This window comes from Pithys albifrons, chromosome 6 (genome assembly GCF_047495875.1).
Source record: "Pithys albifrons albifrons isolate INPA30051 chromosome 6, PitAlb_v1, whole genome shotgun sequence".
NCBI classification, from domain to species: Eukaryota; Metazoa; Chordata; class Aves; order Passeriformes; family Thamnophilidae; genus Pithys; species Pithys albifrons.
Genome location: NC_092463.1, coordinates 52450815 through 52522903, shown reverse-complemented (window position 1 = coordinate 52522903; position 72089 = coordinate 52450815).

Below are 72089 nucleotides of genomic sequence, written 5' to 3'. Positions count from 1 at the left end.
CCAGAACCAGGGGCAGGTTTAAGCAGAGCTCCTTTCCTCCATAACTCTCAGACCTCACTGGGGAGAAAGCTTCTGTCTCAGGAACTGATCTAGTAGCCCTTACCTTCCCCTTGATTTGACAGATCTGTGTATTCAAACAGACCAAAGAAGAAGGCTTTTATTTTCCCCTCAGGCAAAAATCTCATTTGTATTTTCATTTTTTAATAAACAGAAGTCAGAAGACTGATTAACACCACTGTCTGGTGACACCTGCCCAGCACTCATGTGGTGTGATGGTCCACCATAGCCAAAAAACACTTGCTATAATTCGTTTTCACATACAACTGTACTCCAGCACTGTGAGACTCAGGAAAGAGGATTAATCTGTAGTCTGAATCTACAACAAGTTTTTGACTAAAGATGAAGTTAACTGGAATTTTAGTCCTGCCTAATTAACAATATGAGGGGGAAAAGCATTTTTAAAAAATCACTCTAATTTGGTCTTTTATTGTGTACCTATGAATTGCTTTTCAAATTTCTGTGGTTACTGTTTGGTAAGGAGACAGGGTAAGTTGAGGTTATATATATACCTGAGCACTGAGTTTTCCCACTTCTTATGCTTGAAAGAATTTAAAATGTCTTTTATACTTTGAATTTTCTAGCATTAAAATATATATTTTAATGTATAAATAAGCATATATACACACACGCATGGATAAAATTCCCCAAATACACATCTTTAACTTTCCTTTGAAATCACTTATGTCTGAAAATGCATTTAGATCTGCATCTGGTTTTATTTATGCTAATAAATTAATACCTGTCTCTTCTCTTTTTTTCTATAACTCTCTTCTTATTTCAGCACTAAACTAAACATATTGAAAATGCAAATATCTAAAAACAACAAAAAATTTGCTCAAGGATCCATCATGTTCAGCAAATACAAAAAAAGGAATTTGTGGGGAATAATTTGCACCTGGGGAGACAGTGTGGTTGAACCTAGGGAGTGGAAGGGACAAGGAAGACATGAACCACCAGCTGGGGCCTATGAAAGAGAAGAGAGCCTAAAAAAAGCACTTAAATCTCCCCCAAACAGGAAGAAAAGACTATCCTGTTGGCATTGTGGTGTTCTGTCAAGTGAATGAATTGCTTTGGCTTAGATCTTGGACTCCAACTGATGTTACTCTGCAGACAGTAAACCTGTTGGTCTTCTAAAAATATATCGTTCAGATTGCAAATATGTAGCTTGCACCAGCCCAGAAGAATATACGTGACTAAGATACTGAAGCAATTATGATATGCCTATGTAACACTTTTTTCGCCCCCATAATTTGCTCTCTGCTAAAGTTTTAGTTACTGCTTGGTGATATTTTGGGAGCTGACACAGGGTTGAAATTTGGAATCTGATTTTTCCCTTCTCCTTGCCTTTTTTTTTTTTTTTAAGAAAATTAATCTACCTACTGGCATTTGATTTTAGGCTTTACTTGAGTATTTCCCTTTTAATATGAAACATTTGTCTTCCTGTGTTCACTGTCTGTAATGGTTATACAGATAATCAACTGTGTGCAAGCTAGACTGAAGGTACTGGCAGAGCAAAACTTGTTGGTCTGAGATCCTCACTGTATAAAAAAAAGCACCACGATAGGTAGCTAGCTAAGGCCAGGAGTGGTGTACTTGTCATCGTGTGTTTCCTATTTGTGGCGTCACATACCTCAACTATGCTTTGAGGTAAATGGATGTTGTTTTGTGTCAGCAGAACAGAAAAAGAAACTCAAAAATCACAGTTTGAGAGACCTACTAAAGGAAAACAAAATACCACGGAGCACAGAAGTAGCTGTGAAGACTAGCTTACAGTGGATTGTTTAAGGAAATAATTTTTGTTACTCTGATGTATTAAATTACTTGGTTCTTAAACTAAGTTTAAGGAGATTTGTATTTCCCTCCACAGACCTTACATTTTTCTAGTTTTAATTTGTTATTCTGTGCCACAAAACTCTCCTAGAGAGAACTGTTTGGGTCAGGTACTCACTAGCCCTCATATTAGTATCTGAAATGCTTCTTTGTCTTCCCATATTTTTGCTGCTGTGTCTCTGCGATCACACTTGCCTTTTTCTGAAAGGGAACTGAATTATAACAGCTTTCTGAGCACACCTACAACAAGTAGGTAAGGCAGATGCTTCTCTGGTTAATTTAGGTACCCTGTTTTCAAGGATTTGAGCAACTATTCTGCATAGGCATTAGCTGTTGGATGGCAACATTCTGCCTGATGTGGTTAAAGGCAGTTGTGAAAGTTAAGGGTAGGTAGTGTTTTAGCTCTCATTTTAAAATATGAGCATTGCCAGTATGGCAATATTAATGCCTACTGGTGATTTAATGGTTTGCTTCCTTTCAAAATCCAGTCCACATGTGCCCAACTTTGTTTTGAAGTTTTAATGTGAAAGTGACTCTCTCAATGGTTCTTAAAGTTTCTCCCAAGTTGTGACAAAGTCAGAAACTCAGGTATTATTCTCTGCTTGGCATTTCTTTCATGTCAGTAGTAATCATTTTTAGAAGTTAGATGTACTCTGCCTTTTATTTTTCGTTATTCACTCTCTCTGTTTCTGACTGAGGCTGGCAAAACTTTTTGACAGGACTCCCATAACGTAATAGAACTGAAAAGATGAAAAATATTTCCTACTCTGATTATTCCAGTCTAAAAAAATCTGCCTTTTAGCAAAGCTTTCTCAGTCAGACTGTAGCTTTGTTCAGTCTTTGCTGGTGATAAAATATGTGATATGTGGTGTAATAATTTGGGCTGTAGGAACTGAGGACTGAGTGCACAGATTTACTTTAACACCAGTGCTAATAATTAGAAACTAATCTCAAAATTTTGGGAAATTGGACTCAGCAAAACTGTTACTTTATTTCACACAAGCAAAGTAAGACAGTTCAATAACTTTTCATTGCATCTCCTCCCTGAAAGTTTGCAAATTTGTAATTTGGGACTGAATCTGAGCCAGTTCCTGTGCTGCAGGACCAAGACATGGAACATACAGATCTTCTGCTGTGTAAAGAGTTCAAGATTTGGTCCCACAAACACATTGGACACTCCAGAAAATGGGAAAAAAAAAGTAATTATTAGCTTGGGAAAACCATACTCTAGTGTTTGCTGGAGAACTTGTTGATGCAGAAGCTGTTACTCACTTGTATACCCTGTTGTAAAACCGAAATGAAACAAAATATCTGTAGTTGTCCTAGGAAGAATTGGGAAATCATTGAATTGTAATTAGAGTGACAGGAAAAGAGTTTATACTTATTATTAGCTAAAAGAAAAGAGATAAGTAGTTATTGATTAAAAGGTTGTATACTTAACAGCAATTTATAAATCCAGGACTCAAAAGATGATGTTTGTTTTACTGCTTTTAATTATTTAACATGCAGTGACATTTCTGTTTTGCCAACAGCAGCACAATATGTCCCTGAAGAACTGCACTGAGTTACTAATAATTAAACCATCAGGCAGAAGTAAGGGGTGCACCACATTATTAGAGTAACATTCTTAAATTGTTTTGGTTTCTGAAGAAAACTGTAAAAGTCTTCTACTCTGTCCCAAACCACCTAGACATCAGTCCACTTGAAAGAGCAAAGTTTAGTCATGGTTGAGACTTACAGACTCCTTGAAATAATCGTAAAAACCCAATGAAATTATTCATAGGACTTGACAAAAGTTTGGTACTAGCCCATAAATTAATAGAAATTCATTGTTTGCCAAGGATGTTAGTCAAGCATTTTCCTTGCTCTAGTTAACTTCTTACTTGGTGATTATTTGATAATTTTTAGAGAAAAAGGCTTGGAGTGCAATAAAAAGTTGGTTTATGTGGTTTCTTGAAGGGCTGTATTGGAAGGCAGTGGACTTGTTGAAGAATTTTTTTTCACCAGGGAGAAGAATACATTAGCTTGTGTAAAGAATAGGTTGGTAATTAAAAATAAAATCCCAGTCTAATACCTTCAAGAAAAAGCGGTTTTTTTTTTCTAGAATAAATATTCAGTTCTACTTGCACAGTAGCTTCAAAAGATATGGAAGAAATAAATAAAAGTGTTGAAAGGGAAAACAAGAATAATTTGGGTTATGAAACAAGAATAATATAGAAAGAGATGGAAAATACCAAGCCTTTTTATTTCAGAGCAGAATGAAAAAAAAAAAGACATATGATAAAAGGATGAGAAGAAATTATTGTTATGGAGAAGGTAGATCAGGAACACTATTCACCCTTTCTCCTAATGCTAAAATAAGAAAATATACAACAGAATAAAAAGGAAGTAACTCAAAGCTGATAAAAAGAAATACTTTCACTCAGTTCCCTGGCAGAATTCCTTGATAAAAGCTGGTACTGAAATACAGAATTTAGCAAGATTCTTTTTTTAGAAAATTGACTGCTAAAGTTAAGAAATATTCAATACATGCTGTTAATATCACCTCCACTGTTCCCATTTTCATTTGGAGTTCATCTAGCTATGGGCAAGCCCTTGATTTTTCATCAGATTATTTAATAACCCCTCTTCCCTGGAAAGGCCAGTGTCAGAATCTGTTTAGGGCAGTAGATGGCACACTGCTTTTGTTTCATCTTATATGAGATGTTTTTGATGTCTTCTGCCTTCTCCATCAAGTTGGGCAATTAAGAAGACCGTGAACTGAAAAGTTAGCTATGTACTGTTCATCCCCAAAAGCTGTAATGTGGGTGTCTGAGGAATGGACTGCTCTTGTTCATGTTAGTAAGTACTTAGTTGTAAATGGGCAGAATCAACTATGTTTTCTAGATGATCTCTTATATTGTTGAGAAACTTTCAGAGCTAAGCAAAAGATGGCCTCATTTGTATTTAAAATTAATGCAGATTCATAAATGGTTTTGAGAAGCTCATGTACCAGGCAGAATGTGACTAGAAGAAAAGAATCTACATAGAGGTGTGAGAAGAAATCAAATATGCCTTGGTGATTTGTGGAGGGTTTTGTTTTTGTTTTGTTTTTGGGATTTTTTTGGGGGGTGGGGTGGGGAGGGGAGGGTTGGTGTTTATTTTATGCATGGACTTCTCTTTCATGTGGTGGTTTTGAGACTGACACATTGCATTCTTGAGAGCATGATACCCTGTCTTAGTTTCAGCTGGGACAGAGTTAATTTTCTACTTTCTAGCTGGTATGGTGCTGTTTAATGGTTTAGTATGAAAATGAAACAGACTGATGCTTTAGCTATTGCTAGGTAGTGCTTTCTCTAAGCAAAGAAGGGCTTTTCACTTTTTCATGCTCTGCCAACGAGCAGGTGCACAAGAAGCTGGGAAGGAGGGTCACCAGGACAGCTGACCCAAACTGGCCACAGGGTATTCCATACCCTGCCACACCATAGAAAGTCGTGTTGAATAAATAAACTAGGGGGAGTTGCCTGGGAAACATCAGTCACTGTTCAGGGATGGATGGGATGAGCATCAGTCAGCAGATGGTGAGCAATTGGATTGTGCATCACTTGCCTTTCTTGGGTTTTATTCCTCTTTATCTTTTTTATTTTGTTGTTGTTGCACTGTTCTTATCTCAACCCACTGATTTTACCTCCTTTTGATTCTTCTCCCCATCCCACCTTGAGGGAAGAAATGAAAAGGAGGAACGAACATGCAGTTGCATGGTGTTTAACTGCCAGCTAGGTATAAAACACAACAAAACTTAAGGTCAGGTCAGGGTCTAACACCACACTGGTGTTAAATGGGTATGAATAAAATAATCCTGGGCTGGTTCCAGAAATGTTCTGTTAAATGCATGCACATCCTTAGGCTTAATGTATATTTGACTGATGCCTCTCTAGTCTTTAATCTTAGAGTGAAGGCATATCTGATCTACTACAGACAAAAGTTCTTCAGTGATTAGCAGTGGATACGACTTTGGATCAGTATTTTCGAGTGTTTACATCCTTTTTGGGGAAAAAGAATCTTAAATGTTCCATTAATGCTAAAACATCTGTCATGGTTATTATGAAAAATTGAGTTCTTCTAGTTGGTGCCTTAATTTGTAGAGCTATTAGCTTGTCATCAAACATGGAAGATTTCTGTTTTCCATTTTCCCCATTACCTATGTATTTTAACATGAGTAGGTCTGGATATGAAACATCTCACCACTTTGAGGCTCTTAGGGCTTTATACTGATCCATACTACATCTTTCTCTCTGGTGTTTGGCAGGTAATGTTCTGAAAAGGCTTTGGGTAGTGATGCTTCTCATCTGTGTGGACTGTTCAACTAATGAAAAGTTCTTTTAAGGTTTTGCAGGTAAAAATTTTTGTTGTAATTCACATGCATATCTGGGTAAACTTTGACATCCCCCTATATATATTATCTTTGAATATTTGCTTTAACAGCCTCAAATCATCCATAGGTGCTCATTTTAATGCTTCTTTACTTTGGATTAATGATTTATATTAATTTTGACATTCCTGGGAAGCCTTAATACTGGAGGTGCTTTCTCAGTGTGCATGCCCTGGCAAACAGGCTGAGAAGCTGCCTGCGCAACAATCCTGTTACTGTAAATATGCAGAGAGTACATTTGCACCAAACTAAAGCAGCCAAAGGCATCATATATTATATTTTACACTATAAAAATTTATACTGTAGGAGAAGAAACATGAAAATCAAAGTGATTTTTGCAACATTAGTAGATGACAACAGTGGTGGTTTGACATTTTTATTATGAAGTGTCTTCAAAAGTGATTAATAGGGGCTTAATTTTGTTCCTATCAACTACGGCCATGCCACCCTGACATCCAATCCCATCAGATCTCGGAAGCTCAGCAGGGTCAGGTCTAGTTATTACGTGGATGGGAGACCTTCTGGGAATATCGGGGGCTGTAGGTTCTAGTCCTGAGGACTTCCCTGTCACCGTCCAAGCTCACTCGGCTGTGGCAGATGAACCTTAGGAGTTAAAGAGTGGGGTCAGTTCTGTGCACGCTGTGCCTCACCTAAAAAATCCACTGCGCAGGCTCAAAGGACACACACACATGGGGAGAGCCCTTCCCAAATCTTGGTTCACGAAGCCTGGCCGAGATGATGATGTTGAATGTTGCTCCCAATATAGCAGATGTTGCCATGTTGCAGTATGCCTAGGAGATGAGAAAACTCACCCTAAAAATTACCTTTAAATGACCCTTCAGGCTTGGTCCAAATCACAGAGCAGCAATTACCCCGTCCTTGAGTGGCCTGCAGTGGCCTGCATCAGATGTTTCACAAGAACTGACATCATTGAACAAAGGAAGGCTTGACCTAAACCATTTCCACTTTTATGTCTGGTTTTCTCAAGCAGTCATATTCCTTTCAAAATGTTTGGTTTTACCCATGAATGTTCCATATATCCTTGAAAGTGATATTGATAATTCCATTATTTTGATGTTTATGTTGGCAGGAAGGCTGAGAGCAAGTCTGTCCTGGCCACAGTACTGTAACCCAGACCATGCAGAAGTTTGTAGGTACTGTGTGAGAAATAAATTATATAAAAAATACTTCCTTTTGCAGATTTTTTTACTTTGTTTGTCACATGTAGAATAATGAGGGGTACTACTTCACAAAATGAAGACTATTTCCATGACCGCTACCTGCATGTGACTGCTGCCAGTTTCCTACCAGCACGATGGGAATGGGAGAACTAAGAGACTCCCTAGATCATAGTATCACAGAAAGGCCTGGGTTAAAAGGAACCTTAGAGTTCATCTTGTTCCAATCCTCCTGCTATGGGCAGGGCAACTTTCACTAGATCAGGTCGCTGAGAGCCCCATCCAACCCGCCTTTGAATAATTCCAGACGTGGGCATCCACAGCTTCTCTGGGCAACTTGTTCCAGTGCCTCACCACCCTCACAGTGAAGAATTTCTTCCTAATATCTCAGATAATATGCTTCATAAACTTAGACTGAATTGTTGAGGAGGTACTTTTTTGTTCATGTGACTCACTTCTCCCTATTTATATATTGTATTTCTTCTGAAAATCTGGAGAATCTGAAGAAAAACAATGCTTGGGAGAATTTCAAGCCACTTTTGCAAATTCGTGAAGCTCAGCTAGTATGTGGGTTATTCAAACTGAATCTCAACATATCATCTTTTGAAATTTGCTCATCTGTCAAGAATATGTTATTTCATTTAAACTATGAAAAGATTAAATAGATTCCATAATTTAGTAAATATTTTGCCTTCTGACAGCTCTTCTTTTACTTCTACTCCTTACATTTTTAAGAATTTTTTTTCCTCCTTGGTGTGATGCTCTGATGAGACTTACCAGTGGCAAAAGAAGTAATTTGGGAAAAAACCAGTATTTCTTACAGTAACAAGTTCCTAATTCCTTTTCTCTCTCCCTCTTTATTTTTTTTTCTTTCTCCCTTATGCTGTGTAGGTATGTAATTTCATTTTAGGAAACTAATCTGAATATTTGGTTGTGACTGGTTGGATTTGGGCTCTTGGATTAGGGCCCCTTCTGAATATGAATGCAAAGATGGAAAAAGTCATGTTGAATCTTTCTTTCTTCCTTTTTTTTTTGTGATGCATTAGAAGGTTCAGAAAAAGTTCATTTTATTTTTACCTTGAAGAATTGTGATTAGCCAGAAATGATGCTTTCAGAACCTGCAAACAGTCCATTTATTTGCCAGCATCAGAATGAGGCTCAGAGTTCCAGTGAAAACATCTTTTTGTCTGCTAATGTAATGGGTGCTTATTTTCTGCATCTTCATGTTCCTTGGAAAAGCATCAGGGTTTCATTGTAAATCCATTATGTCTCCCTTGGTCAGAAATTATAAATGACAACTAGTCCCAGGGTAAAGAAAAGAAAGTATTATTTTGTAGAATAAAAAGGGGTTAAATCACTTTTTATCATGACTGTCCTCCTGGTTATGACATATTCAATGTATTATTTAGTTTAAGTGCATGATTAAGATAGAACTGGGGTACTTCTGGGGAGCATTTTCACAGATGTTATACTTACAGTATCTCATTCTGTGGTACAGAAGAAAGAAAATTGACATGTCCCTTTGTGAACCTATCCTTTTAAAATTGGGTTATAGATTATATAGCGGTGTGAGATCCTCTAAGAATTTCTGGGTCAGAGGTACTTTGTTTTCTTTCCTTTATACAGCAAAACCCTTGTATCTTTATTAAAAATTTATTTGCTGTCAATAATTAAATGCTTATTATTTGATCTTTAATGGGGTCATGATTCCCATATTCCCATATTAATGAAATAATGCAAAAGTAAAAAATGCCTTTCAGTTGGAAAAAGTACTTATTATTCTTTCTTTGTTCTGAGAAAGTTTATCTTAAATTAAAAATTAAAAAAAATTCTTTAATCTTAGAATTAAATTAGTGCTAATTAGTTCTATTTTCTCTACAACATTCAAATGCTAAAGTCTTAGTCATTTCTTCAGAGTATTAATAGTGCCCTTTGGCTGTAATCAAGATTATCTTCAATTAAAAGCAATACAGTTAACTGAATTATATTAACAGTTATTGTTCTCAAATCACAGGATTAAGAACACAAATCCTGTGTGTTTTCAGCATGGGGACATTGCAAAGGTGTACGATGATGCATGTGAGATCTGTTATTCACATGCTAAAACTAAAAAGCACTAACCCACAGTGTCCACTGATGAAGGCCTTTATATATGTAATGCACTTCAAACAAAGCTTTTATTAAAGGGAGTGATGTAGATAGAATTCAAAGATGTTGCAGTAAGCTGAAACACTTTTTGGATTTGGTCAATGTTTGAGAGGTCTCCCCCTGCTCCTTTACACCCCCACCAATTTTTACTGTAAACTGTAAATTATGGGTCATTTTCAATGAGTTCTGCTTGATATTCACAGCTGTTGTTGTCTTTCTTGAAGAGTTAAAGAGCACTTGCCAGTTTGCAATAATTCATCATACTTTATTAATGCTTTTTTTCCTTTTTTAGTTCAGAAAATTTGTTATATACAGTAGTAGTGGATTTCAGCTGAAAATAGAAGTATGTCATTTAAAGTTCTTAGTGTACCCAATGTGAATAAAATCTGGTCCCATAAAAACAGAAAAAAAATGTTTTCATCCATTCTTGTAGAACAGTTCTTTTTGGCTTCAAAAACTAAGCACAGACTGTGGTAAAATTCTGTTAACATTGCTGTGTTTACAAACAGAAAAGTACAAACATCTTGAGCAAATAAAACTGATGAGGGGAACTGTGCTGCTTGTTAGCAGATCACCACTCCAACAGCAAAAATAGACTGTAGTTCTGTCTCAGTACAATTTAATACCAGTTGGTGAGACAAAAAAAGCTGGGAGTTGCAAAAATATTCTTATGCCACTTCTATATGCACCTGCCAACATCACTTCTGTAATGCATTCCAGCCAGAACAGAAAGTTCTGGGTTCTTCTAGTGGGTTCCAGTATTTGGAAGTTTTCAACAGTTTTGTCTAAATTTTTATATTTTAGATGACTTAGCAAATTATAATATCTGTTTATTATATATATGTGTTTTGTTAGGGGTTTTTTGCCTTTTGTTTGTTTGCTTGTTTAGATTCACATATTACTAATCTGCAGAGCATAATGGTGGTTTTCTGTGTTATTGCCCTTCAGGAGCTAATGAGGTAAATGTGAGATGGACAGATACTGTAAGTAAGCCAAATTTAAACAGGTTTCTAAGATTTTAAAATCTGTCTTCTCAAAGCATAAATGCAAGCAAAGATTTTCTTTGAACTAACATTTATATTCTGTGGAGCAAATACTCTTTTTATATTTCAAAATGCTGGCACAGTCATCATATTTTGACACTGAGGCAATAAATCAAATGGAATGGACAAAGATATGAAACCATACCCTTCAGAAAGAGCATTGTGTCTGTACATGCAAAAATAATTGCTTTCTTGGAATGTGACAAAAGAAAATTGAATATAAAATAGGGTGATAACAGACAACAAATCTAATTTTTAGAGCATTTTTTTTCTACCTCGGTAAGAACAATTTTCTGAGGAGCCATATATCTTTGGTACAAAATGTAGTTAGGTATGTAGGTAGAGTTTAATTCTCTCCTTCTTGGAGGAAAATTAAAATGTGCAAAAGTTCTCCAGGAAGTTACAGAGCTTTTCCCAGAATGTGACTTTTAAAATAACCAAGAAACAAATATAGAGCCCAAAACAGTAAGTCCTGATGACTTATTATTTTCTTCTGTGACTTAGATGAGACAAAAACATTATCTGGAAAACAGTGTTTTTATTGTAGAACTCTTGTATAGAATTTGGAATACAGGAGTAAAGTACCTTAATTCTACCCAATGGCCAGTATGTTACTTAACTCTTTTGTAGGCCTCTTCTCTTCTGTTCATATGGTATAGAGAGATTTTAACACCCAGAGTTCATGACCCTCCTCTGTACTCAGAGGAAATGAAGAAACATGGACAGATTTTAGGCAAATTCTGGGGGTTTATATAGATTTATCTATGTTTCTATAGGACAATGTGTCTGTGTATTTGTAGGATGGAGAGAAACAATTAATTTGTGGGTGTGATTTTTTTCTATAAGGGGAAATTGAATTCTTCTCCTGAATTAAGCAACACCTTAATTTTAGGGAAGCTTGAAGAAAATGTTCAAAAGAGCTTCTTTCTTTATCTGGGCATGTTTCTTAACAAAATATATAAAACTTGATTCTACCTTATATCTGTTTTAGCAACTTATACCTCTTTGTGGCTTCATTGCCATTAGAGGTCTCAATTTGCTGTTTTAGTTTACAGGAGTTTTTCCCATATTTCCATTTGATTTTTAGAGCAGGCTGTAAGTTGTCTAAATTGTATTAGCACTTTTGTAATAGATTGCAAGTCTTGAGATGAAGTTAGTCAGTGATTTCAGACTCTGGTATCTTCTATCAAGCTTCATCAGACATGAGATGCTTCCTAGAAAAGTTCTGCCTCCAGTTTTACTTCTGGACTTTATCCTCCTGCAGAAAGTATTTGGAAGGATGTGTAAAGAGGATATCTAAAGAGATTATGTAGGGAGAGAATGGGGTATAGAGGTGTTTTAAGGGGTGGAGTGCTGGTTTCTGTATTGTTCTTATTTTGAGTCAGATTAGGTGTTGCAGGAGTATGGTAGGCTATATTCTGACCCCAACCACTGAGAATTTCTCAGAGTGCAATTAAGACTGGGATGTGTTATAACAGACATCCTGCTATTTGTTCCAGGCTTGTTCTTCCTTTTTTTTTTTTTCCCAAGCAAGACCTCCATTTATACTTATTTATATGTGAGTGTGTGAAGGACAGATGCAAAATACTTCCTACCTGCACACAGCAGTGATGTGCGCTCCTGTTTACCTGGTGTACAGACTCATGTTTCTTAGTGAACCTCAGGTGATTTCCCTTTACAATTAGTGAAAGGGAGTAAGATGCTTCTAATCCTCTCTCTTTTTATGAATTATTGTGGAAGGTAGAAGAAAGAATTACCACTTACTATCTCTCTTCAGTTACCTGTTGATACAACACTAGGTAAGGAAACTAACCTAGTATTTGAGTTGATTTCAAGAGACACTGGATCTAGTGAAAATAATTTCCAGGATTCCTCCAAATCTTGATGGAAAACTGTTTAAATGGTAATTCAGTTTTGAATATATCCTTTCTCCAATGTTTCTTTTTTAATGTCTCTCCACACAATAAATTGGTCAGATTATACAAATACTTTATTTCCCACTTTATTAGCCAGAAGGAGGTACTAAAATGAATATAAATGTCACTCTGAAAGCTGTGGCACTGTAAGAGTAGTCAGACTGACTAGTTGATCTCAGTCATTATATGCAAAAAAAAAAAAAGAGAAATAGGAAGCCAGCTAAAAAAAGGCCTTTTTTCCCTAATCAAGTTGTGACAAGAATGAGGAAAAAGAGTTTCGTGTCACAAACTTACAGGAGATGAAAATATAAAATTCAACGTTTATTCTCTACAAAGAAATGAGGGAAAGACCCAAAGAGCTCTATCAACCCCCGAAGCTTTACTTTCAATTAATAAAGCTGTACATTAACTCCTCTGATGTTATTACATTATGAAATTCACAGTAAATTAAAGTCAAACCTGCACTTCATTGAATTTTTAGTCTAATTTGAAATCAGAAAAGAATTAGAAATGTCTATGTATATGCAGAGAAGGTAATTTTCTTTGGTAACTCACAAAGAACAAGCCTGAAAACCTGGTCCTGTCAGCAGGCATGGGCTGTTGTGGCTCTGCCCAGCTAATGAGGAGGTTCACCTGGAACTCAGGCTTTGGGGAAGGCAGCTTAGAAAACTCAGTGCAGTATAGCTGCATTTTCCATCTTTACTTCAAGTGAAGGATCTCTCCCCAGTAAGTTCCTAATATTTTTTTTATGTTTCAGGGTGTAGTTAAAGTGACAGTGAAACAATAATTTCCCAGGTATAACTACTCATGTGAAAGAAGTTGTCTGAAAATGTTTCAGGAATTTGACTGACAAAATGAAATGTAGTTCTGACGTCAATTTACTGAGATTACTTTTTAATGAATACGCCTTTAAAAGCATATGCAAAATTAAGATCAGTCACAAAAAATGCGTGTGGATGTGACATTTAAAGAATGATATACATAATGTATTAAAAATTAACTTTTATATTCTACAGAAAATTATTCTTATTGCTGGTTCTCTCAATTTGTGAGAGTTTGGTAATGAAATTATTAATTACAAGAAAAGGAAAACTGAATTATGTATTTTTTATTAATATTGCCTGTGTGCCAGATAATGACCTCTTAAAATATTAGTGTAGGTGATTAGTGAGTTTTTTACAGTCAGGTCATGCTAATCTCCCACATGCAACTTCTCTCTGAAGTTAAGGAATGGTTGTGTGTTGTAAAATAAATTTGTCCAGAATTTTCCCATGTGCTGTTATTCATAAAGATCATGCTGGTTTTGTACCCTGTTTTCTCTCTTTAGATTAATGGTATTCCTGGTAAAGGCAATGAAAAAGTTCACAGTGGCTGTAATAACAAAGTGAGAAGTCTTTTGACTATAATTTTACATATGTACAGCTTCATTAAGGGTATAATAATTTGTAATATATTGACCTGTTTTGAAGGATCTGGCTTTGTCTTCTGCTGTTGAAAACCAGAGGAATTTTGGCAGTAGTATTTCAGTGTCTAAATAGTTTTCAGGGGCATGCTGGATCGCTCCCCATAGCTGTCAGGTGAAGGACAAGAGGTAATTGGCTTAGTTTATGGAAAGAGAATGTCTCCACCAAGGGGGCAAAGAAATGGTCTCACCGTACAGATATGTAAGCAGGCAAATAGGTTTTCTGAAAGGAAGACATGCAATTGCAGATTTTAAAGAACTGTTAACTTTCACTGGTATATGTTTAGTTAAGTGCAGATGACTCTACTGCAGATCATGGTCTTAGACAAAGTGATCTACTGAAGTCCTTTTCATCCCTGCAATTGTCTGACTTAATGATTGTGAGGATTTATCAATGAAAAGGTTCTGTTCTTGTTTTGTTAATGAGGATTATGATTTTATGGGAGAAATCTTTCCCTTTTGCGTTCTTCTCCCCTATTTATATTTCAGAAGTGATGGTATCAGTTTCACAGCTTTCTTTTGATGATGATTTATCTTTTAAAGAAATATCACAATGTGTGCTTGATTTTCTGATATGTCATGAGTTGCTATGCTCACACAGTCTGCTAGTAATGATTGTCTTTATCTCATCTACTACTCCTACTTTAATTGCATTTAAAGGGAAGAAATGCCAAAAATTCCTTGTGCTTTATGAGAGAAGGCATGCGCTGCATACAGTTTAATCTCCTCATTGACTGATAAGAGGAGTAGGTGGAGGTATGGTGTGTTATTGCAGACTGTTTCTCTTCAGAATAAAAATGAGGTGAAGTTTTCCTACCCAACTCTTTGCTGAAAACCTGATCCTTTTATGACCTTGATCCTCTTTCCACAAAGAAAGAATGGGAGAATAATGGAAATGTTCTTTAGGCCACATCTTGCTCTTTTCCATCATAGCAAACGTGAGGTTTGTTTCCAAACATGTACTGGTTTTCCCTAGAGATTTGATAAGTGTCACAACTTATCTTAAGTTTTACCTTAATAGCATTGAGCAAACTGGTTCTGCTGTCAAAATAGTTATATAATTTAGTTGTGCTTTTCTTTAGATTGTCTACTTTCTTCCACGATCAGAAAAATAATACCTGCATTAACAGAAGTGCTTTGCATAACTTGATAGATGTGACTTGACCTGAGTGCATTTGAGAATTCTGTATCTGCTATAGCCACATAGAATAAAAGGGAGAAAAACCTAACTTTGTGTGTCAAGGTAGAATGCTTTCCAAAGGAAAATAAATGAGGGGGCGGGTGAGAAACTAAACTTAACATAAAGCAACTCATAAATTATTAATCTAATTTCCTATAAAGTTTGAACAAAAAGCATGTGGAGACATTACTCTATATTTCCCTCTTAGACTGTGTTCATAATGCCCTCTCCCATTTTATATAATACATTCTTCAGCTTAAATAAGATATTCTTGAAGCCTCAGGATTTTCATGCTTCTAAGGATCTCTGTTTTATTTCTAAATATTATGGATTTTGAAGCACAAGAGGCTTTAATTTTGGTACCTCAAAGGCTGTTCACCCTTTTAGGTAACCCCCAATTTGGCTTTCATATTTGCTTATTACCCAAAATTCTTCACAAGAAGCTTCAGCCTGTTTTACAATTAAAGGCTTTGATCATATTTACTGTAGCTATGTAAAATATTCCTGCATGAATGTTACATGAGTTCAATTTCTGTATTAGGCTAAGAGTTTACCTAATATTCTGTATTTTTTGTATAGTTATTCTTGTCTAGTTTGGATGTATTGAAGATGACCAGGACTATGTTCTTTTAAAGTGATAAAATTATTTCTTTTTGTTTCTTTCAGATTAGACTTGAGCTTTCCAGAAGATTTCTGTTTTAATGGTTTTGTAGTTGTTTGATGACTCCATTGACATTAATAGCAAAGTCTCATTTTTTTAATGACATTTCAGATTTGGCAGATATGCACACACACCCTACCACCAAATTACCTATCTAGCTCTAAAGAAGAGTAAATCTAAGGAAGTATTTCAGTATTTGCAGAATGGAATATTTTGGTATGCTTTTGATTTGCTACTTATTATTTTGATGTTTAAATATAGAAAATTGAAAAGCAATGCCTTTACTATTTTGGTACTAATAGCAAAATCTTCACAGAAATTATTTCAATCAAAAGCTAAAAAGAAAAGGGAGCAATTGTGGGAAGTGTCACATTTATTTTTCTTATCTTCAGAAAACTAACACATTCATAGAAATGTTTCAGGACTACTCTGGAAAATTCTTTCTGGCTATATTACTTTTCAGTGGAATACTGAAAACTGCCAGACATGGAGGATTAATCACATTCCTTCTATTTAAGTCCTGTCATCTGAGGATTATTCAGCTACAAATTTCCCTTCTGTACATAGCTTCCAAGAATGTTCCTTTTTGTGGGGAGCTGGTTCCCTACTACACCTTCCCTTGGACCTGGTTGACAATAGCAATTGTCCAGAATTCTCGTAGGAAGCAAATTTCAATATGTCACTTCAACCTCTTCTGTTTAATTCTAGTTGTTCTGTTACAGGAATTGACATGTATTCCGCGAGATGATGTCCTCTTGTGATCACTGCCTTCCTTCCCTGAGCCTGCTCACACTTCATACTTTCGTATTCACCAAAGTATACAACTCTTCAACTGGAAGAACTGTTGTGGTTCACCCCAGCAGGCTGCCGTGCAGCACACAGCCATTTGCTCATTTCCCACTCACCCAGTGAGATGGGAGAAAGAACTGGGAAGGGGAGGAAGGCAAAATTCATGGGTTAATATAAAGACAATCTAACAGGAGAAAGAAAAGGAAGGAAAAATAATTAAATTAATAAGGATAAAATAATTAGAATAAAAGCAAAGCAATGCAGCATGCAGTTGCTCACCACTCTCCAACAGATGCCCTGCCAGTCCCTGTGCCATCTTTCCCCATGGCTTGGGGTATCCCTTTGGCTAGTTGGGATCAGCTGTCCTTGCTGTTCCCCTTCCCAGCTCCTTGTGTCCCCCAGCCTCCTCACTGGCAGGGCAATATGAGAAGCTGAAAAGTCTTAGTGTAAGCACTGCTCAGCAACAACTAAAACATCAGTGTATCAACATTATTTTTATACTAAGTCCAAAACACAGCACTGTGCCAGCTACAGGGAAGAAAAGTTCTCTGTCCTAGATGAGATTAGGACACAGTACTGAGATTTTAAAATTTACTTTTGAATCTTAAAAATGCAATAGATTTTCAACACTAACAAATTAGTTATCAAAATACATAATCTTTCCATCTTGCTCATTTTCATATGTTTTTTCTGATATCTGTCCTATCACCAGCTCATTCTTTTTATGACTAAAGGAGTGAAAAATCTACCCTTAAACTTTATCTCATCTTCGTTGCTAGGACTGATATTCTCATTTGTTTTTTACCAATTAGTTTTGTTAAGTGCAGCCTTCCACAGAGCATTCTTCCTCATCTCCTGTGCTGTAACTTGTAACCAGATTCAATCTCTCAATTTGGATTTCTTCCAAAAGGTGATGACATTGGTCTTCTATATTATATGATTCTTGCTCACATTACTGGTCATATTTCTTCTATGAAAACTCTTCTGATTAATTCTTCTCATTAGTCAACTTGGTAAACAAATTACTGCAGGAATCTTAAAAGCTTGGGTTGAAAGCCAGAACAGAAGCAAAAGATATCTTGTTTGCAAGTCACTATTTTCCCTTGGAAATATCTGCTCTTCTATCAGGTTGTCATTTGAGGCTGCTGGAAGTTTTTATTACTCAGGGTTAATTGCCTCTGGCACAATAATCTCAGATTTCTCTGGAGAATTACTGATAGCGCACACGTTTCCTTCTGAACTAAAATTACTTTCCTGTCATAAGAAATGTGTCAACTTTTTAACATTTCTTAAAAAAAAAAAAAAAAGGATAAATGGCATTAGGACCAATATTCCTCTGCCCCCTAGTTCTGTCTTTTCATCTCTCCTGAGGATATTGTTTCTGTTTCTAGGTAAACCTTCTCCAGATTAATATGCCAGTGGAAAATCTGTCATACATTAGTCTAATAAATACAACTAGTTGCATTCTTGGATGACTAGTCTTCAACTTGTATGTGTATGTGAACATTGCACTGCAAAAAGGCCTTGGAGCATTTTTAATTCATCTGTTTACTCAGTTCAGACATAGATCATCTTTCTAAATACTCACATAATCAGCAATGCCTTTTTAACTATATGTCCATATCCTATAGTGTTTTTTTTTTCATGGTGTATTAGCTCACTGAAACCTCTTGGAAGTAGGCTGCCGAAAATCCATCGTCCTGTGTAACTGCTTGCAAATCTTTCCAAAATGTTAATGTATTTTAAATATATTACTGCAATATGACAGTTAAGGATAATATATCAGTGTAACTAATTTTTTTTTTTCTGGAAATACCCTTCCTGAAAGGAACACTCCAAAGAGTGATATTTTTGTCAGTCCGTAACTCTTTAATCAGTTGTGATGTAATTCTGAAATTTCTACTTCTGTGCTCATCCATGGAAAACAAAAGAATATCATGGTCCCAGGGCTGGCAGCTGTAGGGATGATATGTGTTTTGATTGACCGTGACTTCTGCCAAAGCCCTGTGTTCACAATTCCAGAACATGTGGAAGGCAGGATAGAGTTGTCACTGACATACCCATCATATTTGCAATTAGTAAACATGCTTCTTGTGCGTTCCAATGATTTAGGAATGGGAAAATATATTTTGCCTTTGAACAAAAGCCACTGAAGATTTTCTGAAAAATGCTTGATTGGAAGTGTGACAAATTGAAGACATTTGGAATTTTTCCAAAGAGATTTTTCAGATGTTGGGCAGATGTTATTGTTTGCTGACCTAGGACTTTGCAGAATGACAGAAAATAATTTGATGCTCTAACAAAACATTGATTACACACTCTAAATAGCCCTGGTAGAGTATTTCCCTTACGACTTGCACTTCCAGGGTTATGGTTAAACGAGCACCCCATGTCATCAAACATACAGAAGGTGCCTTTGCCACTCTGAGGGGATGATCCCAGCATTTAAATAATGATTTACTGGTGCTTTTATTAGAACAATTATTGGTTATTTCAGACTTGAAATGGGCAGATTAAGCTCTGTGAACCTCACAGCTGAAACCTCACAACACTGGCAATTTTCAGTGATTAAAGTAATTTACTTTATCTATAAAATGTAAAGATACTTCATAATAGCCATACAGCAAGTACAGGGAGGTGTAGTTTTCCTGGAGATAATCAGACCTCTGGGGATAAAGGGTCCTGGCTGCACCTCATGCATTGCGAGACCCAGAGGGCTTTATTATCTGATGATTACCACACCCCCATTTCCATGTCTTTTTGCTTAATTAATCACAGTAACATTATTGCCCAACTTCAGACAACAAAAATAATGAGAGAGGCTTTAAAAGATTCAAAGACTAGAGGAAAAACAAGAGATCCCATAGGAAAGTACCCATAGTGAAACTGAGGTTTACAAATCACTGAAATCTATTAAAAATGATGCTTACATTTTGTAAAGTGCCTTCTTTAATATAAATATAATTATGTTTTAAATATTGTAAATGTGTATATACAATATAAAATATATACTTGTTTTGATCAGAGGAGATGAGGTTTTATTTTTAGGACAGAAAAACATTTACAGTATTCCAGCCATAACACTGAAGGTTATAGCCATTTGCTATTTTCTTGGGGAAACTTACCACATTCACTGTATTGTTCTTTATTTAGTCCCATTGCAGTTTCATGTACATTCTTATGTCTTTTCTGCCTTTCTAAATTATCAACTAATCATGCAGTTTACAGGCTTAAATCCAGAGTAAGCTCTTCAGGTATTACCTGCCAGAAGTGACTTCTGAAGAAGATTGTATGATTAAACTTCTACCATATTCTAATCATCTCTCCTATTAGTATATTCCTCTCTGCCACATTGACCATTGTTCTTACTGTATCTCAGTGTATTTATCTGTAATATTGGTTCCTGATTTTTAAAAATGTGAGTGAAACATAATTAGTTTACACGCTGATGCCCTTCCTCACCTTTGTAACATTACCTTAGACTGCAAACAGAAGTCTTTTATTGTAGCTCCAGATACAGTTGCTTCCAGAGAAGTTTGATCAAAAGCTGCATATCACTGATTTTCTCCTGATACTGCATTTAAAATGCTCATTGCTTTTCACAGGACACGTTAAGTATTTCTAATATTTTGGGTGAAATAAGGACAACGTTTTAATAGCCACTAGTAATTTTTGAAGTCATAAAATATACAAATCAAGGAAACAGCTTTCTTGAGCTTTGAGATTTCCAGATTTTCTTGCCTATTAGTCAAAATATACCAGATCTGAACAGCACAGCCACTGTCTGCTTTCTGAAATGGAAGTTGATATAGGTGGAGGATTATACTTCCAAACCTGTTTCAGAATTTCAGTCATCAATGTCTGAGGCATAGATAATCTTAATTAGAAGACAAAATGAGTTTTCAAATAGTAATTTCACATTTTCACTCAAACATGAGTATGTTTAGGTGCATATGTGTGGGTGATCAACTCCTGGGGATCCCCTTGAGTCTGAGTAGGACATGTGTTGGCCGGCCTCATTTAGACTGCCAGCTAACTAAGATTTAGAGGCCAGGAGAAAGACTAGATTATTTCTGGTAACCATTCTTGTACTCCATTAATTTTAAGTGGAGGATGACCCTTCTGTTTTGGAATTCACTGTCATAATATTAACTGCTTTCATCTTATGATGGGGTTAAAACTGGCCTGTAGTCTCATTAATGGAAGAATGCACAGGGAGATTAGAACATTTTTGTGTGTGCACTGCAGCAATATACCTTTCTTTAAAAGTCTCTCATACTGTGTATTTAAAACTTCTGACCGATGTGTTTGAATTGTGCTCATTAATTTATCACCTGTGAGAGAAATAAAGACCACAGTTTGTTAGGGCAGTTTTCAGTATGTGTCCCTGTAGGGTCTATGATTCCTCTAGTGATAGATTCCTAATTTCAAAATATATCTTTTTATTCATTTATTTTTATGCTAAGGAACTCAGCAGTAGACACATCAGTAGATAACATAGTAGGTATTTCATACATAGTTCAAGTTAAGATCACCCTGTTCATTATTTGATAGACATTAAGAAAAATAGTCATCCAGGATTTTGCTCTGTTCTTGGTTCTGAAACCTGGTCTTTGACATGAGAACATTTTCCCAGGACAATATTTTTGTGACTGTCTTAGCTTTGTAATCAAACAAAATATTTTTTGCTTTTAAGTCGAGTATATTGTTATGCTGGAGAGCAAATCAACGAGGTAAGTCAAAATAAATGTCTAGTCGTCTGCAGGTGGTCCATCAAATCCTCTAACATTTATATAGGCTATGTTCTATTTTATAACTTTATCTCAAATCTAGATTTTAATGGGCATCTGGAATGAAAGATCAATGAAGAAATGAATCAACTCAGATGAAAACTTCCCAACTGTTTGAACTAATAAATATGAACCTTGCAAAGAAAAGGAAAAACTCTAAATTACTTAATAATGTTGTCAGAAGCTTTAAGGTGTGCTGTAGAAAGCATGAAAAGGTTTGTAAGTCACTCACATTAGGTATCTAATGGATTCCAGTGAATAATTCTGGTTCAATTGTTGAAATAGAATTATAAAAGAGAAAAAACCCCAACAGAACAGCAATAACAACCAATCAAAAATATCAAAAGGAAGAGATTAGTCAATTTTGAGATATAGCATTTTCACTGTTAAGTTCTTATACCATACCCATCTCAGTAGCTTTCAAATGACTATGATTTCTGATATAATACTTTCTAGTGATTTTAATGTTTTTATTTCGAAATTTACTATAATTCAACTTCAGAACAAAATAATTTTCTTTCTTTTCCATTTTTTTCTGCACCAAATGTGTTCATTTTGAAATGTGATTTAAAAACTTTATTTATGTAGATTTTTTTTTGTAGAATACACCCCACTTCTCTAAACTAAGTTTGCAGATTTTCTATAGGAAATAGTAACTATATTGTTAAAATTATTTTGCCTCAAACAGCAGAATTTTTGCATGAAAGTAATTTCAATTAAACCTTTTTAAACACCTCTACAGTAAATTTCCCAGGAGACCACTGATTTTTTGATTGGTTGTTATTGCTGTTCTGCCATGTGCTGTTTGTCAGTTTGGACAAAAACTATGTGGGCAGTTTTGTGTCCCTCCCTCTACAGATGTCTTTATGTATCAAAACCTTTTTCAGAAAGCTCAAAGCACACCTGGCGTGAATCCTTTTCTCTATCAGAGCCTTTCACTGACAAGAGGTACTGAAGAAAGTATCTGAAAAAAGATCTGGAGTCCTAGGGAGAACATCTACAATGTTTTCTGTTTTCAGACAGGAAATTTGTTGATCTTGTAATGTCAGCTGGTATAATGATCTGATAATCACATAATGTGTTTTTAGATTTTCATATGGATTTTTTCTCAAGTGGTTTCTGAGCTGATGTTGACAATATTAGGCATTTTCTAAAACTCCATCTGTGTGGTCTCAAATATTTGCTTTCTTATTCCCAAACTATCATGCATATCATACTCCTTCAAAAGGACTGCTGAAAGTGGACCACAGCTAAAGGTACATGTAGTCTTTCCCAATGCCTAGGTATTGCCTTTGGGATTTATTCTTGCAAGGAAAATGGTTCATCCTGGCATTCATCTACACATGGAAGTAGATCCATGTTGTTTTCTTTAACACAGGTTCTCCAGTGAACACAACAGAGTGGGCAAGAAATCCGTCATCTGGTAATGCTACTGTGCTACCTACCATCTGCTGTTTGTAGTTCAGTATTTTATGGTCTAATCAAAGTGTGATAATAGACCAAATTAATTTATGGACTAGGAAATGGGTTCAGAAGTAGAAAATTGGTGGAATTTTGGGAAAAAATGGGAAGAAAGTATTTCCCACCATAAATTTACAGATGTGGAACCTTTGCAAATGAAGCTCTTTCAGAAACATTGGCTGGATATAAACTATACATAGAACCCAAGTGCCTTGACACTCTTTTTTTTTTTCTCTCTGAATATATTTGACAGACCCAAATATCCACTTTCAATTTAATAATTTAAAGCCTAGTATCAGAAAGCAGAGTAATGGATAGAAATTCATACAATCACTGTTGCTGCATCCTTTTACAAAAGACAGAACCACGAAATATATGCAAATTGTCCATAATTATACTTTTAGATGGTTACTTAAAGACCTGTCTTTTTCACACTACAGGCTCAAAGCTAGTATACCTCAGATATGCTAATAAAAACAAATGTCTGTTGTTTCTGGCAAAATAAAACCTCCAGTAGTTTGCTGTGTGTGCTATATACAACTTTTAGGCAATGTCACAATGCCTTCTGAGACAAGCTGGGATAAAGCTGCTACAGTATAAAGATTAAGGCTGTTTTATATTCTTTGATTTTTATTTAAATTCTCCCTGCATTTAAATTACTGTATTACTAATTTTAGCTGATATATTAATACAAGTGTCTCAGCTATTTATACATACAATATGAAACCCAAGTGAAATACCAAACAGGGTATATGAATCTGAAACACTCTAACATCTACTGCTCTTGTATACAGTAGGCTTGTTCACAGGAATCAATAGGATTGGTAAAGTATTTACATTAAGAACTGACTTTAGACATGTCTTTATAGAATCTCCTTAATTAAACGTGATGGTTAATGAGAGCCTAAAATTCCCTCTTCAATTTCAGAGGTTGTCACTTTAATCCAGAGTGACTGCTGCCCCTTACATAGCCCTACAACTTTAAATAGCATTAGTGAGAAAACAGTTTTAACTCTGTCAATATTAATGGCGATGGAATCTGACCCTCTCTAAATGAGAAACAAATTTTCATAAAGATTAACAGATGCCAAGGATGTGAGGATTACTGCCTTTTTTTACTAGCTGTTCTTGCTAAAGTGTACAGGAGAACCATTCCTCTGATTTCAGGGTATTCCATCACTAATTTGTACGGTACTTGTAACAAGTAGTGGATTCCTGAATTGAGGATAATAAACAGAGCCTGAGCCTGTGCTTGTTGTACACTCCCAAGACCTGAAAAGTTCAGATTTGAGCTCTCAGTTTTGATGTAACTTGTCATTGACCTTCCAGCAGGTAAAACTGTCTTCCAGCACAATATATATCTATATTCTCTCTTTAGTTTTATCCTTATTCTTCTGAAAGTACTTTGTCACATATTTTTCTTCCTATTCAGACACTCATTTTATATGTTTCATGTGTGTTGCTCAAATCTCCATCTTCCTCAAATTAATCACAGATCAGATTAATTGTACTTGGTAACCTAACACTTTATCTTAATTATCTTATCATTAAAACTAGTGATCTGAGAGAAGATTTACTACCAGATTTTAAACCCTTCTTGTATATTGAAGAATAATTCAGTCATCAAGGCTATCATTACACTTTTAAGCAATTTAGTCATATTTTTCGCAGTCTACTCAACCCTTAGATGAATATTATATCTTTTACCTCCCAGGCCTGATGACCTTGGATAAATAATGAAATTTATAGGGATAGTGTGTGAAACTGAGCGCTTTTTTTAATTCTTACTGGCTTGATTTGCAGCTGAGTTATTCTACTATTGGTATATAAGTACTTAGTGCTGTTGGACTATATGTGTATTATTATTTACTTTACTTTTTGTATAGATATTTTTTATTAGTTTAAAGAAGGAGAGCAATGAGTGCCAAATAATTATTGAGGTTTGCTTACTTTGGAAGGTTTCCCACAGGTTTTGTAAAAATGAGTGACAGTTCTTTGATAATAATCAGAAGTGGGATTCCTGTTCAGATTATCATACAAAGCAGAGTCCCTTCCTAGTCCTTCCAGTGAGAACTATGTATAGATCTGTGATTTTTCCCTCTTCATTTATGCTGGAAGCAGGGAAAATATCTAAAGAGTCTAAAGTAAAATTTATAATATAGGAACAGATTCTTCAGGAGCTGGAAAGAGAGAGAGAGAGATTACTGTCAGCAGGGAGACTTTCCACCCACCATCATTAGTATCTCATTTTATAAAAGGAAGAGAAGGGAAATGCCTTTTTAGAAGGTGAATGTATTTTGTTACTTCTGAGCAGAACAACTGATGTCATCTTCATTATCTTTATCTTATTAGTTTTAACTACTTGTACAAGTTAAGATCATGTTACTCATAGAGATGAAACTGTGGTCTTGCACTGCTCTTTTCACTGCAGCTCATTTTAGCAGCCCTGCTCATATCCTAGAAAAAACAAGGAAAGCATTTTTCTGCAGTAAGCACAAAAGAGATCACATGATGGATGCACTGGTTACTGTAGTGTTGAAATTGGAGTGCAGATCCTTGGAACCACAAAATGGGTACTTCCTCTTCCTCTCCCTTCCTCCTCTAGTTTTGGTTGATGCTAAAACTTACCTAACTCTTGAGGTTTCTGAACAGATAGCTAGGTTTGTAAAAGTGCTTTTTAAAGCAAAGTTACAATACCCTTAGGCATGTCCTAAGTATTAGTAGTATATAAGAAAAGAATCCACAAACACCTGGAAAGTCTGAGTGAAGTAGGGAAGACAATTTGGCAGGTAAGACATTCTCTGGTAAAAGCATAGAATGCTGAATTGCAATAGTTAGCTGGGTCTCTGTGGGCCATCAAGAACACATAAAGACTACCAACAACTCTCACAGTTCTTTTCACAGATCCTATTACAATTCACAGTAAAGTGATCCTCTACCTGTCTTTCCTGAGGGGTCCAATTAAGGTAAGGATTTATTCAAGACTCGTACAGACCTTGGGCTTACACAGTGCAAATGGGAGAGGAACATGATGCTTCTTCTCTTTTATCTCAAGAGCACTTCCTTTGCAAGATCTCGTGCTAGCAGTTAGTCTGAAAAAGGATTTTCTAGTTGGGAATTCTATCATTCGCAGCTTTATTACTTGTTATACTTCACATAATTATATAGAGAGGGAAATGGACTTGTTTCTTTCATCTTCTAATGGCTGTCCAGACAAGTGTCCTCAGAACCTGAAAAGATATTTGAACCAGGACACTTTGTATGTCAGATGAATTTTCAAAATGCTGGTCCATAAGGAGAATGTCCCTTTTGCTATCTCCTAAGAATAATTTATCCAGCTTTTCTTTCTGTAAGCTGATGAGACCACTTTTAGGCTATGGATTTCACTACACGTCACAGAACAGAAAAATATTTGTATTTGGGCTTGCATTTACCCTAAAGCAACTTCGCACATGAATATATGCATATGTGTATATATATGTATAAACACACTTCTCATGTTTACCTCAAAGGTGTAATTTCTTTCTGATGTAGTTTTTGGTTATGATTACTCCATAATTTCCTTGGGGAACTGTTGAGCTTTGTCAGGAGTTCCAGAATTCATAATCTATGAGAAAATACAATCTCAGCTGTAGGTGAACTATTTACAGACTTGAATAGCCCTGTCTGCTTTGCACTTCTGCCTGAATTAATTTCTTGTCATTGCTGTCTGTAAATGCTTCACATCTCTTTTCAGACATTTTTAAAGATACCTGTGTGCGAAACTTGATATCCCCCCATTGATTTCACAATTATTACTGTTAGACCATTATTATTTGTAAATCAGATGATCAGTGGATCTCAAAAAGTCAACACAATACACCTGGCTGAGCTACAGAAACACAAGAACAATTTGATGTGGGCAGCCCCTCAGATACACAAAATGCAGTGCTGTGACTGAACCAAAGCAGAGGTGAAGGCAGGTGTTTACATCAGAGCTGCCAGTACAATGTCCTGAGCTAAGCAAAAACAAGGTGTGGAATTCTCCTGTTTGTAGCAGTACAGAAGGCCCAAAGTTTATCCTCAATTATGTATCATCAAGACTTCACAAGCATTAGAGGATATATATTACAGAGGTGGATGCTTACTGGTAATGCAACAGCATTTTGTTTTATTAATAATAGGATAGTAATGGAAGAGTGAGTAACATCATAGTATAAAAAACTACTGAGTGTATCAGGATGGATAAACAAAACAGAATTGTCATGGTAAAAAGAATTTATTTCTCCCAGTGAATATTCAACTAAAATGTAGAGTTAGCAGTTTTGGTTTATTTCTGACAGTTAAATGCAGAGTTAAATAACTCTTCTTACAATGCTTTAGCATTCATATTCTTATTTTTTACATTGTTAGATTTATAGAATGATGAGAGAATTTTTCATTTTGCAATTAATGACATTTGGTTTTATTAAAAACTAGTAGAGAGATATATCAATAAAGAATGGACCTTGAGATTATGAGGAAAACAATTTGTCAAAATCCTTACCTGTAAGTAGGCTCTGCTTGGAGTTTTTATTGGCCATATTATCACAGTTATTTAGGGAGAGACTTATGATGTGCTCAAGGTAAATAGCCTGAAAGCATTTCCACCTGCAACTGAATCTGTTTATGTGTCGGTGAAGTTGGGGCCTGCCTTGGGCTTTCCGTGCTTGTTGCAGAGCCTGAGGCAGTGTCTTACACAGCACAATGTTACTGAAACAACTTATTAGTTACTACAGCAAGGACATTAGGATAAACACGTACTAGTGAGATCATTTAATAAGGTAGCTGTCTATACCATTAATTTACTGCATACCAAGTTGTTCAGTTATTTTGAAAGACTTGAGTGTTCTTATAAGATTTTTTATTCCTGGAAATGAAGACTTGGGAAGCATAAGTTGTTGCAGAATGTAAATACATAAAACCTGTGAGACAGAAGTGACTGATCCTGGCAGCAGATAATCTGTATACTTTGTATCTACATGCGGGCACCTGGGAATCAAGGCAGGCCAGCTGGGAAGTTGAGGGATGTCATCACACACTTTTAGGAGAGGTTGTGGAACATTGGATTTCATAGAATAAATTTTACACTGGAGTTTTAAGTCTGAATAATCTTCCTTACTCTTCTCAGTAAATATGAATTGACACCTCCATGACACTATGAATTGTTAATAGAAGTCCATGCCTGTTCTGCCAGCAGGTAGTATATCAACGTAAAATTACAATGAAATCTGTGTTTTGGGTAGGCTTCTAATTGCAATTCAAATAAAGATATATTAAATAAAAAAGATGTAGCTTATATCTTGCTTCTAGTTATATGTCTTAATTGTATCACTGAATTAAAAAAAAATAAAAATCTTTCATAACCAAAGTTAATTTTTAAATTTCATTCTTTTGCTAATATGTAAGTTCACGTAACAAAAATCCCCATGATTTCCATGCTCACTTATTTGCTTCCTAGAATAGCCTTTCTGTCTTTTCTTTAAGCATTCAGGGGAAACTTCCACTGTGATGGTGTGACCATAATAAATGAAATGCAACAGAGTCCTTTTCTACGCCTACAGTTCCTGGGTGTTATGATAAAGCATATGCTAATAGAGTGTGTGAGCTTATTTGAAGTTCTTAAAAAATGCCATCTGCTACAATTTTTGCAGCTGAAAGTCATATTCAATCAGAGGTAAATTTTTATATGCTCAGTCTAGTGCATGGAAATATATTCCTGGAATTAAAGTTTACCTAAACTGTGCAAAACACTTTCTGCATGTAGTTACTTTTGAAGGTCTAACCTAAGATTTCAAAGATGAGACTGACACTAAAAAAGAATCTGATCTACATATGCAAGTCTGCTGTTAAAACACTCTGTGGTTCATGAAAATTCCTCTTTTTCACTTGAATGCTTGGTAACAATCTTTAAGTATGAAAACTAAATGAACTGAAGAGCAACCCTATATTTTGCATCTGACTACTCAGTGTAACTCTGTTCCTCATCTGTAATAGATAGTCTTAACACTTAAAATCAGCACTGACTGCTAAAACCCACCTCCACAAAAATTATTTAAAGATTTAAAGTCATAGTACATGGTAAAAAAAGTGACAGTTTCATCATAATCCAAATCAGGCTTTATATGTTAATTTTTTAATATTTAGTTTAAATCTGTCAATAGATCTTTTAGATGTGTCTGTGGAGATCAAAACAATTAGTTTAATTTGTCAATAAAAACCAAAAAATAAACTATCTTTGCAGCTAATTTGACTTATCTATTCTTCCTTTTTAACAAACTTTGACCACACAGTCTAGGGAGCTCCATACAAAAGATATACAGGACTGGAAAAAAATAACTGATTAAATTTTAACCAGCTGCTGGGCAGATAGTTTGCCTGAGGCACTTTGTCAGTTTCAAAGGGTCCTTTTATTAATTTTGCATTTTGTATTTTGTTAGTGGAAAGAGCTAGCTCTGTTGGGACTGCCAAAAGCTATAGGCAGCGAATCTTACAGCAGCAAAGAGGAAACTGTAGAGCATGCCAAGTAGATTTAGCACACTGAGCACTCTAAATTACATTTGTTTTATCAGTTCTAAAAATATATTAACTTCAGGTGTAAGTTCTTTGAATAAAACCTTAAAGCTAGTACATTCAGTTCCTCTTCTGTTTATATAAGGCTTTTACTTTGTCTATAAAAATAAACCACTGTAGTCTTTGCCAGATAGCTACCCATGTAATTTAAATCTGTTCTTCCTATGATTGTTCGTGCATTCTTAGTTGGTCTGTTTTATTTACTCACATTGAACTTATGTTCTTACTGAAAAACAGTATTGCAATTTTTATCTAGACCCTCTCCACTTTCCATGGCATTCAGGTACAGCTTTTATATCAAAAATATTGATGTTTAAGTGGAATTGATATTTAAACAAACATGTTCTGCTTTCATTTGAATGGAGCCCAACATCCATACCAGCATGTGGAACATTCTGCTTGTAGCATATTGCTCAGACAAAATGTGAACAGAAGTTAGAACTCAGGGGTTAAATGGAAAACACAAACCTCTCTTGTGATGCTGGGAATTTCACAAGTTCCACTCAGGCAGCTTCAAACAGCATTAAACACAAAGGAGAAAAAGTACACCCTCAGGCTAGAATTTGCAGAAGACTTACCTGTAGTAGGAAGGGGCTAAAATTAAGCATGAAGACAAAGCATTTGGGCTTACATTTAGAAAATTGAATGTCTAAGTATATATTTTTAGAATGTATATCATACTGTTTTTCTAGGTTCATCACATCTTTTAAGATAGCCTTTTTTTTCCTTAAAAAAATTCTTTTTCCAAAATCAATATATGATAGTGTTACTACTGCATTATTTAGTGTCTTCTACAACTATTTTTGTGTGCAATCCTGTGATGGCAAACCTCATTGGTATCAATTTTACACAAAGGAACATGATCTTGCTGTTACTGAAATTAACAATAAACCTGATAATAGCAAAATTAACTTAATGGGAGAAAGCTGAGCTCAAAATAGTTAAAAAATAATTTCTATCTATGTCTTTTTTCAACAAAATATTTTGTCAGGTTTTGTATAGTATTTTAAGAAAATTGTGGTTTATGCTCTGATTTATCTCTAAAGTTTAACTAAGTAAGAGTACAAAAAGTAAAAAAAACCTCATAAAACCCAAAACAAACTTGGAAATCTTTAAATTAAATCAGGAAATATCTAAATTGTGCCAGTTCCTTAGTCTGCAGTTAAATGAAGTTTTATTTGGAAAATACCAAGTAGGAAAAGAAAAAGATTTTCTGGGGCAGCTGAGGCTATCAACTCAGCTGTGCTGTGTGAGAACACAGAAATTACTTATCTTTCAAGTTTCATTTGTATGTCCAGCTGTGGGCATAAATAAATGCTTAACTTGAGATATAATATTTCTGTGAAGACCTAAGCTGTTGCTTGAGCATTTTATGGAACTTGAGGCAGACAACTGAGCATTTACATTGTGTTCATAACATGGAACAATGCTAGAATTTGAAGTGCTGGTTAAAAATACCAAAGTGGGTTTGGATTCTGGGTGGCCACTACATTAATGGAGTACCCTGCTCCTCCTCTTCTTTAATAACAGACACTCCTGTAGGTAACAGCCAACTCTCCTATAAAATTAGACAGCAGAGCAGCAACAAGCCACAAAACTTTGCTTTGTAATCAGAATAAGGTCTTTGACATTATCATAATCCAATACTTCAACAGACAATTTTATCCATTCGATAATCTGAAAAATAACACAGAAACCAGTTTCATAACTACTTGTGCTCTCTGTTGCTTACAACAAGTGACAGTTGCTAATGAGAAGAGCTAATTCTGTAGTCCCTATGGAGCAGTGGGAATGCCAATGAATATAGTATGTTGGCTTTTGAGTCAGCAGAGTTTTGCATACTGTGCTTTATGTTTTAGCTAAGTAATGCATGCATCTTACAGGTTCAGTGTCATAATTTCTGTCACAGTGTAAACCTGATGGACTCTTTCAGTTCCACTGAGGTTGTACCATTTAAAGTCATGAGGGGGTCCTTCCCCATTTGTAACTGAGCAAGTAAGTTGGTAAAATTCCAGACCGTGGCAACGTTGGAAAGCAAGTTGCTTTTTCATGTTTGTGCCCTACCTCTCTCTTGACTGTAAAGTAGTTTTTTAGTATAGTATAGATTTTACCATTTCAATTAAGCAAAAGAATTTATTTCTGAGCTGATGTATTTTGAGGCAATGTTAATACTATGAAAATGATTCTGCAAATTTTCAGCCATATGCTAACTTGTTTTCTCTCTGTGGTATGTTCTTTAGTAATGGATGTCAGATTATGGTCAAACTAATATTAATTAAAATTCATCACAAGTGGCCCAGTTTCATGAACTTGGAGCCAGTATTACAGAAAAGGGATTAGTGAGTTCGGACCTCTTGCATTGTATATTCTCCGTTTACATGAGGCTGATGGATGATGTACTCTATGAGAGCAACAGGACATATATTCAAATATTCTCATAAAAGTGTTGCTCTGTGTCAGCCATCCTCCCTAACACTCTGATGTTATCTGTAAGGGTGCTGGACCAGGTTGCAAGTTCTTTCCACTTTGCATTTCTTTGAACTGCCCATATTTCTTCACATTGCCTATCCTAGCTGTCATACTTACATTGAAAAGAACCTAAATTACTCTGCATAAAACAGTGTTTCACAAGCAGAAAGCAGTAGTAGGAATAAATGGAATGTGATTTTTAGAATGAAAGTAGGGACTAATATGAAACTCTAGCAGTTGTGGCCCACGTATTTCTTTTCCTAGAAATTATTCTAAGTTTTCCTACTCTTCAAAATATTAGCTGGGTCTAGAGTTCAATATTCTCTCATGTTGCTCTTTTTAAATGATGAGATGTGTTGTATTACTGCTGTGAAGTCCCATCTTGTCATGATTGTTTCCATTTACCTCTATGTTGGGTTATTAGTGAGGATTTTTTCCTCCCTTAAGTTTCCTTTCATGTACAGTGACATGCAGGTACACAAGCATTCAAGACTCTTAAAATTTTTCCGTAATGTCCCATTTAAATTAGGTAAAATCACTCTAATGATTAACAAAAGACAAGACAAAAGCAGCATGAGCTTACCTGAAATGAATTCTTCCTTAGGTTTCAGTGAATACCTCCTGAAAAGTTGTTACAGTGTTTTATCTGACTCTACATGCAGAATAGCATGGTTCATGGATATTTTATCACAGAAGAAATGTATACCTCCTATTGTGCCTCAAGAATAAGCAAGTTATAGCTACCTGCTACTCTTTTTGCCCCACTTTTGAACATGAACCATGCTGTGGTGCTCAAAATGCTTTCACTGCACCAGTGTAACGCTGAGAAAAGGTAGCTTTATGTGTCTGATTACATCATATTGCAATATGTTAGCTGATGTAAGGGGACCCATAGCCTTTTAAGCCAGATAAAGAGGACTGCCCACCCTCCTTAATGATATGCCACAACTAAACTCAAATACATGGGGTTTTTTTACATTACCCTCCTGACTTACCCTCCTTCTTATTTTAATACCTAACCTCTTACTATTTACCTCCACTAACCCTCTAATAAAACCACTCACACCACAAAAACCACTTGCTGAAACTGACCATGAACCTGAGCTTCTTCGACCAATGCATAAGCCCATCACTACTAGGAATCCCACCAATCCTTGTCTCAACACTATTCCCCATACTCTTATTCCCTTCCCCCAACAACTGATGAATCTCAAACTGCCTTTCAACCCTCCAACTCTGATTCTTTCACCTAATCACAAAAAAGCTACTAACCCCATTAAACAGAAAAGGACACAAATGAACCCTAATCTTCACATCCTTAATAACCTTTGTCCTAACAATCAACCTCTGAGGCCTCCTACCCTACACCTTCACTCCCACCACTCAACACCCAATAAACATAGCCCTAGCATTTCCCATTTGACTACCAACCCTACTCACAGGCCTACGAAACCAACTATCAGCATCCCTAGGCCATCTTGTACTAGAAGGCATACCCACACCCCTAATCCCTGCCCTCATCCAGAGACAACCAACCTCCTTAGCCATCCCCTAACTCTAGGAGTCCCCCTAACAACCAACTTAACTGCAGGCCTTCTGCTCATCCAGCTCATTTCCACAGCCACCACTGCCCTACTCCCCATCATACCAGCTGTATCTCTCCTAACTGTAGCTCTTCTCCTCCTACTACCTATCTTGGTAGTATGGTGAGACAGGTGAGACAAAAGGTAATGGTTTTACCAAGTTCACATTATTCACCTCTGTGTGGCAAACACAGAGGTTTATGCAATAGCCACATGACCCATTGCATTAATATTCTCCAGTGGCAGAACACTGCAATCCTTTCACATCATTTTTCGCTTGCTCCTGATAAAGGTCTTGAACCCCCTGTATTATGTCAAATTGCCTCTTTTTTGGTTACACCATTAATCCAGCCATCTAAAACACTAACAAAGATTTTTTCAGTGCTAAAGCTATATTCTCTATGGTTTGGCTGCTTGTGATATACATGTATTTCATACTGATGATTTAATATAAATAATGTTGAATTGAAAGTGCAAGCTTAAACTTTTAGGAAAGAAATAATTACCTTGTGCACACACTAGTCAAATTTTTCCCTCCCAAATCCTGAGTACCGGATTTACTTTGAACTTGGGATGGGGAACTCATTACAGAAAATTTCAAACCAGCTAGCAAATTATGGGTTTGAAAGTATCTCTAAAATAAACTGATGAACGAGATCATCAGAAGATAAGAGATATGTAAGAGACATGATTTCTTTATGGTTGGCTGCAGAACATAAGGAATATTCACAGTGCTCAGCCTTAGAAAGTAGAAAGCCTCAATCCAAAAAATTTTGATAAACCGTTGTGGGAGGGTGGTAGCTGAACATCTTATTTTACCTCTTTTTATAATCTCTGTGTCAAAATATAAATTTCAAGTCTGCAGTGATTAATTTAGTAGAAATATTTTCTTTAATGTGCAGTAAAACCATGGAAACTTTGGGGTTAATTTTAGTGGAAGCAATCAAAGCACTATTGCTATTTACAGATATGTTTTACTTTTTCTCTTTATTTTAATACAAGATCAGGCCCTGGGCTTTATATTCTTACTTTCTATTGAGTGCATATGGATAGTTTGGTTTTAAATAAATGCAGTTACACTTGCAACGAATAATGTGAATTATCTTACTCAATACATTTTACATACTGCATAAAGAGTAAAAAGTAATGTCAGTGGCTTCATTCTCCAGCTAGGCACGGGGTAAGTTTCTTATAACTCTTACCCTTGCCTTACAGTTTACCTACCCTTTCATTACTTCTACCTTTTCAATATTTAGAGAATTTTATTAATTATGATAACTGACATCTGTAATATGGCTTTCAGGCATTTGCTTCAAATTCACTTCTTCACAAGGTAATTACATTCACTCTGCTAAGTTCTACACGTGTTTATAGTCTGTCTAGTCCTAAGAAATTAAATGGACCTTTTATATATGTTTTATATATGCTGTGTAGGTATGTTTATAACAGAAGACCTAGGACCTTCATGTGAATAAATCTAGTAACCATTCTTTAATAAGTATTTAGTTGTAAAATGTCTAGTTTCTCTTTGATGCTAGTGGTCAACCAGGGCTAATCAGTGTGAAATTTAACACAGATATAGTATTTGTGGCACTTAGTTTTTCAGTGTAGCTTGGGAATTTGTTTCTTTTTTTTTAAAATTTTCATTTTTATTTAATAATACCAATTTGAAAATATTCCTGGATAAGGCTTTTCTTTGCTGCTCAGCTTTCCAGTGTTGGCTGATTTTGTTGGTTTACGTGACCATAGAATGGTCACAGAATCATAGAATGGTTAGGGCCGGAAGGGGCCTTAAAAATCACCTAGTTCAAACTCCCCTGCCATGGGCAGAGATGTTTCACTAGACCAGGTTTCTCCATCCAACACGAGCTTAAACACCTCCAGGGGTGTGACATCTGCAGTTTTTCTGGGCAGCCTACTCCAGTGTCTCACCACTCTCACAGTGAATATCTTTGTGTGATTTGAACTGCTGCTTTTTTGTGACCTTTGACTTTTTTTTTTTAATTAGGTCTTTGTTATGAAAAGGAGAAAAGGAAGTGATCACAATAAAACTTTGCAGATAAAGGCTCAGAACACAACACTGAAGGCTGTTCCTTGCTTGAAGGTATAAAATAAGGTTTTTGTTTTGTGGGTTTTTTTTAATAATAAATTGTGGTAAAGAGGAAAAAAATGGAAATTGCATCTGAATTTGTAAATTGTAGTCACATTACCTACTGGTGTATGATTACTCTTCTCTAATTTCCTTACGGGTATACTAAGGAATTTATGTTAAAAGAAATAGGCCACAAGCTCCCAAAATTATAGTAAAAAAATAAGAACAGACATTACCCACTCCAGACCTGTTGTTAGTGCAATATTACTTTGTGGATTTTTTTAAAGATTGCCTCCTTAATTGCTGCCCTGGTGTTGCCTTGGTTATACCACTGACACCAAGAGCTGAAGTGCAGAAAGAAACATTACTTTAAGTACTGAACATTCGTACCTGTAGAGTTTTCTTTTTTTTTTTTTTTTATGTAAAATCTTTATTTTGTGGGCTATATAGCAAGAGATTTGCTTTTCTTGAACAGCAAGAACAAAATCAGTGTGAAGACTATGAGAGGTTAAGAAGGCAGTTTGAATCCAAATGAATGAAGTATATGTAGTGGAAGAAATATTAGGAAGAGAGGACCATACTTGGGGGAACAAAAAGGCTAAGGCCAGGTGAAAAAAAGCCAAGATGTAAAACAAGGGCATTAAGGTAATAATGAAATAGGAACCTTAGAGATAAATATTTATCAATTAATAAGTTAACCCAGTGTTGTATTTGGGGTCCAGTCTGTATGTAGTTAAAAATGAGATAATTTAATTAATATTTGGCAGGGTCATACAGTATGTATGATTCCCAAAACAAATGTTCTGGTAAAACGTTCTGAAAAGCCTATTAATCCTGCCTTTTTGTTTGTTTGTTTAGTGTTCAGGAAGTCTTAAATAGATACAAACTGTCTAATAGATCTGAAAATTACAGGGATGGATTACCATTGTTTAAATATTTTTCCTGTGGGGAAAAGAAATACAATTTCTTGCTTTGCATCATAGACTGGAAGAAAAAAAATCCTTGTGAAGTTCACAGCTGAATGAAATGGAATATTAAATCATAGCACAGATAAATCTGCTTTACAATGTAGTCTGAGTACTCTTGCTAAGTGAGTTCATTTGGCTTATGTGTGTTTAACATAGCTGAACACAAGGTCTTATGTCTAGGAATTCAGGTATATTAGTTATACTTAGGAAACAGGAGGCTTTATCATGAGGTAATAATATTGCCTAAAGTAATAATATTGAACTGTAGGGCAGTGATTACCCAAGATTTGGTTTTTTTATAGTTCATTCAATATTTTCGTACGTAAATTTGCACTAGGATTTAAATACTCCTGACAGCCCAATAGAAAGGGATTCTGCAAATCTGATCCTCACTCAGAAAACTGGAGTTCTGTGGGTGGGACAAGTGGCAACTATAGGCTTCAAATGTTACTCCAACAATGTACTTCTACTCCGCGTCATTTTTTTGTGGCTTCGCTTATCCAGTGTGGGTCGCAATTTAGCTTCAAAGTTTAGTAACATTGGTGGACGATGTCAATACCTTAAATTCAGATCTTTGTTGTTAAATTGATTTTGTGTAGGCATATAAAGCACAGCACATACAGACTCCAAATATACATGCTGACTTTAAGTTGTATTGTTTTAATTATAGCTTTAATATGTCACTTTTTGCTGCTTGCGATTCCTGAAAGACTAAAAGGATCAAAATATGCATTGTTATGCATTTCAGCTATACATTCTCCTGTGTCCTTGTCCTTCTGTATATGAAGATTTCCATGCAAAGTTGAAAATGTGTGAATATCATTTAAATGTCTTGAGTTTTATGACATCAATATGAAAGATTAAAATTAATGGTTTTCAAAACCAAATATCTTTGTGAACTAAATTTAGTTCAGGTTATAATTATATTTTCTACTTCAAAAAGTGGAATAAGGTTCAACTTAAGTTGTCCACAACCAACTACTTTTCACCTCTTATTGCTAAGGGTGTCCTGCTTAAATGTATTAATCTTCTGTAGAGCTATTCTAGCTCTACTTCATGTTCATTTTATAGATTTCAATTTGAATTTTCATGTAATAGTGCATCTGGGACAAAATCTCATGCAAGTTGGATCAAAATTGGGAAAGCGATAGGTGTAAAAGGTCACTTCAAGGGAGCTAGGTGTTGAAGTGGATGATTATCAAAATGACCTCCTCTTTGAAGTGTAAGAATGGTTGTCCATGAAGTGCAGGGAGAGAAGGTGGAAATAAGGAATGGTCACCAAGAATAAAAAGCATTTTTTTTTCTCAGAATTAGCCAGGAGTTAAGATGTGATGTTTGAATAGGAGTTAATCACACCTCATATTGGTGCTCGGATAATCGGTGAAGTCTCTTTTGCATGTTGTAAAGCCCATTAAAGAAAATGCCCACTGGAAAATAGAAACCAGCCAGATGTCTAAAACTAAGACAAGAACAAAACCAAAAGAAAAAAATATAGTACTGGTTCTTCACAAAATTGAGCAATTGAACAACTTGAGGATTGGAGTTATGGACTTTTTAGTTTTATTTTGTATTTCACAAAGAAATTCACCCATAATGAATAGCACTGATTTGACAAAAGTTAATGAGTGGAGTGGATAAAAGCTAGAGATGTCTATTTTGCATTACAAAACATTTTAATCTTTTTTTTTTCTGATTTGGAGCAAAACCAAATTAAACATTTAATGTTTCAGAACTTTTTATTATCTGAGGATATCATGTAGAAAAAAGGCTTCATTTTTGAAAATAAAATTTTCCCCTCTGTGTGTTTTTTTCAGTTGTGCCTAACTTTTATTATGCTACAGAGTTTTGTGGCATATAGCAAGAATCAAAATATTAAATTAATCTACTATATTTACATATATCTCATTTAAGGACAGCTGCTTTTCATTGAATGCTCTTTGAAACATCCCTGCTATTTAGATTTGTATATCTTGTGTTACACTGGAAAACTCTGAGTATGATTAATCTTTATGGGTGGAAACTTTCCAAGATAACTGAAAAAAGTTTTACATGATAGCAGATGCTTAGATATTTCAGACTAAATCTTTCTAAATATCAAAATTTTTCCTTTGTAATATAAACAGATAAAATATTTCCTCTGGGAAAGATCACCTAAATATATGGGAAAATAAATATAAGTCGAACCCTGTAAAAGCATTGCTGGGGAAAAGAGCTTTAACTGGCATTAGTGGAATTTCCTGACTGAAATTTTCAGTATGTACTTAGGACAAAATTAATTTATATTTGGATGCTTATGGTATCCAATAGATGTTCTCTTTGAAATGTTCTCTATGTAGAAAAATGTTTGAAATATCCACATAAACTAAGAAAATAGTGCTGTATAACTGGTGGATAAGTTACAGTCCTGGTGTAACTCTCAGCAAAATAACATTTTTACATTACTCACTGAAATGTTAAATTTTCATTTTAAAGGTACCATCATTTCAAACTCTGTGTAGATAGCAAAAAGCTAATCACATGATTTAAAACTATTGGAAAATTAATATCTGGCTGCACAAATCATTAATATCTTGACATCATAAGTTTAAATGTTTTCTGCGATCAATCCAATGGCTCAGATTATTTACATTATGAGTCCCACAAGGAAAAAAGAGCTGAAATCATACCTATATCATAATATTTCTCATATCTGATTAATGTTTGCCTTGGGAATTACAAGATGTTCAGTGTATTTACTTTTTGCTACTTCTAATGGTAGGTAGAATTTTCCATAAAAGATAAATGTACTTTTGGTCCCTAAAGCAATACAGAAGGAGTAGCTAATGTGTGTGTGTAACAATAGTGTATAGTCATCCAGATGTATGCTATGTTTTCTATTTTCCAAATGAATTTTCAGAGTCAATTGGGTTAACAGGAGAGCTAATATTTCAAGAAGAGTTTAAACAAACTGATTTGTTAATTTTTCCCTGGGGATGAAAAGCGGGAAATAGGGAAATGGCTAATAAGAGCAACCTAGAGCTAGTGATATTGTGCTGATAGAAGGAACTGAATTAACTTAAATGTCACACTGATTTGAGATGTCTGTGATGTATTACAAAATGTCTTCTTACCCTGGATGTACCATTGGAAAACAAACCACGTATTTTATTAATGTTATATTTTAATACCTTAGTAAAAACTTAGCCAAAGCAAACGTATCTATATTCTCATGTGTGTATTTGCTTTAAGATAAAAAGACTTGAAAATACAAAAGAATTTGAAGGGCAAAAGTAAAATATATAAATGGCTGCTCTTATTCTTTCTGATCTATCAAACTTCCAGTGTTTTCCAAGGCTCCCTTGCACATCTTTTTCTGAATAAGGTCAGTGTTTGCCGAAGGGATTCTGTGGAGCACTGCTTCTGCAGTCATTTGGTCCTCCCTACAGGAAAAAGAATAAATAGGTGGACAGAGAAAGGTGTTTCACCACCTCCCTGCAATTTGGTACACTGTAGAGCTTCTTTGTAATACAGGCTAGATGTAGCCACAGAGAACCTGCACCATGTTTCTTCCAAGCCCATGGACAGATTCAAATGTAGTGTGGCAACATGCCCCAGAGAATCAAAAATATGGATAGCTGTCACTCAGGATGAGTAAGTGTAATGGGTTTGCCTTGGCTGGATGCCAGACACCCACCAAAGCCACTCTAGCACTTCTCTTCTCAGGACAGGGAAGAAAATACAACAAAGGTTCCTGAGTTGAAATAAAGTCTGGGAGAGAATATTCACCAAATTCCATCACAGGCAAAACTGACTCAAATTGGAAATATCAAATGAATTTATTAGTAACAAAATCAGAGCAGGATAATAAGAAGTAAAATAAATCTTAAAAACACCTCCCTCCCACACCTCCCTCCTTCCCAAGCTCTATCTCCTCCCTTCCAGTGGCACAGGGAGACAGGGAAGGGGAGTTATGGTCAGCTCTTCACATGTTTATGCCACTGCTCAGAGAGAGGAGTCTTTCCTCAAAGCTGTGAGTTAATGACACCCCCCACAATCACAAGGCTATTGTTCTCCATTTGGTGATTGCTGGGTTTTTATCTCAAGAAATCTTTTGGATCAGGCTAATCTTTTTTTTTTTTAATTCCTTGGCCATTCATAAATGTTACAGTACTCACCTTTAGGCATCACAGAAAGGAAAGTAAGCATTGTTCCACTTAGTGAAAAACAAAAAGGTCTGAGGGGAAAGTTGCAATGTTCTATGAACTTGGAAAAGTTATGTCATGTGTTTCAACAACGACAGAAAAAGCAGTGTGACAGGCCAGAGAGAGAGCATGGCATCAAAACTGGTATTTTAAAGAAAACTGAGTGTTTTGGGGTTTTTATCTCTTCCTTAATAGCCTTTGCTTCTTCTGTACTTTTATATGTACTATCTTTTCAACATGCAGTTTAAATCAGATACTGAACAAAGTATTTGCCTGCTGCTGCAATAGGCTGCCACCTGCCACACGGCTGGTGATCTTTTCCAATTTTAGTTTAAAATAGAACATGTTAGAATGGTCTCAATACAGTATAATGTCAGAAAGAGAAGAATGTTTTTCACTGAGTCTGTTAATATGTGCACCTCTTCTCTCTCCTCATCACTTCAGTGTTTCTTTTCCTTCGGCTTCTATTATGTATGCATTAACACAGGAACATCAAAAATGAAAAGCAAATCAAATGAACATTTTTGTCTTGGGATTAGGTATATGACATTTGCCACAAGAGTTGGTATTGCACCCTTCTCCCTAACCTTAAGTTGTTCTTACCTATTGGGACTGAGGGGTTTTGACAGTCTTTTTGCTTCTCTGTTACTAGAGCCTAATTTTTGGGATTACCATTTAGTCTGTAGCAGCTCTTAGGCACTGCCAGAGTGAGTAAAATTACAATCAGGAACAAATTATTCTCATTTTACTGTTGTCACTGGTTATCAGTTTAACTACAGTGATGCTGTTACTTCATTTATACCTTTCTTTGTCTCGTTGTAATTTTGGTGAAATTAATGGGAAAAAAAGCCAAAGTGCTTTTTAAAAATGCTTTATTTGGACCTGTATGCTGAAAACAGGAGAGGATTATAATTCTAATAATGCATTTTATAGCAATTTCAAAGCTCTTGTTGGACATTGGAAGGTATCTTTTCCATATGTGCTTAATAACACACCAAGTCAAAGTATTAATTTCATTTGTATTCACTGAATTTCTCTGATACATTAAATCCTTTGGGTAGCTTCTTAACAAAAGTTTTGCAAGTGGGTCTGAAACAAATACCTTTCCTGATATTAACATACATGTCTTCAAGGCCTATAGGTGTTTTTTAAATCAGCCAATCATATGGGTTTTCTGTATGGCCTGAAAAAAAAACCCAAACCCCTAAATATCCCATGCAGGATTGAGCCTCTTTTACATCTCACCACCTGGCTTACAAGGTTGTATATCTTTCAGCTGAATCATTTATGACAAGAGAAGCTGTTAAAGTTTCTTTGGCAGATTGTTTAGATGTGGCTGCCAATGAAATGACAGTAATAAGTTAGCTGTTGCAGCTGTGCTTGGATGTACCCAAGGCAGTTTCAAATTTGCTATTATTCAAAGAAATCAGGCAATTCATATTGTTTTCTGTGTGCTCTTGAGCTGGGCTCTTCAGGTTTGTCTGGTTCCAGAGTTAGTTTTAGTTTCCATTTGTTTTAGAGACAGACTTTTGTAGAGAGTGCTGTGGAGCTGTTTATGGTGTGGTGGTGAGTGACAGGCTCATCAGATGTCAAGTTGCAACAGCTCAGGGGTCTCAGACTGAGAGCAAAGCTTTGTGAGCCAGACCTGCACAACTCGGATATGGCTCAAAAAACACACTTGTGTCTTGGATTTTCTGCTGTAAGTCTAACAGCTTGTTTTTCTGTCTCGCCTAGCTGAAGAACTGGAATAGTCCTTTGTATATATGTGATGAAGAATGCAGATTAAACATAATCATGAGGTCTTATTTCAGAGACAGAAAGTCAAGGTGATCTCTCTGCTGAAGTCAGTGTAATGTTTAACTCCTTTTTCCCAAGTTACTAAAGGGCCAGTAACATTGTTTTTCTTGTGACTAAGTGTTGCTTCGAATGCCTGCTATAGAATTCAGAGGTTCCAGGAAGTGAAAAGTTGGCACTGGTCAGTTTTATTTTATCATGAATGTTTGTGAGAGTTTTTGTGGTTTTTGTCAGAATGAATATTTATCAAGAGCTGCATTAAGCACTTTTATCTGATGATACATTTAGATAAAGGTAACAGAAACAGAAAAATATGATTTATCTGCAGAAGTAGAAAAACTTCAGTGAGGCTTTTAAATCCATGCACCAAAAGCTCCTCTAGAAAGTACTCCATAATCATTTCACTAGAGAAATGCAAGACAGCATCTACATAATAGTCTTGGAGAGCTGCTTTTTTGTTTTTGTCATCCTTTCCCTTGGCAGTGTTTTTTCTTACAAGTTGTATTCCTATACTCTGTCCAACTTAATTCTGCCACCTTTATGACTGCTGAAAAATGCATTGCAGCGCTGACCTACCGAGAATGACAGATTGTACCAAGGAAACACAGTGAACTCTTGTTAGCGCAGGTTCTAGTGGTCAGTATGGGACAATATTTTCTGACCAAGTTAATTTTGCCCACTATAATAATTTTTAAGTATCTTCCCTTATCATTCTACACCCCTCCTTTCTCCCAAATGCTTTATTTCTAGTCTCAATTGCTGAGACAAAAAGGAAGTTATGGAATAGAAAGAAAAAAAACAAGATTTCTAGAGTCATCCAGCCATCCCAGAAACAGACATAGCTCCTTCATGTTCACAAAAAAAAATACCCATAATTTTTATACTATGAGGAGTTAAATTTCCAATCTAATAAGTTCACACAGCAAGCACAAAATTTGAGCATCAGTACATGCACTGTAGAATTATTTACATAAAAATGTACTAATAATGACTTGACAATAACTTTTTGAGTAATTCAGTTTTGGAAGGATCTGGGGTATTTTTGCTGTAAAATTCAGACTTTATTATTAGATGTGATTTACTATCCAGTGTAATCCATAAGAAATGTTTATTATAAAACTACAAAACTTACAGTCCTAAAATTTTAATTATACACTGAATAATCAGGTGCAAGTGAATATTTACAAAGAGTCACTGGTTTCTTTATTTCAGATCCCATTTAAGAAGAAACACTGAAACATTTGCATCTTGCTATGAAATCAGACCAATGTTGCAGTAAATGCTTAAGTGCAGGGCACAACTAATGTCATACAGGTTAGACTAATGTCAGGCTGGAGTAAGATGTGCTGCTGTTTGGCTCCTGGCAAATGAACTCTGGAGATCCTTGTGTGTAGCTGGGTTCAGGGTATCTCCCTGGTAAGGATAACAGTGAACAGTTGCCTCTTCTTGTTGTGCAGCACTGTTACTGTACCTATGAGCAATCCTTCATAAGATTTAAGTAGTTAAAAGTTCCAGGCATACCTCTGATATTTCCTAAATCTGCTTTCAGTGGGTAATAAATAAAACTGGAAAGTTTTCTTTATTTGGATATCCTTTTTAGTTGATGGAATTTTTTGGTTTTTAATATTTTTTTTTATGTTGTCCTAAATAGTACAGTTTTTCTTTTAAAGAATTCTAAGCATAGTATTTGATAGTTTTAGCATATTAATTTCAAGGAGAATGCTAAAATAGGACAAGACAAAATAAGAATGTTCTCTTCTGCCTCAGAAATGAAAGTAATAAAGGTCTGAGGGCTACTAATATTCTGATAACAAAGATGGAAGTCTTTTTAAATATTGACTTCATCTGTGGTTATACCACATTTGACACAATTATTTTGACAAATTAGTATTAAATGGAACAGTCTTCTGTGCAGATGTTTCTATGCCAGCCTGTCTATTAGCCTGGCTATTTATATATTTTTTTCCGTGCGTCCTTGTGATGGATTTCAAAAGACCTAAATTGAATACTTTTGCCTAATTAGAGTAGGTTCTAGGAAATGTTATCCCATGACTACTTGTCCTCAGTGTGTGTCAGATGATACAAATCACCACAGTATGCCCTCCATTAACTTGAAACATTTGCCTTGATGTCCTCTGGAAAGACTTGGTGCATCAGAAAATTAATGTATAAAGATTGTACCTGTTAAAAAGTTTTTTTTCTTCACCGAGAAGTCTTTATAGGTCAAAAGAAAATAGATTTAAATGCTCTCTACTCAACTGTAGTACCTGAAGTGCTAGTCAACCCCTGGTGGGTGCATTTTACAGCCTCCTGAGTGCCTTTCTTAATTTGGTCTAATACTGACTCTTGAAATTTTTTCATGTCATTGTAGTTGGCAGTAGCAGACTGCAATCATTGGTGATGTTTTGTGGTTAAAACTACCTGCAAAGAACTGTTCAGAAAGTAGCATTTTTACAGGAAATATAATTGGGTTGAACATGGTTTTATGCTGAAGTTCACAAGGTATGATTGCTGAATGCAATTATTTGATAAGACACATGAGAGAATAGGCAAATATCTAAAAATAAGTTCAAAGAAGTAAAGAATCAGAAGAAAATATTAAATATTAATTGATATTTTTACACAAATGAAATGAAAAATATTAATCAACATAGAGCATCCCAAATAAATACTCAAAAAGGTTTGCAAGGAGATAATTTGTCACAAAAATCAGACAGATGATACAAAAAAATCCTGTTGGTTTTTATTCAAAGGCACCGTTCACAGAATCATCTAATTACTTGAAGCAACTGCAGCACACCATATTTGTACATTATTTTTCCTCCATCTTTTTCTTTTTTTTTCCAAAAACATAAAATCTTCTCACATTTATTTTCTGTTGTCTTTCTGTTTACATGCTTCAAAGAAAATTCATAGTTGCTTTGTGTTAGGTTTTATATAGATGTAAAAGATAATAGTAATGTCTCTCTGAAGATGTTGCAATTTTATCACATAATGAGAACAAAAGTAAAAGAAAATTTTGGAGATAAATACATAATTTTTAGGAGTCTTCCTGAGAACTCTGGAATAAATACAGGAACTATAGAAGATAAACTAGGCATAAAAAGTAGGCAGGTAATCTTATGAGCAAATACTTAAGATAGTAATTGCAACCATAGGGTCTACCTAAAACAGATATAATTTATTTTTGTAAGTGTATTTTTATTCACCATACAGTATATAGTAGAATAGCCTGAGAATTATACTGTGTGTATAAAACCCCTGGTCCTAGTACAGCATCTGAATCACATTTACAACTAAAGAGAAAAGAAACTGTAGATTGGTTTTGGAGTCCCAAGCTGATATTTGCTGCTGCCAAATCGTAGGATCTGCCATATTTTTCACTTGTAAACTGAGCAAATTTGAGTAGTAAGTGAGAAGGAGATATATGTAACCCCATGATGGTATTTGAAAGAGAATAGCTTCACTTTAATAGGAACTAGTTGATATAGCTGGGAGAAAATATCCTCAGTATTTCAAATGTATGACCAAGAGAGAGTACTCTGTCTCGTGGTAAGAGTTATCACTCTTTGTTTTCTTATTCTGTTCATTCTGATATTCAGGAGTTTGGTTAACTTTATATATATGTTCATGTCTACATATATACATATATATCATAATAAATATGTGTCAAGTTTCATTATCCTTTCTAAGAAAAGCAGAGCAGAAACACTATCTTAAGATGTCTTTGTTAAGAAATAGGATATTTGAATGCCGAGACCTAAATTAAACCTATTTTCTTAGGCAGAACTTATTTGTGAATTGATGACAGTCCTACTCAACACAGAGTCAAAGGTTCTTTTCTTCCTGGAACTGATGCAATGAGAGAATGCAGGTCACTGTGATACAACAGGGCCAGTCCCATGGATGCCTTTGTTCCTGGTATTTCATTCCTAACTGGCCCTTACTGTCCAGGGTCAGGTTCCTGGTGGTGCAGAGTAGAAAAGTCAGCTTCTATCTTTTCTTTATCATCTTTTAAAGCAGTTTTCATAGCAGACCTCTTCAAACCAACTCTTCCGGCACAGAGTTAGCATAACTTCTTGCCCAGATCCCACATCAACTTTACCATAGCAGAATTGTCACTTCTTATTGCAATCATTTCTCTCTAGCCCAAAGAAGAGAAAACAAAATTAATCCAGTTTTACCTCTCTTGCACATCTCAGAGGAGAAACTGACAAGACAGATCAACAAGGAGAGAACTTCCAGGATGAGTAAGTGTATGGGCTAAAAAAGGAGCTGGACATTTTACCAGGTGTGTATTTCTGTGTGCAGTATGTTAGCTTAAAGGATAAAGGTAATTTTATAGCAAGCACATAAATAAAAAGTCATCTCTGTAAAGGTAATTGTCTATGCTGTAGAGTAATATGCAGCACAGCCATAATTCGGCTCGTCAGTACTGTATCAAAACATCTCCGTAATTGCTACAATATGCACTTTCCACAATTTCAATGTGTTGAATTTTTGTCATTTATTCTTGAACTAATCCTCCTTTAAATGTTCCCTTTCTGCTGAAGTGAATTGAAGAATTCTTTAGTTAACACCATTAGCTTTTCATGGTATCTAAATCTCTTCTGCCATGAGCATCAATACTGCAGTGCTGCTGTCTTCAAGCAGTTCTGCATCAGTGCTTTTAGATGGAACATGACAGATACAATAATGTTCTCCACACAAATTGCTCTCTACATATAGGCAACAAGCAAAATAACATGGAACATTCATTGCTCTGTGACTGCAAAAATTACAACTGTATTCATTGTATGTTGGTTCAAATGCCTGAGCCAATCATAATATACAGCAGTCATAGTGAATTTTAAAAGCCATGTTCTAAGCAACAATGCACTATCTTGCTCCCATGGGGTTCCAGGAAAAAAGGAACAAATTTCTTCCTCTTTTTTTTTCTTTTTTTTGTCCTTTTTCCCTTAATAGCATGGAAGTGAAAACTTGCTAAATATCTTTGGGTTACAAAACAGTTTTTAAGCTGATGGTCTTGATTATTGCCAATGGCTATAATGCACAATTAATATAATAACTATTCTGCTTAATTTTATACATATATCCAAATCTAAATAAGCAATTGTAAATCAGTGAAATACATAAGCTTATTGCAGAACCAAGTGTTACATTCTTTGTAGAGTTGCAGTCATTCACCCAAGCCTTCTGGCTTATAAGTTCAGATAAAGTTGATAATGTTGTCATTTGGTTTTTAAACTCAATCCTTAACATGTGCCAGTTACTCTAGAGAGTAAGTTATATAAGAAGCAACTGAAGAAGCTGGGGTTGTATAGCCTGGAGAAAATGAGGCTCAAGACAAAGGCATATCACTCTCAACAACTGCCTGAAAAGGAGGCTGTAGGAAGGTGGAGGAATCAGTCTCTTCTGCCAGTCAACAAGCAACAGAACAAGAGGTGATGGCCTCAAGTTATGACAGGGAAGGTTCAAGATAGACATCAGGAAGAGCTTCTTCACAGGAAGGGTGATTAAACAATAGAATGGGCTGTCCAGGGAGGTGGTAAAGTCACCATCCCTGGAAGTGTTCAAGACAAGACTGGGTATAGTGGAATGGTCTAAATGACAACATGTTGATGAGTCAAAAGTCAGACTTGGTGATCTTGGAGGCATTTTTTAACCTGGGTGATTCTGTGATATTGTTAAATGGATAGTTTTGCTACATATGTTAGTGACAATATAATTCTCACTTTCCCTGTGTCTTTTCTTTAATGATCCATTATTCTTCCTTATTTTCTAATGAAAATCTGTGAAGAATACCTTATTCTGTAGTGAATGATGTGATTTAAAGACACTGGTTCTTAAAAAAATGTTATATTAGATATTGTGAGTTAAATATACTATAAAAATTGTGATAGACTCTGTGTGTTTATATGATTCACTTCCTTATATATATTTCTTTTTGTTACAGGTCAGTTTATCAGGAAAATGCAATTGAAGTTACTGCTATGTTTAAGAAAATTAAGACAGCTATGAAGCATAGAGCATAGAACTATTGTAATTGAGCAGAACAAAGCATTTCATAAAAACTTTTACTGAAACTCAGTAATACTTAGAATGCATGCGGGGCTTAAGCTACTGCCCACAATTAATCAAGCAGTTCAGCAGTAAATTTCTTAGAATCTCATTCTACAGACAAATTGTAAAAGAAAAGGTCTGCTTGAGATTTGAGACAATTTAACAGTGCAAGTTAGTGATATCCCTCCCTGAAGTGACTTGAAACTGTATTCTTGTCAGACAAGAATGGAAGCCTATGACCAGTCAAGTTTCATTGTGGGAACATTGGACTGTCTGTCACAGAGCAACACAGGAATCATACCTGCTCAGCTCCAGCATATTTATTTTTCACCTGCAGAGACATGATGGGATCTGAGAAGGAAGGAAAGAATACTTATTTGTAGATTTTTTTAAGGCTTGCATTAATGCATTATAAACTTCTAACCCTGTCAACTGCTTTTCCAATTTTCTTCGTCCCTAACCACTTCAGATGATCACTCTGGTTCCTCATTCTCTTTCAAAAGTTTTGGTGTGATTCCACTGCACTCTGACTGTCAGTCTGCTTGCTACTACCATTTTTTTAAAGCATGCCCTTTAGTTTCCTGAAAAACTGATGTCCCATTTGACAGTGTTCTAACTGGTAATGTTCAGTCTCACTTCTTCTTTCCAGTATATTGCATGACTTTGACCCATATTGTCAATGTTCTTTCGTACTTTAGCAGGTTACTGCCCTCACTCTCTCAGTTCTGTTCATCAACTTTCATGAATCTCTTCATTTTTGCATTTTGTCAAGTTTAGTACCAGCTGCTTCTTCTGAAAATATTTGTAATGTTGGTAACTGAATTGTTTTCTCTTGTTTATTGATGGTTTTCCAAGTTTCAGAACTAAGATCCTGTTGGTTTTTTTTTAATTTTGTTCGTTTCTTTGTTTGTTTTATCTCTGTATGACATTGTTTGATCCCAGAGTTTTGGCTGTCTCTGTAACATAGAGGTTTCCAGATCATATACCAGAAATTTTTCCTGCTCAAATCTTCCAGAGCTAATCATTTTGCAAATATGTTCTCTGGGACATCTGCCCGCATTTCAGATGAGCACTCCAGAAATTACTGTCATGGTTTAAAGTGTTGCTGCTATTCTAATGCAGAAAGGGATAAAGATACTTTAAAGATTTAAGTGATGGGAGATAACAACAGAATATTCAGCCCTGTACCTCAATCAGAGATGGCAATATTGTCTTTGTGAATATGAGAATAAATAGCTCCTCTTTGACATAGTAGAGAAGAGCAAATTGGTAGCGAGATAGAAGATGCTGGAGATGATCTAATTTAAGCACATATACTAGCATAACATTTGCAGCCACTTCTTGAGCTGATAAAAGAAGACAAGTTTTTTGTTTAAGATGTCAAAAAGTATAGCAGCCAAGTCTTGTGGAAGTCATATCCTGGCAGTCAAGACCAATGAGAGCAATAATTTTACCTGAGTGGATGGATTAGAGATTACTTCCTTTATGATGCTATAGAAATAGAATGTGAAATACTCAGGCATTAATATTGCACGTGGATCTATAAAAATGTGGAAGCAGAGGTCTATGCTAGCTGTTGTCTAGACTGAAAGGGTGGATATCATAGTGATCCAAGGAGGATGTATTAAAAGGTGCTTATGAGGAGGATTGAGTCCCTTTAGATATGCTGAGCATTTTCTAATTTTTAAAATGATGCCTGAAACAGACTTGACATTGAAAGGTACTTACTCTTTATGTATGATGTCTTCATGATATTGGCTTTTGTAATTCTGTTGTTCAAAGTAAGGCACAGAGCTACTGGAGAACATCTGACAAGTCAAAGATGGGATGAAGTTTTTGGAGAGGTCATCAGAGACATAGCTAAGAACAGTTTAACTGGATGGCACAGACTAAAATATGGTGTAGAACTGGGGGAGAGAAACTTTTAGGTACTGTGAACTGGTCATTTGATGAAAGCAAAGTCTGACACGAGGAGAAGAAGAAATGATAGTAATTACCATATTACAAGTTTATTTTAAAAGAGGACAGGACCCTCATGTTTACCATGAGGGACATGGTTGGAAGGGAAGAGTGAGTTTCTTGTTTGGAGACTTAATTTTCTAAATGCAACCTAAACTTCAATCTAAAACTAGCCTGAAGTTCACTACTGTATCGTAACTTTACTAAAATATTTCTACTCCAGTCTAAAGCACACTTTATGCAATCAGAGAATGTATTTACATTAATGTGTTATTTTAGTATGCCAGGTCAACAGGCTTTTTGTCAGGGAGAAGGAAGATCCCTATCTAGCCCTAGTTGTCTTTTAGGAGCATCAGAGATGTGAATGGATATTAACAGACTGAATGAAACTAAAGTCTACCATAGTTCTCCTTCTGACTTCTGTTCCTTGGAGGTAAGCACAGCTACCAGAAATGGAAGGAAAAGGAAGAGCCAAACCCCAGCTGTCTGGTGTCATCTAAGCTGTTTGTGCAAGTGCATTTCCTCTTTGATGTTCTTGGCAATGGCAACTAACCAGCTGGGACATGTGTCAGCTTTTTTCCCGGGAATGGAGGGGAGGAGGAACATTCATACACATACACTCTTGTCTCTGGTCTCTTTTGGGAAGCAGCAATTAACAGCTGAGAGGTTATTAAAAATTTCTTCCTAAATTACATCTTATCTATGACTTTCTCCTTTTTTAAACTGTATAACAAACCTTGTTGAGTTGTGGGGCTCATTTTAAGACTATAAGACTAGAGGAAAAAATTTCATGAGGAAACAAAAGAAATCATAATCCTGAAGCTCTGGCACAGGCCATTTAAACTTGGGCTGGCTGGTTCAGATAAGCAAACACCTTGAAACCACAGTAACACCTACCACAGATGTACTACTAGATAATCAGCTTCATGATTTCTGGGGCTGTTAACTATGTTGTTATCAGCCACCCAAATAAGCTTACAGTTAGCATACCTGCTATGTTGACCCAGGAAGCAGTCACATCTGTGATGACAACATAAATACAACTTTTGATTGAGGTAATGATTTTTAGTTTGGGGTTGTTTGGTTTTTTGGGTTTTTTTGGGTTTTTGTTTGGTTGGTTTTTTTGTTAAAAATATTGTTTTAGCTGTAAACTTTTAAGACTTGGACACTTCACTGAGATTTCTGTTAATGTGCTGTTTTTCATTTCACACTGTTTATAAGCTCGTACAGTTCTAACTCTTAATTTTTCAAATTCCTGTTTTAGTGATATAACTTTTATGACTCTCCGTAGTTCTGAGAAATGCAAAATGGCAATAACTTTTTAGTGAACAGTTTTGTGCTAACTTTTTTCAAAATTTGTATAAGGCCATATAGTTCGGTACCAGTCACTTGGAACATCAAATTCTATGTCCATAAAATAAACAGCACCAATTTGGTAAGCAAAATATTTTTCTTTTAAATATAGAAATAGAAAATAAAATGTAGGACTTCATGAAATACAGGATGCTATAATCAATCTATTTGTTCAGCTCCTCTTCTTCTCTCATTTTTTAAACAGTAGTAAAGTTGTACTGTTGCATCATATTCCTCAGTTGTGGTATACCTTCTAATCTATCAAACTAATCAGCCATCCTAAACATGTTTGTCATTTTATCTACCACATCAGGTAAGAAGCATTGGACTAGCATACACTCATCACTGTGCACTAAAAATCAATGGAAAGTAACCCTGTTTACTGCAGCACTTTATACTGAGTGTAGTTAACATACTCTCGTTCAGTAAACAAAGTACTTTGTAATGTAGAATATATTATTTTGCTATAAGGTATTTCAAAATAAGGTGACATATTTCAACACTTTTCTTAGTGCCAGCATTACAAGTATGAAGAGACTGGGGTTTGATAGATTGAGGAGCACATAGTAAAACGGAAGTTACTTTTGGTGGTTACTCCTTTAATGAGATATATCACAGAGCTTGGATAAATTATCTGCTGTGAAGCAACTTATCATGGCAGAATATACAGTATATTGTCATGGGCTTTTTTTCTTTTTTCTTTTTTTTTTTCCCCTTTTGGATTCTCTGGTATTCTGATGAATTATTTGCAGCATTTCCCTTTCACTGCTGCTAGAATAATCAAGTTATATTTCTTGAACATCAGTCTATCATTTTCATTGACTTCCTCCGTTGTCAAAGACAGGGAGAAGAAAAAAAAAACCCTGCTGCTTAATTTCACAAGACATTCTTCTATTTCCTTTGCTCCTTTGTTTCTTTGCTTCCTCTGCTTTCTTTGTTACAGCTTTTAACTTAGAGAAGACTTTTAAGTGTCTCCACTTCAGTGTAAGCTAATGAAGTCTCATTATTTATTTATTTATTTATTAAATGAACTATAGTTTCACCACCATAGTCCTCTGAGCTTTAGATGTTTTCTCGTCCATGGCATCAATTAATCATCATCAGGATTATTCTTTTCTCTACATGCAGAATATGCTTAAGAAATTTTCAGGTTTTTGTCTTCTTCACTGAAAGAAAAAACAAAACAAAACACAATCCCCCCAAAACCATCACCACAACAAAAATATAATAATAACCTGTTTGGCAGTCAGAAATAAATTGTTAAATTCTCATGTTGTCGCATTTACCAGGCCTTGGGACACAGATACTGGAGAGTCCATGACCTATTTCAGCCTAGGTTTCCTAGTTTAACACAGTAGTAAACTTGTTTCTTTAGAAAAGCTGCAGCTGAAAATGTAGATCTCTACTTGCACAATTAAGACTGTGGTGCATATCCAAAAATTGCTTTATCTAAATAACATCAAATTCACAAAGACAAAACCATAACATATTTCCTTACAACACAGTATTTTTAAAGTGGTTTGGAATTTTTGTTTGTTTGTTTGGGTGGTTTTTTGTTTGTTTGTTTGGGTTTGTTGTTTTTTTTTTTGTATGTCAATTTCAGAGAAAATTCATTTATGTTTCAAATTACTGAATTTCTTCCCTGCTGGAACAGCTCTTATATACAAATGGATGTATCATTATTGCTTGGAAATATTTACTCCATAACTTTCTGGAACATTTTTGAAGCTGAGTGGTTTCAGTTTACCCAAGCCTTGTAAAACTGTCATGAAAAAATGAGGTCACTTCTGTCTTCTTTGGGTGAGGTTTCTTAGAGTTCTAACTATGTTTGTATGATCCTGCTGAATTTAGCAGGAGATCTGTCATTGAAATCTAATAATATATTTACTAGTTTGTGGGTATTATAGATGTTTTTCCTATGTTCATGTTCTTAATCCCTTGGCAGGTTTCTCTTTCTTTTTGAGAATTTGAGTTTGTTCAGTGCACTACCTGATTCAGTACACTCTGACTGAAATGAATACTTACAGAAAGTGAATAAAGACAGTAATATTTTGGAAGTGTGATGGACACTTTTCTGACTGTATATTCAATACTTTGATATTAAAGTTAAAACTAAATTTATATTGTTCCGATCCAAAATTCTCTGAAGTGAACTTCCACTGATAGCCCTCTGTTGAGATCTACTTGATAATCTATATTTATATGGCAGAAATTCTTGGTGTGGATTCAATTTTGTAAGATGCACTAAATTTTTTTACAGAGGGAAGTCCTATTATCTGAAAGACTGTGGAGTTAATTAAATTCTTTTTACCCACTAGAAAAATAATTATCCCTCCAAAAGCTCTAATTTACACTATATTCTATAAATATATTTTCAGTGAGAAAATCCCAAATCACACTTAATGATCTTTGATAGATGATCACCTTTTGATGACAGAAGAGACAAAAATATTACAGATTTAACACTGCCAAAAATATTTTTTATATTTGACTCAATATATATCAAAAAAGCAGCTAGATTTGAAATATATAGAATATATCTTACAATTAAAAACAGAAACCCACTTTGAAAATACCCAAAATTATAAAATAATTGTTGAATTATGCAAACTTTTATGATAGACCAGAAAAACAAGTAGATTTTTTATTTAATTGCCACCTTTTGCTGATTCAAGTATGTTAATCACAGGGATTCCTAACAGTTCTATTGGGCTTTACTAATGTATTTAAGTAAAATGAACAAAATAATTAAATGTCTAAATATTGATTTAAAGTACTCCAAGTATTAATGAAGTTTCACTCTCTACTTATCATGGGTTAAACTGCAATTTAGATACTTTCATTCTTTTGGGCTGTTGAATGAGACTGAGAAAACAGGATCTAGACATGAGACTGGCAATTTCTTCACTCCAGTGCAGGGAAAATATATTCTCATTGACTTGCTTCTTGCAAGATTCTTTACTGCTGTTTCCTGATAACCTCTGCAGAGTGACAGACTGGAATTTTCAAAAGCTTCCATGTATTGCACAATGTGTCTAAGTTTAGGAAAGGCTGGCACACATATGCTGATAAATGAGGTGGGTGAAGAATAGAAAAGGAGGTTCATGGTTGGGTTTAAGCCTTCAGCACTTGGACATGTCTTCAGGAGAAGGATAAAGGCTAAGGCTGCCAACCCACCGTAGATAACAAAAGACCAGACACAGGAATGATTTACCTTTATGTGACTGGGATTAGGGAACCTCTGCTACCTTCCAACTTAGTTCTGTGAACAAAATCCAGTTTTTCACTCATGTTTTTTATTGTGGGAATTTAAGTAATAAAAAAACCATTGGAGACTATTTTGCAGAAACTGGCTGTGTGGACACTGGAGAATGTTGTGTGGAAGTGCTGTTGAGAGCAAGAAGTCTTAGACTCTCTGTCCTTCCCAGCTCAATGGACTTTGTTATGCACAACACCTGCTCTCCGATGTCTTATCTCCACCTCCGGTAGGTGACTGCAGTTAGTAACAATAGCTGGCCCAGTGCAGCCAGTGTCCTTGTAATTTTTCCCTGCCTTTACTCCTGTGTTAAAATTATTCCTTTGCTATTCATGTACCAGAGGGTTTCATCATTGTGCCATTTTTGGAAGTTAAGTTAGAGAAGCTGTTGTCTGGGCTTTGTGACACTTTGATGCTTGAGAACAAGTAGTCCCAGTGATATGCCTATCATTTTTGGATGTTCAGCCTTTGATTTATTGAGATAGCTGTTAGGAGGTGGGGAGCCACTCTCTCTTTTTAATATTATTTTTATTGAATTTATGTGTAGAAGAGACAACTATAGGTTCTGGCAATGGTTTAGGAAGATGCTACATGGAAACAGAATAAAAGCATAGCTTCAGCTCTAAAGGGTTAAAATTGTGGTGGTAATGAGCAGTACTAAAAATGAAACATTTCTCAATTGAATCTGCATAGCAAATAGGTAAGGGTCCACTTCATTCAGGGAATTATAATTTTATCATAATATGAGTTAGAAAGATAAAACCAAAACTGATTGATGTTACAGCAGACACATGAAAGGTAACCTTTAAAGAAGAGGAGAAAGGGAGTCCAGAGTGCCAGCTAACCCTAAATAAATACTGGTTGTAGACTTAATTTTGGGGGAGGAGGGGTCACTTTCTCCCTCTGAGCTTCACACTAGGCCAGATGTTATTTATGATCAAAAGACTCACATTTAATATTCCCTGCATTACTTTTCAAGTATACATAGATTCTAGGTAGAGCTGTTATTAGATAAATGTCATCATTTCAGTTTTATAAACAAGCAGGTTATTATAGAGCCCTGTGTTTTCCAACTTACAGTACACAATGTTCTTTTGTATGCCTCAGACAATAAGCTGACAGCTCCATGGAAATCTCTTACAACATTCAGTAGTCAAAAGTGTTATAGAGTTCACTAGAAGTAGAAGAATGCATAATGCATTGAAGCAATGTTTTAGGCATTTATATTAGACTTTTAATGGAAAAATTAAAAAGTAATGCTGCTTTGCATTGCAGTAACTGTGCATCAACAGTATGTCTTCATTTCTGGCACATGAACGGTAGTTTCCATAGCAGCAGCATCTGTAGCACAGAGCAACATGGAAATTGGATTTCTTTTCTTTTGTATTTCACAGATTAGAAAGGTAAAATGTATGGAAATAGGGGGAAGTAGATACTGCAGAAATGTAATCTTTAAAACCTGCTTTTTCCTTCTAAAACTCTGAAATTGTAGTACAAAAACCAATTCTTGCACTTCATTACTACTTTCTTAAGCCTTATGTATGGCTTAATAATTGTGTATGGCAGCTATTTTTGGTTTTGACTGACAGAACTGGAAAATTGCAGAATCATCAGTCCATCTCCTGGTATCATTTATTAGCTGGAAATTTTCTTACTATTGGCCAAAAAATGACTAATAATTAAGGCCTATTGCACTGAGATTGTATTTTTATATTTCACCTATTTCTATACAAATAGTATGTGAGGTGTGCTACAAATAAGAAACACTGCGTAGGAAAAACGTGTTATTTACTCAAATTGATGATTATGTTTACATCAAATTCTTAAACTAAGCAGGCAGATACTTTGGATTTTTATGTGCTCAGCATTTAATGTTGTAGCTACATATTCTAAGGTACACATTATCTTATTCTTCTAGATACATAAACACAATGGAAATATCTTCAGAACAGAAAAAAAAAGACTGAAATATATTGCAAAGCTAACATGCTTTAACGTAGGAAAGCTTTAATCAGAATGAAAAACTCTCGCTTGGGAAGTTTTTTCTAATTTAACAAAAAGTGACTCTAATTGATTTTCTTAATATATGAGTGATATCTTTATTTACATTATTATATTGTTTTTAAAGTGAGTGAAATGCCTAAAAAATACCTTCTGAAGTTCCTTCTTGGTGAAGGAGCATGAAAGAACTTTATACTAACCATGTATTGAAAATATTATTTAAAGGCAAACTTACTTTCTAAACATTTTTCCATAAATTCTAGAAGAAGCTGTATAGTATTGAGGGCTGATAAGTATGTAGTTCACCAGTGAGCATTTCCTTTCATATACTTTCATTTTTTCATGTTTCATCCAAGTGCCCTGTGCAGATACTACTTTGTGCACACCTTTAAAATATGTTTTGCATTTTGCAGACTGTCCCACAGGCTTGCTCTCAATGCTTAACTAGTATCAAATCTATAACCATCTTTTAACAGCATTAATTTGCTGTATTTAGAGATTTTAAGAAATAACTTGCCTCCTGAAGTATTCATTCATAAGGAATAACAATTAACTACTTAAGGAATAAATGGTCTTTATTTGTTCCATGCAGATGACGCACTTTTCTTAAAACACATTTTCATCTATTTGTCTTGTAAAAAATAACTTTAAGGAGAGTCATGACAGATAGTCTATAAGGCTGGTGGCTCTGTAAGAACGACCTTGGTTATGCCAGGTGCTGCTTTCCCACAGGTGTACTCAAGTTTCATCTGTACAAGGTTCCAGAGTGTTAGAGGTTTGCTGCCTCCACACATGAGTCTGGACTAAAGGACTTCTGGCAGTTTTCCCTGCCTTATCTTTCAAATTGCTTCACCTGCATTATAGCTGATCACAGCACTTCATTTTCTCGACCATTCCTGAGAAGTTATATACACATTTAAAATAAAAGAAAATATGCACGCTGTTTTGGTGCATGAATACAAACTGCAAAAATTCATGATTGGTTTTAAACACAGAAACTTTTCTGTAGTTTTAAGACTCCTGAACAAGGAAGTTTGCTGTGTTGCACAGTGTCAAGAAATATGACTTTCCAGTGCTCTATGGCCCTGATTTTTTGTCTCTATTTAGTTTATTACAGACTTTCTAGTTACCCTTTGTTTTGTACAAATAGTTTTCATTCAGAAGAGAATAGAGAAATATACTTCTTTGTTATTCTGAGATCCTGCTATAATTTATAACCAAACGCTTCATGACATAAATGTATGCCCAAGCTTAATATGAAACTTGGCTGATTCTTCATTTCAATAGAATTGTTTTTTGACACATCATTGTAGCTGATAAAACTAATAGTTCAATACTGTGTGGAACAAACCTCAAAGCTTCTCTGGCTGTTTTAAAGATAGGAGACTTCTTTAGAGCTTATTTAATGCATATTGATATATGTATGGAATCGAGCATGCCAGTAAGTGAACAGCATACAGTCTATTTATCTGAGGCATGGAAGAAAAGGCTTTACACATTTGATGGTAATTTACACAGTATCTTTTAATGTTTGGTAAATTTATATTTATTATTTTTAATAGTAATTCATAGAAGAAGAGGGGAGATTATTTTAAATTCAATTTTAAAGACCATGTCTTGAATCTTAGGTTATATTAAGAATATTTAAGTAAAATTATATGAAGTAAAACAGTTCTATTATTATTTTCTTTGCTCTGACACCGTTTTCCAAGCTCATTTCTTCTGTAAATCTGGTAACTGAGTATGTCAAAAGATATTTATATCTATTTTTCACCTTATAATGCTTTCAGGTAATATGTAATTCCAAAATCACTGCAAAGCATTTACTAACACAGAATCTGAATATAATATGGCAACTTTAGATTTTGACTGTCCTATTTTTCTTCATTCATTCTCCATATACTTACAAGAATACATACTTAGGTCATAATTTGACAATGCTATCCCTAATTACTACGTTAGTAACTTATCAACACAAGTAAAGATAAGAAATGAGATTTAATGAGTGGTCATTAGTTCCTGGCCTTTTATGACATAGGTAAGGTAACACTTCAGTCTTGTAAATTACTTCTGGTGCACAGTTATGGCCCCAGGAAGTATGCATGTCACCGAAAAAGTGATTGTGTGAAGTCTTACTTTTCTTCCATCTTCCCATCTTCTCCCTTCCTTCCAGGATTTGGCATTATCCATATACACAACAAGGGATGATCTGGCAGAGGTGCCTGTAAGGACAGAGGAAGTACATATTGATAACTCCCCACTTTTTCCTGCTAGTCTTCTGGCAATCTGCAGAGAAACTCAGTGCTATGGCTCTATCTTTTTGTTTAATGTCCTTTAATAAATTCCTCTTTCATGAATTTCATAACAGCTTTTCAAAACCACTGTAATTTTCAATATACTTTGGTGATGAGTGTCCAAGTTTAATTACATATTGTATAAAAAATTGTTAACTCGTGTTTGTTTAAAATTTGCAGCTGAAAATTCCATAGGATTCTTCAAACTTCCTTATTGAGTGATAGTTTCCAACTCTTTTCTACATATCATTTCCACTTATATGCGTCTATGGTATTCCTTCTTAGCCATTTCCTTGAAACCTAGTCCATTTAATTTCTTATCAAATGGAAATAATCCTGACCATTCTCTTATCCTTACATCATGTTTAGTTCTACTGTATCCTGCTTGAGATGGGGTGACCAGAATGCCATGGATCTTTTTAATGGCAATAAAACTTTCCCTCCTAAGCTTTCCAAATCATTGATAATATTCTCTTTGTCTTTTTAGCTGCTGATAAGCAGTGCTGCTATTTCCATAGAAGTACCATTTCAAGATCTGTAATGACTTCAAGATCTCTTTCCTGATTGCTTATAGGAAAATTAGCATTCACCACTGGGTAGAGGCATAGTTAGGCTTCCTCCCCACTCTGTATGTATCACTTTAAATTTATCAAATTGAATTCTATCAAGCAGTTTTATCATGCAGTCACTTGACATTTTGAGATACTTGTGCAACTCTTTGCTATCACCTTTTTCTTTCTCCTTTTTCCTTTCTTGTTATTATATTTTGAATAATTCTGAGCTATCAGAAAATATCTGACTTCCCTGCCCCTTTCCAGGTCTTTCAGGAATATATTAGGGAAGCATACATCGTCATAGGATTCCACTGTTAACTCCTGTATGTTGTGAAAACTGACTATTAAGTTCTGTATTTCACAGTCTCTGAAATGTATAGCTAGCTAGGTGCCTAGTCTTCACTAATTAATGTTTTCCTCTTAAGAAACACCTTTAGGAAAGAGCCTTTAGTGAGCACTTTTGCCATAGGGTCATGAGAAACTGAGGTGTAGAGTATATATCAACTGGATTACTCCTATCAACACAGTCACTGACTCCTTCAAAACCTAATAGATTTGTGAGGTTTGACTTGATCTACAAAAATGTCTGAACTATTGCTCACTATATCTTATTTACCTACTTGACTGCCTGTTCTACTCTTTATTACATTTCCACCAACCTCTCTGCTGTAGAAATCAAATTTACTGCTCTTTACCTCTCTAGAATCTCCTGAAACTTTTATGGAGAATGTGCTTCACCTTTATTACCTTTCATTTCTTTGTTATCTGCTCTTATTTATGTTAACCACCAAAATACATTATATTTCTTTAGAACTCTTAGATGAAACCTGACTGTTCAGGACAATTTTCTATTGTTCATTTCATGATTTTTTTCCCATTATCCCTTCTACTGGCTCTTCTGTATCAGGAGAATCCTATTCCTCATAAGAAATGCTCCTTTAGAACAACCTCTCCAGCTCCTTCCTTTTGCATTTTAGTTTAACTCTTTTTCTCTAGCCTAATGTCTCTTAACCATGCTTATTATCTTCCTCATATATAAGTCCTAAAGGATGTTTAATAATACTTTTATGAGGCATTTAAAATAACTCTATTAACAATTCTCAGAGCTTACATATGTTGTTTTCTATTTTCCTGTGTTTGAGCATTCTAGGAATTTCCATAGATGTTAGACTTTGATGAATTTCCTTTTTTCCCTTAAACCTCTTTGATAATGGTACCTCAATAAACAGATTTCCTGACGTCCTTAAAATTGTTGTGATTTTCACTGCTCCTTTTAATAAGGAGACTTCCTTTTAACAAACTTCCTCACTTTTACACAGCTTTCCTTTCTGAAATTAGTAACTGCTGCAATAGAATTTTTTGTTTGGATGTGTTGCTCTTCCCTTCGATCAGAAAAGCTTTCCTTTTCACAGCCTTCTAAGCAGCACATAGAAGACCAAACTAATGCAGATTCAGTCTCACTATCACATATTAAAAAATATTCATAGTGATTCCCTTTAGAATATGTCATGACTTCTGAAGTATCTACCAACTACTGATTCTGAATCTCCACTGTATTGCAAGTTCTTTATATCCATAAAAATGAATACATAACAGTAACAATTCATTTGACAATATTTAAAGCTTGTTTTCCATGTGTAAAACAAGAGAATGTAAGGTTGTAGGCAACATAGAAAGGAAAACCCTAAATTTTTTAAAATAAAAAAATTATTTCATATGCGTGGAAATGTGTAACTTTAATAAAAAGACTTAAATGACTGGCAGTCTCAGAGTTCAGCTTACACCGTGCACAGAGTCACTGCTGATTAACAGTTTGTACTGGTCTTGTATAATGCTCTCTGTTTTGAGAGGGAAAATATAACCATATTTCATTCTGTTAAAAGGGCTACATTTTGAAATTTTGGAATATAATTGAAACATTATTTTCTTATTCTCTTGAATAGGAAACTCTAATTTCTCTTTCTTTTTGTACGTATGTATGTGTCTTTCTGGAGAAGTGGAATTTTATGGATCATGTTCTGGAGCTTTTTTGTATTTTTTCATACATGAGGTTTACAGAAAATTTGTTTTTTTCCATTTGTATTTACCTATTCCTTCTAAAGATCTAAGTACTGTCTTCTTTCTATCTTTAATTATATTTATTCTGAGGGCTATTTATTTGATCTTTGCATTCCAGATAAAGGAATAATACTAATATTAAAGATAGTATGCTGTATAATTTTCTGTAATAATTTGAGAGAGAAAACAATCTGAGCTGAAAGTGCAGCACAAATGTATTAATGATAAATATTTTGGAAGACTTAAAATGTACCTGCAATTTCTGTAAGGTCTCTTTTTTAATTTTTTTTTAAATTTATTTCAAGGGAATTTAGTATATTTAGAAAATATCAAAAAGATTTGTGAATGTAACTGTGCGCTTGTTTATATCTTTTTCCTCTCTCCTGATTTAAAGAAGAAGGAGGTTCTCCAGATGCATGTAGGCATGTGATTCACTGAATTCCCATCACACACCCCTCTCATCTTCTGTCTTTTCCCATCTGTTATGGATGTGAGAAAAATGGGTGTTTGATAATAGACATTATTAATCTGGAAAATAAAAAGGGTTATTGGATGGAGAGAGGATTGATTAATTTATTCAGGAAAGATTGTTGATGTGATCAGGGAAAACAAATGAGTCATATGAGCAGTAAGGGCAGGCAAAGACAGCATGTGAATGGTGGCCTAGAGTATGGAGTGCTGAATAAGCAAATGAGTTTTTGACTAATCCAAGAGTCAGGCATTGTGTGTCTATGGCTTTGCCACTTTTGCTTTTTTTTTTTTTTTCCCAATGTTGATATGGACATGAATGCACAGTAAGGTGCATGCTCACACATGTATTTGCAATGAAGTAGATGAAAAAGAGTGAAGGAATGTGCTTGCACAAGTTTCTTTCTGTGTCCACTGTTCAAGAGTAGGTACAGAAGTGCGGGTGCAGTGCTTGTGTGGTTACAGACATACATATTGTGCCTGTCACCATTCATGCAAAGTAGGCTACCAGACACTCTTCTGAACTGATTGGTATACTTTCTTGACAACTATGAAACACTGACAGGCATTTTAAATTCTCAATGCAAAATTAAAGGAGATTTAATGGAAAACATTCTTTTAAAGTGTTTTCTAAAAACAAATGCCCAAAATAACTGATAAGTATGCCATTTTAATTTTTGCCCCCACCTACTATGACAATTCTTAATTTCCTTTTGGCAAGACAGTTGTAATCTTTAGCTGGTAACTAATTTGGTCATAAAGTACTGACCCAGATTTTTCTGGATAATTAACAAGTTGGGCAAATCAGCAGAAGCAGGTGTAGTATATTTTCAGTATCAGTGGAGAAAAGCAGTTAGCTGGTGTGTTAATTCTCATTTCCAGTAATGAACTATATAACATCGTGGCTAGCCAATGCAATTAGCATTGTCTCCTCCTCCCCTTACTTCCTCACTTTAAAAAAAAAAGAAAGGCAAATTCAAACTGGGAATTTATAAAAGGCCAATAATTACTGATCCTTTTTGCGCTCTTCTTACAGTCACGTTATTAACCTTCTGAATTGAGTCTTTGTACAACAGTAATAAAAAATTTATACATATATGTATCATGTTACAAGTTGAGACAGAAAACAATGTTTCCATTCTTCAAGCAATTAATTATTGTGATTAATGTATTCCCTCTTCTCTAAGCACAATTCTGCCAGACAGAGCAAGCCCATTGACATATTGTAGAATTACAATGCATATCTAATTAAAGGTGACCTGAAAAGGCAGAGTGTTTAGCCTTCCCTGTCAGGACCAAAAATCTGTTAATCAGAAAGTGCTTGCTTTCCACACCACACCACCCCTCCCTTTTTTTATTTTTGTGCTAATTTCAAATCTTCTCCCTGCATCAGTGAGCAGATGAGATCTTCAGCCAGCTTTCATCTTTCAGAAAAATGAATAGTGCAGAAAGAACATTATCAAATGAGCTGTTGAAGAAGTCAGTGAATATGTCATTGAGTGTGACTGCTTCCAGAATGAATTTAGATTTATCTCTGTTATCTCCCCTCTCCCGACTTACCCTCCACACTCTGTTTGCACTCAGTCCACATGTCAAGCAGGGTGGGTCATAATGAATCATAAGGGACAGTTACTTGTAGTATAGTGACAGGTCCAATTGTGATACAACTTGTTCTGGAATTAAGTTTGTTAACATTATAAATTGTCTCATTTGACCAGAGGTTTCAACACCTAGAAGCTTTTATGCATGCAATTTCTTCAAGTATTTCATTTCCATTAGGCAGCTGCTGCTTTACAGTATTTCACAAATTAAATTGTTTCATCACATCAATAGCTGCACAAAACAACTGTGACAAGAAGAAGACCCTTTCCCCCCCATCTTGCTAACAAGTATCATTCAAATCAATAAAATCTGGCAACTGGGTAACACCAAGAGATGTTATTTAAACTCCACTTTTAAACACATTTCCAAATCCATATGCTGATACAAAATTCTCATACAAACAAAGGAATTATCACACTGTCCTATTCAGTTTCTGTAAAAAATAACCCACTGAGTTAACATCTTCAGTAGAAAATTAATAAATATTTTTACCTTTCTTTTCAGATCCAATAGTTTTTTTCTATATGTGATGCAAAATTGTTGTCATAAGAATTTTTTCATGTGATGGGAAATTGTATGGTTAAATTGCAGAGTTTTACCCACAGGGAGAAAAAGAAAGACTAATATTTTTCTTTTCCTATATTCTCAGTATTGCCATGTAACAGAATGTGATATCAAAAATCCTGCAAAGTCAGCATACCTTCTGAAACATTTGTTGTATGCTGTCAAGCCTTTGGGTATTTGACTAGTTACTTCACACTTGTGATCATACTTACTAGTCTAGACCTACACAACAAATATATCTTAGATGCTTTTGAGTTAAACAAAATTAATAAGTAGTGCTACTGATGTTGAAAAATATCTTTTACAGTTTATCAAAATCATCAGAATCACTGGTTGGTGGACTTGATTTTTTTTTTACCCATAAGCCTGTTTCATGTTCAAAATCAGGGAAGTTTCTGTTGTTTTCTTGTTGATTTTTCTGTAACTTTGTTGTTTGTCAGGGAGAGATTGGCACTGTTATAGATACATATTTTTCCTCAGATGTCCATGAGGGCATGCGTGCACATGTGTACGTGTGCTTTCTTCTGGATTTTTTCCATACACACACATACACAGAGTCCAGAGCACACACACATATGTTATTTTCTTCTGGGTTTGGGTTTTTTTTCCCATATGCGCACACAGAGTTGAGATATCTCCTGGAAAAGCTGGATCAGTTTTGACAAGGCAATTTATACTTACTCATACATCTGAGGCTCACGGAGGTGTTTAGGTAGAAATCCATCCTAGAAGTTAGAAGTCCTGTAGAAATATTTTAGTGTGAAATGCTCCCTCTTGGAGCTTGCTTCCTGGGTCAACCTTTGAAAAAACTAAGACAGACTAGCTGTTTGCTATGAAAATGCATGTGAAAAATTATATATCAGTCACACTGGTTGCCAGAAGAGGCAATTTTTTGTTTAATTTGTTGCCTCTGTCATGCATGGCCTGTTATTTGTCACTGTATTTCATGCTCTAAAGTTAACTACTGAAAGTATGGTGATCCGGTGGTGATCTCTAATGATTCTATCAGTTGTCTTCTGCTGACATCAGTCAGAGCTGCAGAACCGTGCATGCTGTTGTGGTAGAAATAACGACTGCATACAAAACTTGTCCACTCGCACTAGCCAGAGATGGAAATGTTGACATATAACCTACTGATCAATCCCAGTTTACCCTGCAACTCTGTGTATTTGTTTGCCTGGCAAGGTTTTTGTAGCAGGAGCACTACAGGGGTGGCTTCTGTGAGAAGCTTCCAGAAGCTTCCTCCATGTCCGAGAGAGCCAATGCCAGCTGACTCCAGAGTGGACCTGTGGTGGGTCAAGCGTGAGTCCATCAGCAACAGTGGTAGCACCTCTGAGATAATGTATTTAAGAGGGGAAGTTATTGTGCAGGAGCAAACTCAGCCAGAGAGGACAGCAGTGAGAACATGTGAGACAAACAGCCCTGCGGGCACCAGGGTCAGTGAAGGAGGAAGGTTATCCAGGTGCCAGAGCTGAGATTCCCATGCAGTTCATGAAGGTCCACAGGGGTGCAGAGATCCACCTGCAGTCCATGGAGGAACCCACATCAGAGGAGGTGGATGTGCCTGAAGGAATCTCTCACACTGTGGGAAGTTCATGCTGGAGCAGGCTCCTGGCAGGACCTGTGGACCTATGGAGCCAGAAGCCCAGGTTGAAGCAGAGTTGGTGGCAGGAGTTGGGACTCCGTGGGGAACCCACATTGAATCAGGCTGTTCCTGAAGGACTGCACCCTGTGGAAGGGACCCACCCGGATCAGTTTGTGAAGAATTTCAGCATGTGAAAAGGACTCAAACTGGAGGTTTCTGGAGAACTGTCTCTCATGGGAGGATCCCTATGCTGGAGCAGGGCAGGAATATGAGGAGTCCTCCCCCTGAGGAAGATGAAGGGACAGGAACGTGTGATGAACTGCACACAGCCCAGGTTTTCTATCTCTCTGGCACTGCTTGGTGGAAGGAAGTAGAGAAACTGGGAGTAAAGTTAAGCCCAGGAAGAAGGGAGGAGTGAAGAGAAGGTCTTTTTAAGATCTGGTTTTATTCCTCGGTATCAGACACTGATTTAATTGGTAATAGATTAAAATTAATTTCTCCAAGTTGAGTCTGTTTTGACTGTGACAGTAATTGGTGAGTGATCGCTCCCTGTCCTTATCTCAACCCATATGTCTCCCTCTTCAGCTGAGGAGGGGGAGCGATAGAACAGTTTGGGTTAGCAAACATCCAGCTGGGGTCAACACACCACACTTGCATAACAAGTGTATGTTGCTTGAAAAGATTTATTGAAAAAGAATTCACAGTTTTTTTAGCTTTGAAATTTTTTTTGTTATTATATCTGGATCCCAATACTTATGTATTGGTGTAATTGATTATGGGGTTACAGGTATATAAAAATAAGAAAATTTAAAAACTAAACAGTGAATGAAAGAAGGGTAGCAATTAAAGGCCATCTGAAAGCCAGAGCAAGTTTTGGTCAGTGTGATGGGAAAAAATAGAAAGAAATTGCTACGATATGAAGACACTGCCATTTTTCTCATTAGCAATGTGAAGTATTTAGAATTTTTTAACATTTTTAACAGTACCAAATGATATTGTTTGGTTCGGGTTTTTTGGTTTATTTTTTTTGTGTGTGTGGGGGGGTGGTGGGCCAGGGAGGTCTGTAGTAGCAAAAATTATTTATGACATCTGAACAGGGAAAATGCTAAGTGTTATGAAGTGCTATTTTGCAGAAGGACTGGGGCCTGGATCAACTAAGCAATTTTGTAAAGGACTCAGAGGAAATCCATGTCAGAATTGAGAGCTAAAATTCTCCCTCAACTATATTCACTGCCCTTATTTAAAAGAAATATTTCCTTTCTATCTGACACTCCACCGTGCTTCTAAGACTGTGATTAACTAAGAAACATAACAAAATTGGTAAGTTAAAGATACTGAATGTTATCACAGTGTTTCTGACTATTAGACGCAAACTTGAGTACACTTATGTATTCTTCTGAAGCATTAAAACTTTGTAAGAAACTTCTGACATAAGTGAATTTCTACACGACTGTCTTCAAATATTAGAAATTCTAATTATGGCTATTGCTAAATTCGGAGAAGCTGATATCCAGGTTATAGCATACAAAGAAAAATGTATATTTTCTTACCTCTTCAAAATGATCAGAAGGCAGTTTTAACATTAAGACATCCACCCACATGGAACATGTTTCATCATCTTGGTGATGGTGCTTCATCAGTTTCTTCTTTCATATACATACCTTTTTTAGGGTATACATAGTGTATACATATATATATGTGTGTGTGTGTGTATATATACACACACACATATATGTGTGTGTGTGTGTGTGTGTGTGTGTGTGTATACAACCGTAGTCGATTGCCTTAGTTGTAAACTCTTCCCAGCAAAATACTTCTAAGTGATGCACAAACCCCATCCCCTACCATGCATTTCTGCCTGATTTTTTGCTTGCCTTCTATTCATCTGAGTCAGGTTAATAGTACTATTTGCCTTAAGGTTTTGAGGGTCTCTTTATTTCTGTTTTTAAATAATCTTTCTCCCAATAATAAATTCAAATATGTTTGGAGGGGCTAAGTTTTGTGATGTATAAAGCAGTGCAAAACCCTTCAGTCTTCACTGAGTTTAAATGCAAGTAAGATACCTATTAATTTCAGTGGGATTTTACTTGATTAAGGACTAAATATTTCAGGATTCCATTGCCTCAACCTCAGAAAACATCAAGTAAAATGTATATTTCAATTACATTAGAAATAAAGTTTGCAGGTAGTAAACTATCATAAGTATTGATAAATCATGGAACCAGAGTAAAGCATTTGCATAGATCAGGAGACACTTAAATATGATCAGATAGTGCTGCTACATATTTTTTGAAGGTTTTCTAGATTCATAGTACAAATGAAAAATTTTACTGAAACGATTTTGCCTTAATTGAAGTGTCACAGGACATGAAAATTGAATTCTGAATGATAAAATTTTTGTTAATTTTAAAATATCTTTCTTGCATAATTATTGATATGTACAAAAGAGAAAATAAAGATGTTTCTGAAGTAAGTTGTACACCTGTTAAAGCTTAAAATGCAGGGGAGGTTTAAGTATTCCAGAATTCTGATGCAGAACAGAGTTAGTTCTAAATATTAGAGGTTGTCCCAGAGAATATTTTAAAACTCCCCCCCATTTATAATTTTCCTTATTGTGTAATGGGGAATCTTCAAAATACTAATATAAACCCAAGGAAATGCTGAAATTCTGCAGAGTGTAACAAAACTCTGCTGCAGGGGAAATAAATATGAAAAAAATTCTTGGTTAAGTGTCCCAATGCGTACGTACTGCACATACACAAAACCTTTTATCTCAACTCTTATTCCCCTATTAGTTCTGTGTAGAAACTTGTTACCCAAATGATGGACCTGTACAGGTCAATGGGTGATTTCATGGAACATGAAACAAGTACAATTTGACCTGCATAATGCTGATTAAATCTGGGTTGGAGTCTCATTTCTTCATGTAGTGTGTATTACTTTCATCTATCATCAGATACCTCAAATCAGCATGGAATTAATGCAGTAAAGTACCTTAGGCAAAGACTAAGCCTTCCCAATATTTTAAGCTTAGGAATCATTCCTTTGAATACTGCAATCCAGTTGATACTTCAGTTCATATATAAGACAGCGATTGACCATAGCTTGCAGTAGCATTCAGCTCTGAATCGGGTCCTCTGTTACTGGCAACAAAAACTGAAAAAAGAGGAGTGGGTTTTGATTTCAGTTGTGTGCATAGAAATCTCAGTAATTCTATCTAATTTAGAGAAGTCACTCCAGATTTACACCAGTGCTACTGAAAATCAAAATCTGGCCCATTGTCTTAGTAAAATACACCAAGTCAATATCAGTTCATTACAGAGAGGGAGAGAGAAAGGGAATGAGAGAGAAAACAAGGATTTCGTTAGCAATGCATTCTGTAGTATAAAAGATAAAAAGGAATATCCAATTAACACACCACTATAATTGCTTGCAGACATTCTTTTTTATTTAAAGATGAAATAGCTAAGAGTTCTCATCAAAACTGAGGTCACAGCCTACATATTAAATGAAAGAAATTGATTGGGCTTTATTACACCCTCACTACTGCAAATGTGCCTCAATCACTGATTGCTATAAATTTATTCTTATAAACTACTAATTGCCCAAGTCATAATGGTAACAATGGTATAATGAAATTATCTTGATCAAGCTGATGCACAAATTTTGCTTGACAACATGAGCAGTGTGAGAAAAAAGGAAAGAAGACATGCATACAAATACATAATGTTTCATTAAAATTAAAACCAATGTTAAAACAACTGTTCTCTGAAGTATACAAAGTTCTGTATTAGAAGAGCTTCCTTTAGAAAAATCATTTAAGAAGACAGGCATTTACATTTATAATAAAATGATCTTGCATTTTTTATTTGTCTTGAAAATTAATGACTTACTTAATCACATTTGATCAAAGGAGATAAGTTGATGTAGTCATGTGTTTCTGATTGCATTAAGCCTGATCCAGAGTGGCATGATGGATATTTAATAGTCTTGCTGTCCCTCTATATCTTGTCACCATTTCTTGATATGCATGGATACTGTAGAGTACACCACAGCACAAAACTGTACTTTCAATAGAACAGACATAGTTCAGAAAAAAGGAAATTGTTTTTGAGCTTACATGGTGGAGTTTTTAGAAGTAGGTTATCCACCATTAAAATATATTTCTTTAAAAGGCAGAACTCTCAGGTAACTCTATATATAGCTTTAGGTTTTATTTTCCTTTTAAAAGTGCATTTTGCTTCTATGCTGTCTCTATTAAAAGTTGTTGCTATAATAAGTTTCAAGGACTAGACAGAGAGAAACCATGTAAAAAAAAAGATAGCCATCCAGAAAATGTAGGAAATTTCTAGATGCTGGAATGCAGAGCATTGTGTTAAATGCATAAATTGGTGCTATTTATATTTTGCTAATAGCTGTTTCTACAAGTGTCAGCTGAGGCTTTCATAGGAAATGTTGGTATGTATGAGAAATTAATTCTGAGTAGTTCAAATGTAGTTCCAATTCTTTCTGAATTAATCACACCAAAAATTTATTCAAATTTGTGCCTAATTCTTTCTCACCAGAGTACTTTATCCGTTTTTCATGGCCATGTCTTGCTTTACCCTCTAAAAACAGAAGCCCAAACTTGTATAGAAGGGTACAATATTTTCTTTCAAATTAAATTGCTCCTAAAATTACTATAGTTGACACGATCCTATAGGAACAGAAAAAAAAATCAGAAACAACCAATCTGAAAAGGCTTCAGGAGGCCCTTTAGCTTAGCTGGCAAACCCCGCCCAAGCTGGGCTGTGTATTTGATAGGCTGCCCCACATTTTAAGTTTTCAAGTATTGCAGTCTCTGTTTGTTCTGTTGCCAAAAATCTTTTTGCTAATGGCTAATCTAAATCCTTTTTGCTGCAATTTTTACATAGTAACACTTATTTCTTGTGCAAGGCCATGGAAAATGGTTTATCTCATTAGTTTTTGCAATATATTTTTGATATGGGAAGTTTTTGGCTCTGCCTCTTCCCACTGCTTTACATATCCCAGTCTTCCCACTTCCTTAAGCACTAATTTGATGAGAGGGATTATATCTGTATCTGTATCTATATCTATACACCTGGGACAGCATGCCACAGTTTGGACAGAAAAACCAAAAGCATCCACCTCCTAGGAATAAATTATCTTGAGGAGCGCACACCTACAGCACAACCAATATTCACCCCCATATGCATAATTCTGTGGCACTAATTCTATTCTAAGTGTATGTATGGCCAAACTTCGTGAACGAAGATTTGGGAAGGGCTCTCCCCACGTGGGGGTGTGCCCTTTGAGCCTGCGCAGTGGATTTTTTAGGTGAGGCACAAGTCCTAAGGTCCATTTGCCACGGCCAAGCGAGCTTGGACAGTGACAGTGAAGTCCTCAGGACTGTCTCCAGCACCCGGTACTAACCGGGGCTGACCCTGCTGAGCATCCGAGATCCGATGGGATCGGATGGCAGGGAGGCATTTCACTGCCCGGTATGGTCTCCACTGAGACTCGAACTCACGACCTTGTGATCAGAGTCCGGAGCGCTCACCATTATACCACGGGACCGCCAATTCTAGTCTAAGATTGTGATAAAAATAACAAAATTTTACTGAAACACATTTGTGTATTTAGTGAAGTATTGAGATTCTGCTGTGGTGTTAATGCAGTTGCAAATAGGGTTTGGGGTTTTTTGCGAATAAAACCTCTTTGATTA